Source organism: Corticium candelabrum, chromosome 12 (assembly GCF_963422355.1).
Source record: "Corticium candelabrum chromosome 12, ooCorCand1.1, whole genome shotgun sequence".
NCBI classification, from domain to species: domain Eukaryota; kingdom Metazoa; phylum Porifera; class Homoscleromorpha; order Homosclerophorida; family Plakinidae; genus Corticium; species Corticium candelabrum.
The window spans coordinates 2,914,963-2,987,051 of NC_085096.1; the positions used below are offsets into that span (position 1 = coordinate 2,914,963).

The 72,089-nt window shown below is 43.3% G+C and overlaps 5 protein-coding genes across 6 annotated transcripts in view; all 5 read right to left on the reverse strand.

Moving 5' to 3' along the window:
• Positions 1–9,612: 9,612 nt before the first annotated feature.
• Positions 9,613–33,318, reverse strand: LOC134188347 (receptor-interacting serine/threonine-protein kinase 3-like). Its single transcript, XM_062656542.1, has 16 exons — positions 33,081–33,318; positions 31,125–31,443; positions 30,569–30,714; positions 30,460–30,509; positions 30,267–30,407; positions 30,152–30,204; positions 22,072–22,110; positions 21,980–22,008; positions 21,747–21,892; positions 21,646–21,692; positions 14,679–14,720; positions 13,899–13,927; positions 13,678–13,811; positions 13,555–13,619; positions 11,922–12,103; positions 9,613–10,198 (listed from the first exon to the last, which is right to left on the reverse strand). The coding sequence occupies exons 1-16, from the start codon at positions 33,278–33,280 to the stop codon at positions 9,613–9,615; spliced, it is 2,208 nt and encodes a 735-aa protein (XP_062512526.1). The 5' UTR covers positions 33,281–33,318.
• Positions 33,319–43,997: 10,679 nt separating this feature from the next.
• Positions 43,998–47,336, reverse strand: LOC134187891 (probable serine/threonine-protein kinase DDB_G0271682). 2 transcript variants are annotated; one of them, XM_062656063.1, is made up of 8 exons: positions 47,044–47,336; positions 46,667–46,985; positions 45,421–45,566; positions 45,325–45,359; positions 45,112–45,255; positions 44,857–45,057; positions 44,609–44,700; positions 43,998–44,551 (listed from the first exon to the last, which is right to left on the reverse strand). In XM_062656063.1, exons 1-8 carry the CDS (start codon positions 47,214–47,216, stop codon positions 44,156–44,158), a joined length of 1,506 nt encoding a protein of 501 aa, XP_062512047.1. In that variant the 5' UTR covers positions 47,217–47,336; the 3' UTR covers positions 43,998–44,155. The 2 variants fall into 2 exon arrangements, with proteins under 2 accessions (XP_062512047.1, XP_062512046.1); XM_062656062.1 differs by having other exon boundaries at positions 45,313–45,359; positions 47,044–47,335.
• Positions 47,337–48,259: 923 nt separating this feature from the next.
• LOC134188159 (uncharacterized) lies at positions 48,260–50,017 on the reverse strand. Its single transcript, XM_062656356.1, has 3 exons — positions 49,961–50,017; positions 49,587–49,883; positions 48,260–49,006 (listed from the first exon to the last, which is right to left on the reverse strand). Exons 2-3 carry the CDS (start codon positions 49,653–49,655, stop codon positions 48,539–48,541), a joined length of 537 nt encoding a protein of 178 aa, XP_062512340.1. The 5' UTR covers positions 49,656–49,883; positions 49,961–50,017; the 3' UTR covers positions 48,260–48,538.
• Positions 50,018–50,041: 24 nt separating this feature from the next.
• On the reverse strand, positions 50,042–50,655 carry LOC134188349 (uncharacterized). Its single transcript, XM_062656544.1, has 2 exons — positions 50,614–50,655; positions 50,042–50,572 (listed from the first exon to the last, which is right to left on the reverse strand). Exons 1-2 carry the CDS (start codon positions 50,653–50,655, stop codon positions 50,075–50,077), a joined length of 540 nt encoding a protein of 179 aa, XP_062512528.1. The 3' UTR covers positions 50,042–50,074.
• A 12,405-nt stretch (positions 50,656–63,060) lies between these two features.
• The window catches only part of LOC134187798 (uncharacterized), an 11,292-nt gene continuing 2,263 nt past the window's right edge, over positions 63,061–72,089 (reverse strand). The window contains exons 2-3 of the mRNA XM_062655956.1: positions 65,801–66,040; positions 63,061–65,739 (exon numbers count right to left, since the gene is read on the reverse strand). Coding sequence (XP_062511940.1) covers positions 63,170–65,739; positions 65,801–66,040 — 2,810 coding nt within the window. The 3' untranslated portion in view covers positions 63,061–63,169. The remainder of the gene's footprint in view (positions 65,740–65,800; positions 66,041–72,089) is intronic.

The following is a 72,089-nucleotide window of genomic DNA, read 5'->3' on the forward strand; positions in this document are numbered from 1 at the left end:
AACACGTCTAGGCGCTGGGTAGAACAGTACCGCATATGCAGATCTTAGTGCACAAGTGGCCCACGTTCGAAGAGATCTGGAGGAGTTGAAAAAGAAGGTGTAACCTTATATAAAGATGATTCCAGCGATCAATTTCAATCACATTGACGGCGATCTGTCGGATAGTGAAATCGGTATGCTCACCCAATTGTACCTCACCTACCACCACCAATGTCAAAGTTATAGAAAATTGTTTAGGACTTTCAAACACAAAGACTTGGCGATCCACATGACCGTGTCTGGGCTGGGGGTTGTGGGTGCAGTGGTGGGTGTCTGTGTGAGTCCCACCCATTGCACTTGCTGTAAGCGGATTGGGTGTGACACGCACTGACCATGAAGAAAAATTATCCCAAGAGGGTGGAGTAAAAAATACTATAAAACATGCAAGATCAACTTTCCAGGGCATTGCTTGAATATAAGGCAAGCTGTCCCACCATCTTATCACACTGTTGCTGGAGTCGTGCGTGAGACCTCAATATAACACATAGTAGTATACTAGTCATGGCTGAGGTATCGGTTCCCATATATGAGGATGTGAACCGTTGGTTTGGAGCCCTGACGCGTGGTGACGGAAGGTTATCTCCGATCGTCGCAGATGGATATTCCAGATGGCAGTAATGATTTAGAGATGTTTCTAGAGTCAGTGTATTCAAACATACACGGTAAACTAGCCAAAGAAATGCTAGAGTTGAAAGCAATATTGCTTCGATTCTCCATCAAACTACAGCTCCAAATGGTCAATGATATGTTGATAGACCTGTTGATATCTCAGACAGATGGTCGTCATGAACGTTTCTGATATCGAGGAGGTATTACATACTGCCTTACCTCAACTCCAACACTACTTATGAAATGAGTGCGTAGAGGATGGCTCAGTCGGGGATATCAAATATATTTGGCTTGATATTGGTTGACTGGTTAGTATATGGGTTCTGTGTGAATATTATCAGGCAGGACTCGGCGTTTGTCATACTATGCGCTGAGACCTAGTATGTCTTGCAAGTAAGTCTTCATGCAGCCGTTCACCATTCGGTAGACTTTGTTTTGAGCATGGTCGATTCGACCTTGGAGAGTCCAGACATAGCGCCACCAGGTAATGTCGTTGTGCTTCTTGCTCATTCCTTTGGCGGAGGCTTTACTTCTCTGCCGGGCACCATTGTCTACATAGTAGCATTTGCTGCATAGGGCGATGGAGCGTGATCATTCGAACTTGAGTTTGAAGAGACCGGGTGTGGGGTTGCTCCATGTGTTCCAGGACAGCAATTCTTGACAATGGCCCTGGAAATCCGCCATCATCTCTGGATGTACCACTTCGTCTATGGTCTTTGAAGCCAGAGCCTTGTACATGCTGTCGGTATCCATCTGAATCAACTCAAAGTCACGACGATCCATATACTTGTCAAGGAAGTTGTAGTAGAACACATTCGTAGTTTGGCGAATTGATAGATTGTGATGCCCACCTGAAAGGCTCTCCTGATGGTGATCCGTGGCTTTCTTGAGTGTAGTTCATAAGCGTCTCCTATCTCGTCACACCCATTGGCATCGAGCCACGCGCTTGTCATGGCTTGGTCGACAATATTTTCGTCTTTGGTGTAGGTGGCATTGACTTGATGCTCCAATGCTTCAATGAGTTTCCCCGTAGGCATCGTTGCCTAGCAGTTTGAATACATCTGCCAGTAGGGCCTGGGCTTTCTTATCATCTCCTGTGCGTCTTGCGGCTGTTACTTGTTTGCGCCAGACCACTCAAAGATCATTTTGTGCTCGTAGTCACTCATGCGGTATAGGGCTGTGACCTTCAGACCAGGGTCGATATACCATTAGAGAAGGGGAGCATATAGAAGAATCTTGTTGGCAGATAGGGTACCAAGCAGCTTTCTGGTGCTGAAACGTTTCCTGCCAGTGTGTTGTAGGTAGTCCATCATCTTTTGGGGGGGACATCGGCCTCATCCACATCACGATTGTTAAATAGTGGGCACATGTCCGCGAAATTATTGCGGAGATTGGGAGGGACAAGAATGTCGACCTCTACACACCTGAGCCACTGGTCGGTGATTTGACCAATGGTTTGGAAAAGGTTTCTGACGAAGGTCTGCACATCGGCTTGGGGATTGTTGTAGTGCCGAGCAACTCCTAGTCTGCAGGGATGTGCTTGGCCATTGTCGAAAGGTATACACCATTACCGCCATAGCCCACAACCTTTTGACAGAGGCGTGCATTGTCGTATTGGTGTGATCGAATGCGCATGACTCCAGCTTCGTGATACCTTGTGAAGACGAGACTTGGCCAGGCCACGACTGCATCTTTTGACATGTTTTAGACTTCCTTGGAAGCCACGAGGTGGGGTTCTTTGTAATGTTGGTGGGTGCCTCAAAGTAAGAACTGGAGTGATACACAAGTGAGTGAGACTGCGTCTTTCAAAATGTCGACTCCATCCCATGATAGAAATTTCTCATCTTAGTGAGTTCTTCTAGGAATGGACCGACATCGAGGTTGTTGTAGCATCGCAGCCAATCGGCAAAAGTGGTCATGCCTCGCTCTCGGAAAGTGCTTTTGCATAATTGTAACTCTTTGAGGGAGAGGAGGCATTGACCTTTTAGCTTGGAATACCAGTCAGGTAGACCAAGGTGTTGTAGTTTATCGGGATTGTACACTTGGGAAATATGTTCCTCTGCAAAATTGGCATCCCTAGAATGTGACCCATTTGTCGTATCTGGTACCTAGTCCCAGATAGTTCATGACATCCAGGAATTGGAGGTGGGTGTTAGTAGGAACATGGTCTGGTTGGCCTTCTTGGCAACCTTCATCTTCTTAGCAGTGTCGGTGATCTTGTTTACAAAGTGTTCTTTGATGAGGTTCAAGTCGTACTTACTTGAATTGAATCCCAGCACGAGCACTTAGTCGCACCACTCTTGGATCAGGTTCTTTTGGTTGGTGGAGAAAAACTCAAGATCATCCGGAAGATATCGTTGACAAACGACATTTTGTATCAGATCTCCTAGTCTGCGCAGCTCGTCGACAAAGTCTGCAACAAGTTGCTTAGGATCGTCGTTGGATAGGTGTGTAGAAGGGTTCAGTGTGTCACTGATGGAGACCGAGATGAGGGTGTGCTTTGTCTCAAAGGTAAGGGAGGTTGTAGGAGAGCAGGCCTCTGTTGTCAAGATGAAACGACTCGAGAATCGTCCGTACTAGCACAAGACGATGGAAACTACCGACCACCCTATTGTATATTTGCACCACGTAGATATATCTGGAGAGAGAAACCTTTCGCAACCATGTCCGAACCGCTATACTATATGCTAGTAGAGGTTGCCAAAGTAATGTTGTGTAGTTCTACAGCAAGAGAGAAATCATTCTCAACCATGCCCGACCACACTACTACGAGAGGTTGCCAAAGTAATTTTGCCTAGTCCTATATATTATATATATATATATATATATATATATATATATATATATATATATATATATATATATATATATATAACGAAGGAGAGAAACCGTTCGCAACTAGTGCCACCACGTAGACCTATGTATACCAAAGAAATGAACGATTTTCAACTACGTCCGACCACGTCAAGGTTGCCAAGGAAAGAATATGTAGTAGACCTATGTCTACCAAGAACCAAACGATTTCGCAACTATGTCCGACCACATCAAGGTTGCCAAGTAAAAAATATGTACACCCATGTATAACGGAAAACAGAACGATTTCGCAACTATGTCAGATACACACCAGAGATCGAATGTGTACCCAGTGCAGAACAGAGTACTATACCTAACGCTACGCCAGACGTTGTCGAACGTGGACTCGGTGAGAGATCGCTACAGAGGTCTGTGGCTCCACCCCCGTATACAATCCAGACCGCATTCGCCAATATGGGTCTTCGTGCACAAAAGGGACTTGCGGAGTATCTGGTCGTAGAGAATGCTTTCAAGAACAATCTCCTCTCTGACATATCCAAGGCCGACTATCTCGACGAAAACAGAACCAACACATCTTCGTCCTTTCGTGGAGTTGCCCGTGTTTGTGGACGACATGTGCGCATTCGGATATCTACGTTTAGACGATTCGGTCACGATGTAGAGCAGAACCTCGTGTAAGTCGGCCAAAAGCAGCTCTGCGCAGAATAAAGTGTTTAGGTTACACACGGCTCTTCGAGATCCTCTAGGGTCCGCAAGACACATAGGGGTGACCATCCTACACACACTGGCACTCCACAAGGAAGTAGGCTCTGCCATATGAAATACCATCTATAAGATAAAAAAGGACACAACCGCGGCTGCTCGTAGCGCGTGAAAAAATCTATGTAAGAGCAAACCCTACGATGTGTTTGTGGCAAAGATCAATCTCTCCGACTTATCGATGGGAGAGCTCTAAGAGGCCTTGCCCCAAATACAACAAAGTCTGCACATCTTTGGCTATTGACTCTACAATATCAAACACAACCAGGTTTTCTCTGGAGTTGTCGATCTCAAGGTCTTGGTGGAACACCTACGCAAATTCCACAAATTTCGAGTGCCAAAGGAAGAAGGCTACAACAAACGGGACTTCGAAAACCCGACCATCTCGGCCAACACCAATTCAGCAGGGGTATACCTATGCACGTGGCTACATAGCTCGATCGATGGATACACCACTCGGATAAAGATGTACAACAAGATCGTTGCCCAATTCGAAGCAAGGCAGGTGCAGACAAAATTCAGTGGCAAGTGCTGCAAGTACGTGGACTGTCCCAATTCCCATCTACGCAAGACGTTCCTCCATCTAGACGTCCAAGAAAGAGAGTGTACACGAATCTAGGTCTTGCTATACGCCTGTCGAGGCAGCAAGTTGTCCCAGATGACGGCCCAAGATGTCCTAGCGGAGGGTCTCGAACTTGTTTTGACACCAGACCACCCGGGACTATTCGTGGTGCAGTCTACTCTCTGGAACATCAATGAAGAAACCTGATCAGACACTTAGATCAATGTCTGGTCCTATCTAATCGACCAAGAGGCGAGATCCTTGTCACATGATACGCACACAAGAAGACCAAAAGAACAGCAGGCGTCCGTGTGGCACCCTCCAAGAAGACCGTAGATGATTTTGGGTTTCGCTGCTGTCCCATCTCTTGAGTGGACATCCTAGACATCTCCAAGACTGATGATGGTAAAGACAGCATAGAACTAGCACCTCTTCGATGCTATGGCAAAGCCCCTTGTAGACATACGAGTAGACATACCTCCCTCGAGAGACAGTTGATCCCAATGTGCTGCTTCCAGAGACCAAGTATGTGTCTTGGGTACTGCGCAAGAAAAAAGCGAGTAGCATCGCAAAAGAGAAATACATATTCGAACTACATTCCATCCCGACAGACAGACAGATCTCAACCCTGACACCACCGTCTCCAAAAAATCGAGGATGCGTTGGTGTCCGTGGAATGAAGGCAAAAGACACAGGAGCTACACGAAGAGTATCTACAAGTTTGAGTCGAAAGGAAAAGAACAAGAGTCTCGAATTGAAATCCCTACAGGACTACGTAGAAGCCCAAGCAGAACACAGAGCGAAGTCCAACCGATTATGATCGAAGTTGTCTTGGGGTCTGGCACACAATCCACCCACCAAGGTATCGAACATACCTCCAGCAAGGTACCACATCGTGGGCTACGTTCGTGCAAGGTACATACCAAAGAATGGTAGTGGGATGCGAGCGGTGCTGCAAAACGAAGCAGACATGTACGTAGTATGGGCCACCAGGTCTATCCACCAACTCCTGGAAACGTACGAGAAGCACTTCAACCACAGCGCTCTGGAATATTGGCTCTGCGACGAGCTGTCCATCGACTTGCAACAGACGCGTACGTTCTACAAAGACGGCAGAGAGATCGAGTAAACCCTATCATTGTGGTGCAAACTCTGGATCTCACACAGATCAAAGAAATGCAGCAAATTGTCGATGCCACACAGAGTGCAAACCAACTGGAAATAGAAGCGGCTTATTCCATGGTGTGCACAACCCCACCCAAGAACTATAGAACAATAGAGGGTATTGTAGGTAGAGCAATAGGACAATACAGGCTATTTTAAGTAGAGTTATAAAACAATAGGGGATATTGTAGACGAGATGTGGGTACAATGGACGATATTCTAGTTGAGATGTCCTTTGCTATCCATGTCTACATACCTCCGTAGTATTGATACAAGGAGCTAGAGCATACTCTTTCCACATACATACCTCTATCCGAGGTATTTGGAACACACTATATCGACCTCGCCTTCGAATATATACCCTTGTGTTCTTGTAGTGTTCGAAGGATAGATACGAGTTCTTCTGTCGAGCAAATACTACTACTCTTGCTGGCACATAGTCGCTCCCAGCTACCCATAGTGGTGTATATGGACTGGCCGTATCTGCCTTTCATCTTGTTGGACAAAGTCTGGCAGCTTTGTACTGCCCATATAATTCTTTGCCTACACGACGACAAGGTATCTATGTCGTTTCTAGCTTGCAAAGATGGGATGGGATCTCTACTTCTTTTTCTATCGGACATGCAACTACGAGAATTGTGAAGTTTCATTGCCCCATCTCGCAAGAAGGTTTCTAGTAGAAAATGCCAGACAAAGTACTCGTTGACTAATTTTGATTTGTTGCCACTTTGAAAAGCTGTCCATTGTTGATAAATTACGACGATCTAATGGCCTCGAGCGTCCAGTGCATGCATACAGGTCCCAACGTTGCTGTTCTCTCTCTCACAGACGTCTGTGGCATTTTGCAGTTGAACATTGACTACAAGTATATAGTATAAGCAGATTGCAATAGATTAGTGTCACTAAACTAGAGCTAATGGTGTCTTCCAGTCGGCGTCTAATGTCAACATACAGGCAACTGTGAACTAGCAGTTACATTGACGTAGGGTTTCTATCGACTGGCTTCTTCTACTACATGACCTCACATACTACTAGATGGTCTTTAACGTTAAGTTCGAACCATTTAACCGTCTAACACACAATAATCAACAAAATTTTCAAATTTTGCATTGATGCTACCACGCACCGTAGTACAATATAATTATCAAGCTGGTTATTTTTGCGGTCTTAAATTGCTGCAATTTCAGAATCATGACAAAATTACTACAAAATAAATTTCCGCATTTCAACCAGGAATTATTACAGGTACAGAGACTTTAAACTGCCTTCTTCTTGGTTGTGTTCTACCGGTATCTGTGCCTTGTTGTTCACCGCTTTGCTGACTAATTGTGTAGGATATATAGTGGTTTGCTTCACAAGTGGCTTCATCTCCAAAGCCATTTTCTGCATAGGCTCATACTAAAGCAACCTTCTTGCACACAGCAGTATAAATACATGTGCAACACGTTTCAAACTACTGTGCAAGTGACCGAACATGCAGCGATTGCCTGGTACTCAAAGAATGACTAAATATTTGCGAATTCTATTTCTGCGCTTCGTGATTACTTCGCAGTATTTGCAGAAATATCATGATCCCAAAAATATCATGATCGCAGGAATATCCGGGATCACAGGAATAGCCGGTTACATACCGGTATGCATACGATACCTGCATGTCAGTGCTTCACGAGTTGGTTGCGCTAGTACAAACATGAGCTGCAAACAGACTAACTGTAGAATCTTGTTGTCAAACCTCACGTCTCCATTCATTAAATCGTACCTTGAGTCAGAGATATTCCTGACTTCTACAGTTCTTTTATAGGCGAGGTATAAGCGCACATCATTGTGAGTTTGTTCTTGGAATGCATGGGTATTGCTAGCAAATTTCTAGTGTGAATGTTAACGTCATGCTTTAGCTAATTAGACAAATGAACATGGCAGTTCTGATTTCAGATTTGCAGTAAATCTGTTTTTCGTAACACCGCTTGTTGCACCACTGCAAGTATAGGTCACTAGCTAAGGACGCATATATAGAGGTGATCAGCGACTTCTGCGAAATTGCTCTCGAAGAACCTCCTACATGCGAAGAAAGCAGATCGAGCTAACCAACGTATGGGCAATTCAAATAGTAGCTAGACTCTAAAACCTTACAACTGCATGTCCACTTGGTCATGATCAAACTGATGGTGTATACTCTTGCTTCCTGGTCAACGTTTCTGATCGTTTGCCAATATAGCTAATTATCAGAATTCTAGCTAGCGGAGATGAACAATTCAGTACGTATTCAGTGGACGAGACAGAAGAAAATTATCAAAAGAGACGCTTCGACTGTACTTCTCACTCACACAGTAACCGACTTCGTTGCTCGTGAAATTTGTTACTACCTGTAGTACCATGAAAGCTAACATTCTAAAATTTTAATTACACGCACAAGCACCAAGTGGATGCAGTAGTATAGAGCTAAGAGAACAACACTCGAATGTACATGCGATTGCTTTTAGAAACTTGGCAACTGTAATGTCGACGCAATTGCGGCACGGCTCAATGCACCAGTGACCTGCAGCTGTCACAGTGTCCTAGACTAGCCTGCACAGATCTTTCATTGCAGCGATCGAATTGTGTGGTAATAGGGCGACAGAAGAAGTAACAACAATGGTTAGACTCTGATTCAGACGACTAATAAAAATATTTGTTAGGATTATTGTTACCCTGGCATGCATGTGTACTGTCTAGTTAGAGACTTAGCTAACAATGTTTCTAAGTCAAGCCCATGTAGCGCGCTAGGCCCCATAGATTTACCACGCTGGCACGTTGCATTTATACTAGGGGAAACAATTGCCTTACTTATACGACCTTCTATTTGCTTTTTTTGCCTACAGAACTTGAAATACAGCCGCTCCAAAAATGCTTTGAGCATTTTCTAAGTACATAGATACCCGTATAACCACCACTTGCCACGCGAGGCAATGCGTGCATTAGTTATTATCTTAACAATGGACAACTTTCGTGAGCGGCAACATTTTGAATTTTGTTAGTGACAATTTTGGCTACCATTTACCATCAAAAGTCCTTTCTTGCAAGAAGGTGGCAACGAAAGTCCGATTCTAGGCGTCTCTTAGACTTTGACCGATTGACTATGAGACGTGGTATGTTCACTCCGGCCATTTGCAGAAGATTGCCGAGACTAGCCGTATCCAGTCTTTCTAGACTGTGTGGTGGTGGATAGCCATAGCATTCTATAGTCGCTACATCTACTCTGGTGTCTAGCATATCTTGCACACTAGGGATTAGGCTCGGCTGTGCCAATGGCTCCTCAATGGACACCGTAGTTGCTACTCTAGAAGGTCTAAGGGTAAGTATCAAAAGTATCGTCTCCGGCTCATTATGGATTGCTGCCTCTGTGGACATTGCAGCAAGCTATGTATAAGACTAGATAGTTTTCTCCTTTTGCGTCCTGACATCTCTCAACCCGACCTCTGGCTCGCCCCGTCCATCGGCTCTAGTTAGATTGAGGTCTGTCTGCCACCGCCACTTCGCTGTGTATCCTCGCCGACATACTTTTTTCCAAAGAAAGGCCACGACGTCTTGGTGTGTCCTAGATTTTGGCTTCTATCGCCGACCCATACCTTCTGCTGTCTCCAGAATCTCAAGTGGTAGTATCTTTGAGTATAGCGACTTCCACCACCCTACCAACCATTAGACTCGTTGTCCATACGTCGATAGTACTTAGATCTCGTTCCTTGCAAAGTCGCGGCAGAGTCGTTCTCTACCTCGCCTACGACGTGTAGCACATCCAATCCCACCTTTTGCAGAAGCTTCTCAAGACACTCCTTGTCCAGCTCTAGGAGATTGTAGGGTGTCGGATAGCCATAGTGCTCTATGGTCGTTATAACCACACCATCGGAAACAGGTTTAGTATACTCGCTAGGACTGTGAACGTCAATGTGAACATTGATGTGGTCATCAAGGCATGCTATATATAGGGTTACATAGTTTTCCAAAGTCCACCTCTGTATATAAACCGGTATCGAGACCCTTGATAGCAAGCTTCGTGCATTCGTCGAACGCCACGGTTCTCTCCGCCAAAGATCAGAGAAATGGCATCGACTGCGACGACATACGGTTGTAGGATCCGAAATAGCTGCTCCATTGGGTTGGAATCCCCATTGCTTCTTTCGGCAGTTGCTAGGAGACAAGAGTGCCAGTGTGTGTAGGGTGTGCACCCCGATGTGTCGTGTGGGCCATAGAGAATCTCGAAGAGCCGTACGTATCCTACACACGATGTTATACAGTAGCGGTCGAACATGATTGCGAATGGTATATCTCTTCATATGTACTTAATGCAAATATTCCAATTGGGTGGTCCGTAGTTTCCATCGTCTCGTGCTACGACGAACGGTTCTCGAGCCGTTCGTCGACGTGGGGTATCTCGGAGCAATCTTGGAGGAGGATGGAAGTGGGACAGACAGAGGAAGCAAAAAAGATGGCTGTGTGAAAAAAACCTGACACACACATTAGCATGGCGTGATATTCAACGTAGCGCATCCCAGGTTTGGACATTTTTCTTGCATCTCGTGGTAGTGAAAGAGTCCCAGCTTTTGGTAAATAGAGGTTTTTCTATTCGGACATACGCACTAAAACTGCAAAAAAGTGCGCCAGCTTCTGGAAAATAGACATTTGTATTAGAGAGGCGGTAGCCAAAAGAGTTGCCAAATCGATGGTTGCGAACACGGCTTTTTCGCTCCTATAATCCAGAACGCAGTAGTCTACCCTACTACCTACTATAGGGAAATCCTAATACAGCCTTTTGTGCCAGCTTTGGAAAAATAGTCGTTTGTATTGGAGAGATCTAGTGCGCGAGCAGCATCCAGATCCAGACCGGAAATGGTTAAGAACCAGTAGCCTACCCTACTACTACCTTCCAGCACTTCCTTTTTGTAATCTACTTACACTAGAGATACCCCGTAAAACCTTTGCATATTACCTCGAGGCACGTATGCGCTAGGGTTACAATACAGCCAGACTGCCTGACAAAGAGACCAACAAACGGCCAATTAGAAAGCATCGCACTTGCTCCTTATTATCGTTGCCATGTTTTCGTGTAATCCATATGACACTAGCTAGTAACTGACATATCGATTATTGATCACATGCGCTACGGGAATTTCACCAGCTCTAAAGAGCATACCCAGTAGATATCAATGACAACCACAAAAGCAATGATCTTCATAGCCTTGCAGCCAGACCATTTTTGCAGGTGAGGGGGTGGGAAGGACGGGTGAGAGGACAGAGAGAAAAAGGATCTGGGGACTACGCCATCAAACCTAGTTACAAAGACAAGGGCTCTTCTTTGCTCAATGGCAACCGCGCCAATCAAAACCAACTTCTTGAGAAAGGCTCCAACAAATGCATGCAGTAGGAGGACGTTAATGCGTCTGCAGGTGCAAGAGCTAATGAGGTAAGTGAGTGATCGCATTTACAGCTTGTAAAGGTTGGTATGCGAGCGCCTACAAGTGGCCGTCCAATGTTGTCTGCTAGAGATGACTTCCGAGCAATGCCTGATGATGAAGCCATTGCAACTGCCGTGTCCAGCATTTTGCCTCTAGTCGGGGAGCAAAATTTAAAGCCACTGCAGATGCTTCCTCTTCGCCTCCTTGTCCGTAGACGAGACGGAACGTCTTCGCGTGCTTTAAGTATCAAGGAACATGTTTTGATAAACTTACGAGGACGTTGAGGAGACAAACTAACTGGAGCTGGGATGCCAGTTATGCATGCCCTTAGGAAGTATACGTCGCTGCTGCTTTTCAGAGAACAGACGTGAGACGTCCTCTTGGCGCCTTCCAGCGGCACTCTATGCAAACAAGGAATGGACAACAGGAGAACAACCATTACTGGCAGCAGGTTTACCAGAAACGCTTCTGTAGTTATGAAAAATTTCGAAGTACAATCGCACGCGTACAGGAGCTGTAAATTTCTTTGCGTGGAGTAAGTGTACCTTTCACGGAGACTGGGATTCAGAGCTGCTTCAGATGGGATTGCTGTTCGATCTACTCTCTTGGCAGCAGAATGACGTGAAACGAATTGTTTTACTCCAAGTTTAAATCGCAATTGCGACGGAGTCTTCGAATACAGTTCAGCAATTTCAGTCTTCGTCGCCGCCTTCAGTTGCATCTCCGACTAACGAAAGTCAAGAGCTTGCCGCGGCAAGAATGACATATGAAATGCGAAAGGATGTCTGCTTCCGTGACAGAGTGACCGGTGACTTTCTAAAGCTTCAAGTGCAGTTCCTGCTTGGTCCAAAACAAGCCATGTTTATCGCACCTTGACGTAAACTTACTTCCACAATTCTGCATTTGTCTGAAGAGATAGGTGTAAGCAGACTGCTTGCAGACGACATCATGAATGAAGAAACGTTAAACAACGGGTTTTCAAATCATTGTAAGTATGTTGTTAAAGCATGTGAGACTCGTTTAGCGTAATAAAGAATTAAGTCGCTGCGCCTACCTCAGAACTCATGCACTTATACAATAGTGTCCCCAGACCGCTTTTTTCTCTCCGCCCGCTTGCCCACCCTTCGGGCCACCTAACGTGCAAAAGCGGTCTGGCTCCGAGGCTATGATCCTCTTTGCCAACGGTCCCCACGCCAGATCACAGAAACTTCCCTTCAACGGAAGCAAGCTTAAAGCCCAGTTCACAGTACGACACTGGCACAAGCATCGTCCGTGCGCCCTAGACGCAGAGGATGAGCAAGCGTCAGCGTAACATTGTGAACATATCAGCCTCCGCGACGCTCGCAAGACCATAAGAGAGCATCCACGACACTGAAATAGAAAAAGTTCTAATCGAGCGTCCTAGCCAGAAGTGACCCAGCATCCGATGACATCACGTGCTCCATTTCAACCAATCGAAAGTCAATCACTAGACATATCCGGGATATTCTATTCGTTCACATGGCCTCGATCATTGATTCGTCGATGGAAGTTTTCATCGAGTGTGTGCACGGTTTTCCCTGCGTTGGCAAGTTCTCTCAAAGAACTACAAGAACATAAAAATGAAAAAATGCTTGATCGAGACTACGGCACAGCAGCGCAACAAAAGCAAAACGTCGTCGTCCATGCCTGTTGTGAGTACAGTGTACATACGTGGTTACTTTGCAGCGCCAGACGACTGTCGCAGTGTGTTCTTTGTGCGATGGACGCTCGTCAGACGCAATACTGTGAATGGTACAGATCCAGCATCTTCGCTGACGCTCCTGTGAGCGTCCTTGTCAGCGTCCAGGACGCTCGCAGGACGCTGTGCCAGCATCTTACTGTGAACCGGGCTTAAGTTTACTCTCACAGACATAGCCAAATAAACAGTCAGAAATAACCAACAGATGTTGCCACCTGACATCGAACCTAGGCCATCATGGTCAGAAACCAGAACTCTAGACTAGGCAAGTCTCGCGTAGCAAGACCTTCCCGCTGCGTCAACTACGACGCGGCAGAAAGGGTCTGGCTATGCAAGACTACAACTAGGCTATATAATAAAGGCAATGTTTTATTATTATATTATCCTTATTCTTATTAGCGTTCTTTCCTTTTATTGATTAACTTAAATTATAACTTTAACTAACATGAAGTGGTTACCTTTGACGGCGATGAAGATTGCATGTGAGCAGAGTGCAAGCATGAAACACCTTGCGGTCTCGCAACTAAAATACAAATTTAACTTTAACAACAGACATCTAACAACAAATCTCAAATCCTAACCAGGTCTTGGAAGCACGCTGGGTCTCTTTGTTTCAGTAGGCACTACAGATGACTTGTATTGATTGGCACATAATGGTTCGTTAGGTTGATTGGTGGTCATAGTTGGAGTTGGAGTGACATGAGAGGGAGGAAGACTATAATACACAAAACATACAAACCAGTCACATTCACAATACTAGAGAAACACAAGGAGAAATATAATCTAGAGTTTAGTCACTCACTTTTTCGGTTCCACGTAAAGCTCACCAGGCTGCAAAAGAAGCCGTTGACACATGTATCACTTAAAGGGGCAGTCCCATGGGACAAACAACCTAGACTTTAAAATAACGAGAGAATTTGAATGGTGTTAGTTTTACGCCTGTATTTGTCTCCGTTGTTGAACTAAAAATGATTGCTTTCTGCAATAAATGACGTCACTGATTTCAAAGTCAACAAAAGGTGTGCCTTCCGCCCAAACTAATGAGAAGTGTTTAGTGGTAAGTTTCTCTTACAGCAGAGCGGCACAAATGAGATCAGCTATTCTATCGCTCTTTGATGCCTACTCCACCCACTGTTAGGATGTATTGGAAGCAGAAGGACATGCGACTACAAACCAAAAGACGTACGTTAGCTTGCATAAATAACTTGTGAACATTCTCTTTCATTGTTATGTTTGCGTAGCGAGTAGGTAGAATGCACAAAAGTTTAGATAAAGAGATTCATGCATGAATCATGACTACAGTTTCAGTAGCCTTCTAAGTCAATGCTGCTTCTGCTGCCTAGAAAGCAGAGTCAGAAAGGATACTTAATTAACACTTACCAGTACACGTTTCCCATTCCGACATGTGAAAGACACTCCTTGTTGACTTTGAAACCAGGGTTTCAAGGTCCTTGAAAAAAAATCATTTTTTAAATTCAATTTTAACGTCATCCGATTCTCTCATCAAGACCTATTCTATATAAATCCTAGGTTGTTTTTCCTTGGGACTGCATGCCTCTTGAAACACAAATGTTTTCCTTACCACACAGGTATAAATGTCATCATCAATGTCGAGATTAGAAACCTAATGAAACAAACATTATTGGTCACTGTGATACATACAAGTGCTAGTTAGTTATGAACGCGGATGTAGCCAAATTCAATCTCTTGAGACATCAGCAATGTCGGTCATTGATATTTGATGTCGACCTTCCGTGTCGATCATGGACATGTTTGATGTCAATAATCTAAGTTTGTTGTCCATATCAAAGTCGTGGCTTGACATCGCCCATGGATATATCACTGACGCATTATTATCACCAATCAATGTTAACTGTTGATGCCCCTACATTCAATTGAATATATATACGTCGGAAAGACTACTTGTACTTGCATACGGGCTTAGGTCGACCCTAAAATCCAATCAGGTTCTAGTTACTCAAGTCTAATAATTTACAACAGCGACTAAAAAGATTACAAAGAAAGATAAAGATCCGAATGTCACACTTTCCAGTGCTTTGCTTTTGCATTCTACTTAGGCTAGTGTTAACTCGTTACTTTTTCTTATATATCATGCAGTTGTAAAAATAAATGACAAGGCAGTTGCCACTTCTGTCTCACTTCTTGGTTACTAATAAGTATAGATAAGTAGATGACAGTCATCATTCGGTCCTATTAATCATATATGAGAGGCATCGATAAGTAACAGTAACAAAGCTGCATTTACACAAGGTCCGTTAAGCTGTGGCTCGGGCTCAACTCGGGTCCGCTGTCCTAGGCCGGACCCTAGCTGTTTTGCGTTTGCATGCACATTCACATGCCACTATCATAATCTCCAGAAAATAAGTCACAGATATACAAAGTCTGCATGGAATGTAAGTGAAACATGATCGTGATCTCGATGTCACCAGTGGGTGAAACTAAATCTTGTCTCGGGACCAACCTGGCTTTGAAAGTGGCCTTGCCCACAGACCCAAGACCCAACTCGGCCCCAATAATTATCGTGTCAATGAGGCTTAAATTAAGTGACACTATAGGATCGAATTTTAGCTGGTTTCCACCCCGGGAGGCGAAACCGTCTGGAAGATCGAGTCAATATCAACACATCGATATCAAACATCAATGACCTACATGGAATAGCAACACAGTATTGCATGATGATGAACACCAAGCATCAATGACTAGTATGCCTTGTATTTCAAAGGAATCTTGCCTCATCTATATAGCAGCGCTGGTCCGCGCCAAGAAACATGGCCAGTCTTAATTAGTCTTTCGCGCGATTCAACAATTAAAAATTCCCAAAATGCAATGTCTTGTCACTAGCAATTACTGTCATGTTTCTAGGGACGATCCCCAAAATATTAATGTAGTTGTACTGACGTGCTGAACGTGTAACGTGAAATTAAGGAATATAGCTTTAAACTGGTGCCATCGTAAGGCAAAGCATCGCATCCATGTGCAAGAAAGCAAATTACTGTTTAAGGCCCGTTTACGACTCCGACATGTATAAGTTTGCGAGTTTTACAACACCTCCCAGTCTTTCTATACACACAAATGGTCTCAGCGATGAGACACGTAAGCTCACACGTTTGATACTCAATTGAAGACGATTACTAACTAACGACATCAGAAGGAACTATTTACTATCAAATGGTCAGAGAGCAGAAGTAGCTACCATATATTACGTTTCGTAATGTACGGTTTGCTCTCCTTTCTTTGGACTCACAAGATGCGTTTGAAATGTGGACACTTAACGATGAGACTATTACACGGCTTTGGCTGACTATTATGTATTGCTAGCTAACTAAGGTCCATTCCAACAATAGGTGCAGTGTGGGAATTGTGGGTGTGGACTTTGTCAGCTTGGGCTGTCTAGTGGGAAAATAGAAAATTGAATTAGCTTAACTACTTCAATGACGTCTGCTAGACACAATGTCAACCCTCGTTTACAAGCTTGTGATGGTATTCTAGAATAGCTGCAGAAACGATACCAACGAAAGTAGTTGCGGATGTCTCATAAAGCTCTGAATTATGTTCGTTTGGGACTCTAGAGACGTCATTGAGAACTATTTGGCTGTCTAATGTGTTCTAAGGAATGTAATGAAGTTGATTACATCTACTCTTTAGCTAGAATAGGATGGGCCATGTCAGACTGGGGTGAAGTCTACATATGTAATTTTCCAGAAGCTGCTCGTTCCAACGTATTAGAGCATCATTCTGACTATTAGAATGCACCAGTGTCTCCACCTCCTCACGTGCGTTCGGGAGGTATCAGTTCCACGTTTGTAAGTGTCCGGAATACCAAGAGCTGGTAATTTTCCCACACTAAACCTATTGTTGAAATGAACTTTAGCCCGTTCTTCACTCGGGCAAATAAATTTAAGCTAATTAAACTCTAAGATAAAAGAATTCAGTAAAGGAATCATGTCCATTGTTTGTTAACGTATGGCATAAAGCTCCTACGCCTATGGTAAAAAATTAGGACCAAAATAGTCCATGAAGTACATGTATGTGTTGGGTTGGGGAGCGATGCCGTCACGAGTGACGCCACAGTAGGTGACATTACAATAGGTGAGTAATGCCAAAGTAGGTAACATCACAGACAAGAACTACCGAAAAACGCCAGCAACGTTTAGGTACAGACCACTGCAAATGGCTATTCAAAAGTGACAAAAGGCTGCGTGCGACACCATATTCCTGCCGTTCCCAATACTCTGAACTAAAGCGAATATCTACTTGTAGGTTGCGTCAGCTAGTTGTCACTAGAAACGTCCGTCACGGACGTACTGATGCAGTCATGGTAACTGACTTTCGGTCAAACTTCTTCGAACTGCTTCAGGTCCAATTCCAATATGAGAAAAGGCTGCATGCGACATCCTATGATGACGTCACAAATCCAGATGCCGTAGCTATGGAAACAATACAAAGTCCCGGATAATTGTAACCCTGTATTAGAGCAGTATATATGTCAAGTCACATCTTAGCTTGAGCTACTTCGACAGTCTCGTCTTTTCAAGGACGTTGCTGCCATTGCAAGAAAAAGGTGTAGCTAAAGTGGTAGCTATTGGAAGCATATTTACAAAGGCAAACTATGGTGCGCGTGTTTCCAACCGGATATAATGGAGATATCTTGCCTATCGACGTCATCGGCTATAACGACAAATGCTCTTTATGTACTGAGGTCATTTTAACTTCATGGAGATCCGATCCGCTGTTCTAGAGAAATTCGCGCACGAGTAGAGGTAGGTTCGATAGACAGCTCTGAAAGACGACGACACCTCCAAAGTCCACCTCAATCCAATCGGAGAGCGCAAAGTCACAATATAGATGTCGCCACAGTAAATGGCCTTACGTTGACATCACGGACTACAGAGAACGCCAGCGGCGCATAAGTATAGGGCACAGAGCACCGCAAACGGCAGGTTAGTAATGCAGAGTGAGAAAAAATCGCGTGCCAAAGGAGAAGCGCAGAAGTGTAGCTGTTTGCCAGCGCATAGGAAACAAACTTTTTGGTGATGTGACTGAAAAACGCCAGTACAAAGCAAAGCACAGGGCACCAGCCACCGTGAAGAACACCAGTCGCTGCTCGAAAGTAGAGAAAGTTGCTTGCCAGAGAAGGAACAGAAAGGAGCTGAAAGGAGCGGCGGTTTGCAAGCACAGATGGAACAAAGATCCAAAATGGTTACACCTATGAAGCACTTACCTTTATCTATCCATATATATACTAGCCCACCATCCCGTTCTCCTCTCAGGCAGATTAGATAGTTGTTAGTTAGTTAATTTATCGTTGTATGCACACCCACAACACACACACACACACACACACACACACACACACACACACACACACACACACACACACACACACACACACACACATACACACACACAGACAGGTCTGCTGCTACAGTTTTGTCATGTGGCACATTTGAATTACCTTGGGAGAACAGTTGCTCCTAGTTTGATGCAGTCTGCTGTTTTGCAACACGATGAAATAACAAGATCCACTTTTCAGCAACTGATCAAGTGTTCATGACCAACAGTGGCTGCAAGCAACTTTACCAATAAGGTTTGGTGGTTTTGGCATGTTATCTGCACAATCTATCAGTTCTATTTCCTTTGTATCCTCTTGGGCTTGAAGTCTGGTTGATCTTCCTCGTAGTTTTCCAGCTCTGGAGAGCTTGATTAATGGAGTCCTGTGTCCTAAGGATGTAAATATCTCCTTATCCATCCTAAAAAGTTGCAACACAAACTATCTCAAGAATATTTCAAACAAATCGTGTCTCCGATTCAAGAAAACTCCCAGTCTTGTCATGAGACTCCTTGTTTCAGGTCACTGCAACGGAAAGGAGCTGAGGCATGGCTGGATTCTATTCCAACCTCAACAAAGTTTGCGCTAAATGCTGCCAACTTCTGTCTTGCAACTCGTTTAAGGTTGGGATGTGACATGCCCCTTGCTACAGCTCTTGATAGTTGTGAGTGCAGTCAATCGCTGGATAGTAAAGGATATCACTTGCTAACATGCAAACACGGAGGTGGACCTATCTGGACACACGGTTCCATTGTAAACGTGTGGGCAAATTGTTTGAGTGATCTCCACGTTACTCACAAAACGGTGCCTAGGGACCTATATGATTGCAACCATTGTCGACCAGATATTGTGTCTTTCAACCCTCAATCTGGCACTGATGTTGAATGGGATATTTCGCTTGCCAATCCTTGGAATGGTGACATCCTATCACTCGCTTCCAAGGAAGATGGTGCAGCTGCAGATAGAAGAGAGCAGCAGAAAGTGACAAAGTATGGTCAGCAGTTTGACATTCTTGGGAATTCTTCAACATGTATACCTGCTGTGTTCGAACACTTTAGTCGTTGGGGTGTACGTGATCTATCAACCCTTTCAGTCAATGAAGATGGGCAGAACAACAGCACTGACTTCATTGCATACTGGCGGCGCTGCATTTCCGTTTCGTTGCATCAGTGTAATGCAAGAGTAATTACTAGAAAACTTTCAACACTTGCTCAGTGTAAAGCTACATTCACAATATGAGCGCGCAGCTGATCGTCGCGTCACGTCGCGTCGCGTTCCAACGCGTGGTCAATTCACAATACGTGGCGTGTTTTTTGGTCACGTTGTGCAATCAGTTTAGTGCGCACTGCCACAGTCCGGCTATTCTCACGTTGACAACGAACGAACTAGTCTCGCGTAGCCATAGATGCATGGGAAACGCCGAACACCTTCAATGACAAGTTCAATGTCTAGATCCTCCATGATCTAACAACACGTGTCCTGTACCTCGCAATATTATTGGATAGTGTAAAGGCGTCAAATCCGGTTGGACGCAAAAACACTCCCGGCTGGACGCTGAAATAGAAATCTGTTCTATACTCGCGTCGCGTCATTCAATTCACAAATAGGCGACATGCTTTGACGTCAGGCGACGCGACGGTCAGCTACGCGTCGCATATTGTGAATCAGCCTTTACTCATGTAATTTTGAGTCTTACTCGTTTCAGTTGTTTAGGCATTAGCAGTTAGTTTTAGCGTAGGGCCTGCAAGCTTGATTGTTTGTTTTACAGTTTTGACCAAATGTGTGTGTACGCGCTGCCGAGTGTCTTGAACAAAGCTCGACTTCTACACGCAACCGACTTGTACACAGTACGAGGTCTTCGATTTGAGGAAGTTTGGTCTTAAATATAATACGGTAGCACTAAACAATCATCGTAGGCCACACCTCTCAGCTCCTAACAAACGTCACATTCCGAGCACTGCAAAGTCGACATTTCGTGATGAAAGCAAGCTGAATTAATTTGCTTTTGCCATAATTCAAATGCTTGAAGGCGTTGGTATTCCAAGTACGTATCTACTGCAAGAAGAGGTATATCGCGTCTTCGATTGGTATGACGTTCAACGTCACTTCTAATTAATTAATTACGCGCACTCTTTGCATTTCCTCCTGCGATGCAAGAGCGTGGTTCTTTGCCTAACTGTAGGATTTTAGGGTTTTTCAACCACGAAACGTGTCAAGAATTCTTGTCGCCTTGTTTGTACACGTGTACCTAAACTGCTTCTTGTAGCGTAGCAAGAGCTTATGATTGGCTGACTGGTTATTGTTTGTTAACAATTGCTTACAACAATTGCGGTTGAACATAAGTAGGGTAGCAGGTTCAAATCCATTTTAAAAATCATTTTTAGATGTTTCTTTTTTTCTATCATCAAAAGAATACAGGTCGGCTTATTCTACGTCGTTTCACAAAGTCTTAGATATGCCGTAGTCAAAGAGTTATGCGTGACGAAGGAGAAGAAGAAGAAGAAGAAGAAGAAGAAGAAGACGAAGAAGAAGAAGAAGAAGAAGAAGAAGAAGAAGAAAGAAGATAAAATCCAGTAAAAACTCCAAAATTGATGAGCGTTTCTCTCCTTCTGAAGACAAGCTGAGATCAAGTCAGTAGTCAAGCGTAGTTGAACTTGTAAGGTTTTCTATCTGTCATTTCAAGATATTTAGCCACGTTTTAAGGTGATTTCTAGAGGTCTACAATATGACCACGCCCACACGACCTGTCAATCCTACATACAGGGTACTACCGTACCCTGTGATTATGATATTGCACATTTTGTGAATGTCCGATCAAATTTGGCAGAATTCTGGTCAAACGCTACTTTGGTCGGACTTTATGTCCGGCCAACTTTTTTCCAGCAGTAGCTACTAACAGAGCCAGCTCCGAGGATTTCGCCAGCTCTTAACAGCACACCCGGTAGATATCTATGACTACCAGGAAGCACTGATCCTCATTGCCAACGATCCCCACGTCAGATCACAGAAACTCCTCATCGACAGGAACAAGTCTACTCTCACAGACATAGCCAAATAGACAGTGAGAAAGAAGCAACAGACTCGTTTCATTATATTGCTGTCGCCACTCGGGATTGAACCCAAGCCATCATGGGTCAGAAAAACAGAACTCTAACCACTAGGCTATAGTTGTTATTATTATAATTATTATTATGATTACCTTGATTGACGTGACCTTTGACGGTAACTTAGCTCGTGGTTTCGCAACTAAAACACAAATTCATCAATCAACAACAGACGTATAAATAATCCAATGCTAACCCGGTCTAGAAGACATGATGGGTCCCTTTGTTCTAGTAGTCACTCCAGTCGTCATCACAGGTGACTTCATGTCATTGGTATGTGACGGCACTTCAGTTTGACTAGTGATCGCAGTCGGAGATCGACTGACACGAAGGCAAGGAAGACTGTACACAAAAAATACATGCAAACAATTTACAAACATTTACAAAGAGACATACAAACCAATAAGAATCTAGTAGTTAGTCACTAACTTTATTGATTCCAATGAAGGGTCATCTGGCTGCAAATAGAACAAAGCAGTTGACACATGTATATATTACTCAAACAGATATGTTTTCCTCACCACATAAGTATAACCGTCCTCAGTGTCAAGATCTATATCCTATTACAACAAACAGTATAACGGTCACATACAAGTGTTAGTCAGTTAAGACATGCAGATGTAGACAAATTCATTTTCTTGAAACACCAATCAGGGTTCGAAAAATCTGGTCGCCAAGTCGCCATATGGCGGCCACTTCTAGATGGCTGGCGACTAAACGAACAGTGTGGTCGCCAATTTGGCGACTAGAAATATTGGTAGTTTCTAGTCTTTCGTGGCAGGAGCTCTTGGATGCAAACCACCTGCTCAGCAGATGTTTTGCGTTCCGCTTCTACTTCTACCATTTAGTGGCACCCTGCGACGTATGCCGCCTACTTAGCACCTTCGTACATATCGTGTAACAACATATCACCTTGCAATCTATTGCGAGTCATGCTATTCTCTGGTACACCATCATTTTTACGGACTCTAGTGCCTGTACCGATCTGATTGGTCTGTGCCATCAGCTCCAGACAAATCCAACTAAAGGCGCGTATAATTTTTCAAACAATTGTGGTCACTCCTATCCTTCATAGGCTACACCAACAAATCCAAGTCAACAGCTCTATCGTCGACGAGACGCCGTTGCGCAGCAGCTTCTCCCGAATGAAACATGAAATTCACAGCCAATCGTAGTTGAAGGTGACGACAACTGCCTATTTAGATCCTTTTCTATGCTGCTCAAAGAATCTGACCATCTTGAATTGAGACAAATAAACACTATTATGCAGATGTTTGCAAACGGTGGGCGTAGGAAGTGGCAAAACAAACAGCTTTTCCCTAGCAAGCTGCCCGAGTGTCTTTCTATCAGTATAGGTTATAGACAGCCGGCAAATGTATAAACGAAATACACCCCGCTCCGCCCACGAGTTGGCACGAGGGCGAAGCCCGAGTGCTAACGAGCTGGGCGCAGCGGGGTGTATTCGTTTATACACTTGCCAGAAGGTCTATAACCGGCTTGCAGCACCCAGCTGAGGCGTTGATATCCTCTAGGCGCGGAAGTTCAAATCAGTTGTGTCGCAAAATGTTCTGAAATCGACTTGGGCATTGAAACAGCAGAATTGCCAGTTATTGATTTTTTGGAAGCTAGTAAACTGCTAGACGTTGATGTTGTTTCTGATCAGCAGTCTTCTGAATCTCGTTTCCAATTTCATCCAGTAGTTTTCATAAGTTTCTTGATTTGTGTGTTCCCCCTAACCCCACAAAAGCTACTGCATGTACGGTTAGAGTGTTCAATGCATTGAAGAATTGGAGAAACAAGCAGCCAACTGAAGAGGGAGCGCTCAGACGGTACGTGCATGAAGTTCGGAGGCAAGATGGAAAGCCGTATCCACCTTCTACCATGTAGCTGGTTTACAGCATTCTGTGCGCACGAGTATCTTTCTATAGCTGGACGCCTAACCAAGATTAATTTTTTCCAGAAGGACGACTCTCACTTTAGTTTGCTCAGGTCTGCACTTGCTACACGCATGAAAGAACTCATTATGACTTCCATACGCATCCGTAGACCCACGTATTGTTTGTGCTGGCTAACAGATATGTTTCAGTAGCCTAATTGTTATGTTCACAAACAATTCACATCTTGATAAACCAGTAGCCCCAGACAGTTATACAGCCCGATTTATTGACCGGTCAATATGTAGCGGAAGTGGGATATGTCATTTATTGTAAGCGAATACTGGACACTGATTGGCGCAGACAAAGCTAGGGTGCTACAAAAAGAACTAGACCAAGGTGTACGTCCAGAAGCTCACACGTCTCCTAGAGCTACTAAGAAAGGTTGTTCAGACAAAAGTTTCTGCATGTGAAATCTAGGTGTTGAATGAAGCAACGGCGTTTCAGAGATTAACACAGCTGGCCATAGGAAACCACGTGGGGTGTGGGGTTTTCCCTCAAGAGTTACCGGATGTCCTGTTCTCAGCAAATCAATAGTGGCACTGAGTCATTTAGAGAATTTAATTTAAAACACTCAGAGATTGCTCATGTCTTATTGATGGATAGACATGATGTGGATGTGATGAAAAACCACATAATCACGTTATTAACATTACAAAACCACACAACCACATTTTGTTTGTTTGTAGCTATACAATTAGTGGAAAATTTCTATAAAATATGAATACTCATACTATTACATAAAAAGAACCCCAAGTACCACACTGTAGATTGAGGTGTTTACTAGCCAATGTTCATCCAACATTACTGCAAATTCCTAGTTAGGTCTTAATTTAATGTCAAACATGATAATCTGGGAAAGGGTCTCAACAGTGATATTAATGACTTGTTTACTTCTGGAATGTCTGACTTAGAAACTAGTGAAAGTTTGGCGACCAACCGTTCCTCTAGGTGGCCAAACTGGCGACCAGATTCAAACACATTTTTCGAACCCTGACCAATACAACGATATCGATGTTGGTCATTGATGCTTGGTGTCTATAATCATCAAAATTAAATTTTTATGTCGAAGAAAACATTCCGTGTCCACCATCCATTTTGATGTGAGTCATCCATGTTTGTTGTCCAAGTCAGGTTGTCAATCAATGCACATCATTCATGGATGAATAAATAACGCACTAATGTCACTAATGCTGTTACCCCATAGCTAAACATATACGTACCACGTGAATAGACTAAGAACTTCACAAGACTTTCTGAGAATGCTAAGAACGTATTTGATTGGGCCCTTGTGAAGAGAGAAATGAATAGAAAAAAAAGAACGAAAAGCCAACGCAAATAGAACAGAAAGTTGTTGGTACCAGGAAAGTGACACGCATTGCGCATGCGCATAAGAATACTGTACGTGGCTGTTGCTTCAGTTGCAGTAACGATACTGTTGAATGCCGCTGGCAGATATGGTTACATACGCCATAAAGACAATCGAGTGAAGGTGTTGCAGAATCATCCCAAACATGACTGTGACGTAGAAACATGTGACATACACATCGGTGATTATGATTGGTCATTGGACCGGTATTGTGTTTGACTGAGCTAGGGTAGCATAAGAAGCGGTATTGATTCTGATTGAGTTAGATTTGACAGAGTAGTGGTAGCGAGTGAAAGTTGATTAAGATTGCATTTACAATGTACCGCAGGATCGACCGTTGGGCAGTCTATGCGTCCTCTCTCCTAAGGTGCTGCGTCCGTCTTCGGAAACTCTGCAACATTTGGGGGCCTGTCCGGGAGTGAGTCCCAGCAAATCGAGGAGGAACAGAAGAGACTGCAAGGTCATTCCAGAGGATCGTAGCCGCGAGTAGCCGTGAGTGGGTGGTCGAACGGATCATCTTATTGACGCCGGCGAGAAGCTTGGCCTGAAAAGTGAGGACTCAGTGGCACTTGTTTCGCAGCAACAGGCGATTGAACGCAAAGAACGCAAAATCAAACGCGAGGAGCGTCGACGTGAGCGCGAGGAACTCCAGCGGCAAGAAGAAGCACGAAGAGCCAGTGCGGAAGAAGATAAGCATAGAGAAGAAGCACGGCGAAGACACGAGATAGAGATGAAGCAACTCGAATTAGAGGTGAGCATACATGCAGTTATAATAGGCGAGGGCGGCGCCCAAGGACCGAATCCCAAGGCACTGAAGCTTCCTGTATTCGCAGATGGTACGAACGAGCTAGATAACTATTTACGACAGTTTGAGAGGTTTGCTACCAATAGTGGATGGAAGGAAACAGAATGGGCGTCCTACTTGAGCGCACTGTTGACGGGCAAAGTGCTTGATGTTTGAGATTGCTGGATAGCTCCGCTGCCGATTACAAGCAACTGAAGCAGGCGTTGCTTAATAGGTACAATTTGACTGATGAAGGCTACAGACTGAAATTTCGGCAGGAGAGACCGGAAAGGGACAAGAGTCCGTCGCAGTTTATCGCGTGTTTGCTGAATTACATGAAGAAGTGGATGAGTCTGCCTGAAGTCAACAACACGTCGCCGGCACGGGTGCGTGACTTGTTCGTGAGAGAGCAGTTCCTTGAAGCTTGCCCGCAAGACTTAGCTGCATTTCTGCGAGAGAAGCCACTCAAGAGTTTGGAGGAGGTGACCAAAGCCGCGGATCGATTTCTAACGGCACGCAACAGACAACTTCACGTGACCCAACTTTGCGCAACCGGAGAAGTCAGTCTAGACAGTGGATCAGACACGCATCGTGAAGGCGAGGTAACGTCAGTTAAGCCATCAGGTATCCAGTGCTTTGTTTGTGGCAGATACGGTCATAAGGCCATTGACTGCAGAGACAAAACCAAACGGAACTGTTTCAGGTGTGGTAAGGCAGGTCATGAGGCAAGGAACTGCCGGAGCAATCCCAGGGCTGGAAATACTACAGTCAAGTCCAACTGCGTAGTGCAAAAGAATGATCGCCTGGACTCTGCTACTGAAGCCCATGATGTGTCAACGGGTGACCTGGAAGAATCAACTGATGATGGACGCCTACTTCTAGTAAATGGTAAGTAGGTTCCGCTGATAAGCAGTGCTGTGAGTGAGGAATTGCCAGTGAATGGTCAGTGTATGCCAGTGTCAGAAGGGAGGATTGGTACTTCAGGGGTACGTGTTTTGAGAGATACCAGGTGCAGTAGGGTGATAGTGAAGCAGAAGTCTATTCCTGATACCCAGTATACCGGGCGCTATGGATTGATGCAAATGGTGGACAATACCGTTCGCAGAGTACCAATGGCCACTGTTCACATCGAATCACCGTACTTGACAGGAGAGGTCTCGGCACTATGCCCACCTGATGCTGTGTATGATGTGATAGTTGGTAACGTCCCAGGCACAAGGGCAGCAGACAACCCGGATCCTGACTGGCATATGACCAACGTGGTGACGACAAGATCCAGCGCGAAGAGAGTAGGTGATGCGACCCCTCTCAACGTACGACCAGCGGAAAATTGGCTCGAGATCAACCGAGACAAGATTGTGGAAATGCAAGGTGAGGATGTCTCGTTACAGAAGTATTACAAGACCGATATCAAAAACAAGGGTCTACAAGTAGTTAAGTTCAAACTCAAAGATCGAGTTCTGTGTCGAGTGTTCAAACATCCCTATGTCAACAATGGCAAGCCAGTTTGGTAGGTGGTGGTACCGGAGCAATTACGAAAGCAGGTGATGGAGCTTGCGCATGACTCAATAATGGGGGGGGGGGGAAACTTGGGCATCCGGAATACAGTTAACAGGATACTCAACAACTTTTATTGACCAGCCATACACACTGCTGATGTGTCGAGATTTTGTCAGTCTTGTGACATTTGTCAGAGAACAATACGGAAAGAATTGGTTTCAAGAGAAGAGCTAGGTAAGGCTCAAGTTAGACAGAAATGTTACTATGACCGCAAGGCCAAGGAAAAAAGTCTTGAGGTAGGGGACAAGGTGCTACTGCTATGCCCTACTGACAGCAACAAGCTGATCATGCAGTGCAAGGACCAATACCAAGTCGAGGCAAAGCGTAGTGTCAACAATTGTCGAATCAACATCAGAGGGAAGAGCAAAACTTATCACATTAATTTGCTCAAGAAGTATCAGGAGAGAGCCAAGGATGGAGAGGTGGTTGAGGCTGTCCACAGAAACTCGATGATGGTAGGTGGTGTTGTTTTGGAGAGGTCTTTTCAGCCATCATTGAGGATGACGAGTCATGTGGTTCCAACGACGCGATTGACGACAACGAGCTACTAGATCTCAGTGCTTGCCATGCTGATGAATCATGGGAGGATGTCATCATTGGGGAGAACTTAACCAAAGAGCAAGAGGGTCAGGTCCGAGACATTTTGACAGAGTTCCAGCAGGTCTTTACCGACTTACCAGGGGAAACTGACGTTATCCAGCACCGAATAAGTTTGACTACTACTGAGCCAATCGGGACCAAGCCATATGTGGTGCCATATAGCATTAGAGAGTCACTCACGGGAGACATCAGCAAAATGCTACAGCTAAAGATAATATGGGAATCGCATACCCCATATTTGTCGCCTGTCATTGTCGTGAGGAAGAAGGATGGTACTAACCGAGTCTGTGTTGACTATCAAAAATTGAATCAGATGACAGTGTGCGACGTGGAGCCCATGACTCCAATTGTGGACCTCATCCAAAATCTCAAGAATGACCGTTTCTTCACAAAGATTGATCTCAGTAGGGGTTACTGGCAAGTACCTGTGGCACCTGGCGACATCCATAAAACGGCATTTTCCACACCAGATGGGATGTATGAGTTTCTTCGTATGCCACTCGGCATGGTGAACTCAGGGGCAACGTTGACAAGAGCTATCAGGAAACTGTTGAGAGGAATGCAAAACGTAGAACATTATGTCGATGCCATTTTAGTTCATACAACTACGTGGGATTGTCATGTGGCGACGCTCCGAGAGCTGTTGAGACGACTGGCTAAGGTCAAATTTACAGTCAGACCATTTAAGACTGTTATTGGGGCAGAAACAACTTCTTTTGTCAGTCATCAAGTCGGTTGCGAAACAAGTGCACCACTTGAATAGAACCTTCGAAAGGTGAGAAATACCAGTAGGCCATTAACTAAGAAGGATGTGCGGTCATTTCTTGGCCTGACCGGGTACTACCGTGAATTCGTCCCAAATTACACAGCTACAGCTGTACCACTGACTGATGCTACTAGGAAGGGACAACCCAACCAAATAATCTGAGGTGATGCTCCGGAGAAGGCCTACACGGCATCGAAGGCTATGATAACAAGTCACCCAATTCTTCACCTTCCTCATCATAGAAAGCCATTCTTTTGCAGACAGATGCTTCTGAGATAAGCATCGGGGCTGTGCTCATGCAGCAACATGGGGGCATGTTTCCAGTCACCTACATCAGCAAGAAGCTAACTGAAAGGGAGAAACGCTTCTCAACGATTGAAAGAGAATGTTTGGATTGTCTGGAGTGTGAAGAAGTTAAGAACATTTTGTATGGAAGAGAATTTGTCCTTCAAACAGATCACCAGCCTCTAACATACCTCAAGCAAGCAAGATTTCTGAACGATCAAGTGATGCGGTAGGCGCTATATTTACAGAATTACCACATGAAGATTGAAATTGTAAAAGGGACGGAGAACAAGGTTGATTTTCTCAGCCGCATGGGGTGATGTTGATGTCTACTACGTGAGTACGAAGATGTGCTGAAAGCAAATCTTGTCTAGAGGAGGGAGTTGTGTGACGTAAAGACATGTGACATAGATGTCGGTGATTGTGATTGGTCATCGGACCGGTATTGTGTTTGACTGAGCTAGAGTAGTATAAGAAGCGGTATTGATTCTGATTGAGTTAGATTTGACTGGGTAGCGGTAGCGAGTGGACGTTGACTAGGATTGCGTTTACAATATACGACACGATCGACCATTGGGCAGACTACGTGTCCTCTCTCGTAAGGTGTTGCGTCCGTCTTTGGGAACTCTGCAACAATGACCCTAATGACTTTCTTTGGGGGCTTATCCACAGACATATAGGAATGGCATCCAGGTCGAATTTGAAATGTGGAACACGTATACATTGCACTATAACGTCATTCGGTTTTGGACTGTCGTCTAGTGGAGCTCCTCGATTTCTTCCAGTTGTAGCTTGATTTCACAGTGACCTACCTTATCTATAGTAACCATAAGCTGTTGATGGAAGCATTCCCCCCTGTGGTTCCTATACGCCTATGTTATCCACCTGTACTTCACCACCTGCTAGAAGCTGTTTTTGGCTTCTTTGGACTGCAGTTTGAGCACTGACTTTGCATTTCCATTTACCATTTCCTCCGAGACTTCAAGTCATGCACATTATGCTGGTTTCCAATATTCTTCCCGACCATTTTGCAGGCTGGAAGGTAGGAAGAAAGGAAGCCTTTCCAAGCTTTCCGGAAAGAGAAAGTACCCCCATTAAAACTAGCCCAATTGAACACCTTAGCTAAACTGTATTTCAATGCATGTTTCCTATTCGGGGAAAAGTCCCAATACAAACGCAATAGTTAATGATACAAACCCTATTGTTTATGTTTGTCCTGCAATTAGACTGAGGTTGCAGAAGTTTGCAATAACAAACAAATTGCTTTACATGAACCAGTAATCAAATCAACATTTGCACTCACAGCATTTCCGGAAGACATTTGGCTCATGATTCCATCCAGCATAACTACAATCTCTAGTAAACACAGCATTACAAGCACACCTTTTGTATTCACAATAATGAATGCTTTGTTTCACCTTTGAAATGGAGCCTGCAATCTGGTTGTCCATCCCAACAACGTACAATGATCTCTTTATATCCCTCTAGATAATCATTATCACTTATTGGAGGTCTCTCACCACCCATAACATTTGCTCGTATGACACAAGGATTCTCAGCTAAAATAGCAGCAATAGTTAATTAATGTATTGATAATAAGAAAACACGTACCATCATAGACTGGTTGCATTTCTTTCAGCTGCCAAAGGATTATTGCATATCTACAATACAACACTTGATATTCCTATTATAAGAAATGACTTTGCTATATATAACTTACGAGTAAACATCAACTTTCATCTCTTTCCCCTTTTCAATTTTTCTGCTAAAAATTTCAGGAGCAGTAAATGCCACTGTTCCTTTGTAACTGCTTGTTGTTTGTTTTGATGAAATGCCTCGTACTTTTGCTAGTCCAAAATCAATAATCTATAAAATCAGCTAGAGTCAGTAAACTGAGAGGTAAATTTTGAGAGTTTATGCAAAAACAGTAAGCCCCAGACCATTTAGAGGCACAGTGAATGTGAATAGCAATAGTTCGATCATGTGGCCTAACATTTGAGACATCATTGACAACAAAGCAGCAAGTCCGCTAGTTTTACTTATTCAATCATATTTATATTTCAAAATCTGGTCAATGCAAATACAAACATCTCTTGCTTCCACTTGTCTACTTCAACAAGTCTTTTCTTATCTGCTGCTCACAGGGCTAGCTAGCAAATAGTGCTATGTCACATACTATACTATCTCTGTAAGATATCTAGTGTTGATGCTGGCACTTTGATCATGATGTTCACTTAATTAATTATGATATAAACAAAGATCAAATTGTATCTCACTTTACAGCCGTAGTTGCAACCCACCAACACATTCGTTGTCTTCAAGTCTCTGTGAATAATCGGTGTTGGCAGACTGTGTAAATAGTTCATTCCCTTGGCAATTTCTAGAGCCATACGAATCCGACAGTCCCAATGTTTGATAATTGGGTGATCGTCCACTCCAGACAGCAACATCTCTTCCAAATTTCCATTCTCCATATATTCCATAACAATTGCATAATGACCAGAGTCGATGCACATTCCCAAGAAACGGATGATATATGGGCAATCTGTAAGCTGTTGCAATATATCGGCTTCCCTAATGAAATCTGTCACCTCGCTAGAAAACACAGTACAAATTTGATCAGTCACTATAGAGTGACAGCTAACTGAGAATTATTAAATCTATATATATAAAGGAGAGGTGTCTGTCTGTCTGTCTGTCTGTCTGTCTGTCTGTCTGTCTGTCTGTGTGTATCCGCCTGTTGGAGCGTTTCTCAAAAAATTGCGAGTCCAATCTGGGCCGAATTTGGCTCGTGCACGCCAAATTCATTCCGGTCGAAAGCGAGACTATGGTCGTCTTCCTGACTTCTCCCAGGATGACGCCATTTCCCGGGATTGCACTCGCTTCAGCTTGCGTGCGAATATCTCCAGAACGGCGCATCGTATCTCCACCAAATTTAGCCTGCCCGTGCCCGACGTCGGACGGTACGCGCTGAGCGTGTCGTTTATTGCGGGCGACGCTGGAAAACGGAGGATATTTTTGCTGATATCCTGGTTTTGAAAAAATTCGCCCAGTCATTTGCCAGTCTACAACCGTCAAAGAGCTACTGTGTTTAGTGCACCTGTTCCCTGGAATGCCAGCAACGTCTTCGAAGAGACGACGTTCAGCGGGACTGTCGAAATGGCGAGAATCGGTACGAGTCGTGACTTCGTTAGATACGGAGCTGCCGTGTTTAATGCACCTGTTCCCCAAAACGCCAGCAACGTCTTCGAAGAGACGATGTTCAGTGGGACTGTTGAAATGACGAGAGTCGGTGCGACTTGTGACTTCGGTAGATACAGGGAACGGATTCTCCGGGTGAGTACTGCATGTGACTTCCAGTCTAACTGCACGTGACTTCATTTCGGACGCAATATCCGGAAGTGCTACATGATTGCAAGTGTATACGCGACATTTTTATTGACTGCAATAATTCATGGCCAACATCACCTATGATACCATCAAACACATTTTTAGATACTTTCTGCTATAATCTCTACCTTATATATAAAGGCGACCTGGCGACCTGTCTCCCTTCCACTTCCATGTTCTAATGGCTCTATGACAAACGTGTGTGTCAACTGCGGCGCTATGAAGTAGAAAGGAGAAGCACCTGGCATGTGTTGTCCCCCCCCCCCCCCCGGGCGAAGCCGGGCATTGGAGCTTGTTATGTGGATAAAAATGCAAATGCATGCCAGATCTCCCTCATGCAGCAAGGGTGGACATCACACACAACAGATGAAACGCCTCCAAATAATTGAGAGTATTCCTGCAGCTATAGTGTAAACTCAGCGTCCTAGAAACCAGTAGTACAACCATGTACAAGACAGGTAATGTGCATGATACCACCAAACAGCTTGCTTTCCTGCAGACATTCCCAAAACACGTAGACGTGTGCAAGTCCAAAAATGCCTCTAGAACTTACACCTCCAAACACACGTCTCAAAGCTTACAACAGGGCGCAAACGAAGGCAGACGGAGATAAGTTCACTAAGGAAACGTAACACCTCTTTGGCTACAGTAATCTATGCGTAAAGTCTCGTCACCTCGAAAAGGGAACCCAAACTCTGAGACACGCAAATTTGACGACACAATGTCAGATGACGAAACATAAGAAACGCCACATCCTGAGGAAAACAGTAATTACGTGCACCAGAGGCAAATACCTGCTAATTAGATGCATGTTTTTTCTCTACAGATATCTAGATGTATACCTGCGCTTGAGATGGTGTGGTGTGGTGAGACGTTTGACCGCTGCTACTTCGCTAGAGTTCGCCAACTGACATCGATAGACGACGCCGAAGCCTCCGGAACCGAGAATGTCGTCCACTTCGTTATAAACAATTTCTTTTCGTCCAAATATTTTAGGTTGGCAGCTCACGGAACTGTATACGTAGTTGTCTTCTTGGCTCATTGCGACTAATAGAGATGGTAGCGGTGTAGCAACAAATTCCGGCCCCTTACACAGACTTTGTCCGCTTTGTGACAATGCGCATGCCCATTGTTACGCACCGGTTCCGGTAAGAAAACTGTTCCCTGCATGTCACTTTCTCGTGATGAACATCTTGCCTGCGTGAAGGCTTACGTAAAAAGTGGAGTTTACGATCATTCTATCAGGACTAAGAACCAAAAGCGACAATTACCAGGTCGGCAGAATCGTTTGCTCTTGAAGGTAAGATCTAGAATCTAAATTATTTGCACTAAACATTATTACATTGTCTACTAATCTAAAAATTTATTCAGCACATTTTTCATTGTTTAATTAATTAATTAATAATGTAATTAATTAATTAATAACTGAAATTTCTTAATTATTGGTGTAATACTCTACTAGGTGGGAAATATTGACTTATATAAATTTTATCTTTTTCACTAGGAGATCAACTGTTTTATGTTGGTGCCAAAAAGAACCAACATAGAGTGGTTCTCTTTACAGAGGACAAAAACTACAAGTCTTCAAGAGTTGCCACGACTCTCCTCATGGAGGACACTTTGGCAGAAGAAAAACTTTACAAAAGATTGAGGAACGATTTTACTGGCTATCAATGACTTTGTATGTTTACGATCAGGTTAGATTAGTGTAAAACTAATCGCTAGGTATTACATATAGTGTACCTGCATGGCGCACTTTCAACTATTGTTTTCAAATGAGACGGAAAACAGATAGACAGACACACAAACAAATCAACAGATTAACATACATACATACATACATTTTTTTGTTACAAGGGCCTACTTGTTACAATCTACCACTATTCACATGTACAGTCACTATATGTACTCTAGTCACTTCAAACTTCAAACTTGCTGCTTGGACAGAACCGAGAGAGAGGCAATTGTATATTAGTTCCTTGCCCAAGAGAACTTATGTATGTGGCTCTCCCGCACTTGAACTCTGACCCAAAGGTCCCGGATGTTACCAATCTCCAACTTCACACTCTAACTAATTGAGCCACATACATACATACATTTTTTGGTTACAAGGACCCTTAGGGCCCAGGTTCGATACTGCAATGACTATACTTGCTATACTCTAAACTTTCTATACTTGCTATACTCTAGACTTACAGCAGTCACTCTATCATGTCACTAGGTGCGTCATACTTGCTGTACTTCATACTTTGTACTTCATACTTGCTGGACAGAACTGACACTCCGGAGAGAGAGGCAAGTGTATGTTAGTTCCTTGCCCAAGGGAACTTATGTATGTGGCCCTCCCACACTCAAGCTCTGACCCAAAGGTCCCGGATGTTGCCAATCTCCAACTGCACACTCTAACCAATTGAGCCACATACATTTTTGTTTGTTTGTACATACGTACATACAAGAGCCCTTAAGGTCCAGGTTCGATACTGCAAGTACAATCTAAACTCAGTTACTATATGTCATCATGTTCTTCTTCATCTTTGCTGCCTGGGAGTGCTGCTGCTGCTGCTGCTACACACACACACCACACACACACACACACACACACACACACACACACACACACACACACACACACACACACACACAAACACACACACACACACACACACACACACACACACACACACACAAACACACACACACACACACACACACACACACACACACACACACACACACACACACACACACACACACACACACACACACACACAGAAAGCGCGTGCGTGCGCAGACACAGACGTTAGCATCAAATGTCATTAAAGCACTCACTCATTTGGTAGTCCACGTCCACTACATAATTTTGCGTGGGGGACACGTTTTGCAGACGGACGGTATTTGTCACGTACTGCCGACAAATTGTGTCCGGGGGGACCCTTTTTAGGGGACACTTTTTGTAGGGGGACACTATTTGTCATGACAGCGGCACATACTTACATGATGAACCCAGACCAATTTAACCTTGCTTGTGCAGACGTTTCTGCTAGAGGTGAGAGCATACTCCACGGCTGTTTGCGCAAGTGCAACTTTTTTGCGTAGGTGTAACCATAATTTAAAATGGTGATAGTCAGGGCCGGATCCAGAGGAGGATTCAGGGGGTTAAAAACCCCTCTTTTCCAATAGGCGTGGTTCACTAATTTCATAAAATTTCATTAGAAAAGAGAAAATTAGTAATGTTATAAATAACTGCCACCAGGTCAACCCCCTCTTTAAAAATTTCTGGATCCGGTCTTGGATAGGCAAACTCTTTGACTGCTTTCCAACGAATGCAATGGGCTTCAGTCCCTAATTGCATTGCAGTTAAAATTAATTCATCTCAAACAACAGACCGTTTCGAACAGATAATCGCCAGAAGCGTCACTAGATGCACTAGACTATACGTACAGCGTCGATGTTTGGCGATTGCAATCAGAGCTCTCCAGGTTTTCCCATGATGTCTTGTCAGATATCCCAAGTCTGTGACTGGTGTACAATTAGCCAGCGAAGTGTGGTTTACGTGTACGCTTGCTATCATTAGCCAAAGAGGAAGCCAAAGCGTAGACCTACGTGTACAAACTAGCTTCTGTTCTACTCTCGTCTCTAAGAATTAATCGTTTGCAGGTGCATTAAAACAGAGGTGTACTACCAGCTAGAAAGTATCAGAGACAGTGGAATGAGTAGGGAGTAAAGATTGGCGTGTACGAAAAAGAATGAATAACACTAATCACGTGATCAAACGCCTTCGTTTTTCTCTCTAATTTCTGAATTGTATACGCAACAGACATGATGTATACATTTTACCAATGCTTACTATTTGGAACTACGTGTATTTAGAATAACTGTAGCAAAACTTGATAGAGTAACAGCTACAGTAACTACACTGTAAAGAAGTATGCTGTAGACCTAGAAGTAATACAAGAAGTAGCTAAATTTAGATGCACATTCTCACGTCTCACACATTAGCACAACGAAAAATACCCAAGAAGGCGTTTACACTGACCTGCATTATGTATTACGTACAACCAAATTTACGGAGAAAAGCGTTTACTAGAGAAATTCTCTACCCCAGAACACCAAAGTTCATACAGATGACGATTCGAAACAGGGCACACAGATGACGAAAGAAAACTTTTCTCTAATATACGTAGTATACATGATATGCACAACAGTTTGGTTCAAACCAATGGCGTAGCGTGGTCCTCAAGTCTAGGGGCAGATAAATTAGACCGCAAACCATGCCCATTTTTCACACGCAGACCCACGCTCATTTTCTACTTTTCTAGCTCACAGTTTGTAAACATCTAGGTAAATAGTATCAATTTTAGGTTACAAATAAACTGTAGGAGTGAACGCCGTCAGTATGCGTCTATAGGAGCGGAAACACTGTTACCGTCCGTGCCAAAAAGGTGTTTATGGCTCGCTGCGATCGTCAAAATTAAATGGCATTTCGATGACAATAGAATTTAGAAGACCAATTCAGTGCAAACGACGTTGACCAATTTTAGCATTTCGTAATCTAGCGAGCACTATAGGTCTAGCTATAGTTTTTCACACACACACACACACACACACACACACACACACACACACACACACAATGGACAAATGTTAAGCCCTCCACGTCTTTCGACGTCGAACTTGAGGTCAGTTGCGGAGATAGCTCCCCCTGTCTCTAGAGACAGGGCCTCCATGCGCTACGTGGAGTCTTGGAGCCAGCGCTACAATCCACCTGGAGCTTGGCCAGAGTCATCCAGGGGCACTGACAATGGCGCAGCTCTGGGACTGGACACCAAGGCCCACACGTACCCGTCTTCTGCATGATGTTGCTGCCAAGCCAGCGGTCTTGTCCACCCCAGTCAATAACCAGGTACTCATTTGTACTCCTAAGTCGAGAGAAGCTAGTTTGGGTGAGTTTCTTGTTCAAGGAAACTGCGACAGTGTCGCCTCCACCAGGAACCCTCATCACGGAATACAAGATTCCCGGATGTCATCACCAACGCTCTACCATCTGCTCCACCACCCCCCCCCCCCCACACACACACACACAACTACACACAACTATACATGGACGCTCGTAGCTCTGAAGCGAGTAGAACACGGCTTCATTTACTAGTTAAGTTAATTGATAGAATACACCTGCAGCACATGTGGAGGAAGGATACCAGTAGAGTGCAAGCAAATCATTAGGTAGCGGAGCTGCAGGAGATTCCATTCTCCGGTCAATCGGGTTGTCGACCGTAATACAAAGTTTTACGGCATGCTCTCGCACATGCGTATTAACCGAGAACACGCGCCTTACGGCAGTGAACGCGGTCATTACTTTGACGGATCTGTTCGCCTCAAGCTTGATTCTAGTCGAAGCGTCTGCGATGCGAGGTGTTGTTTTACCTGTTACTCTAGCCATGGGATTGGAACATGGCCCAAGTCTTACCATGTCTTAAGTTACGTCATCACGCGGGTTTGTGGGTTGATCATGCCTTGCTTTTTTATACGTGGGGCCTTTGAGCTTTTGTTTCAACTAGTGCAATAGTTGTAGAAAGGCGTTGCGTTGAGAACTCTCAAAGTCCCCAAGATTTGACTTCACAACTGCGACGATAAAATCCATTTTGTCCGTGGCCATGCACACTGGTTTGTTGTGAAATGTTTCTCTCATCCAACGTGTCTGTTTTATGCTACTGTGATCTAGCCCAGCAAGGAATTTTCTGTCATGAGTTCTAGAAACTTTCTAGCCTGCACGTACACAATGGCGGATCCAGAGATACTTTTGCCGGGGGGGGGGGGGGGGAGTCACAACATTTATGACTATATTCGACAGGCGCATTACATAGTAAACGCTATGCTGTAATTTTGTACACATTATAATTATACATACTCTAAATCACAGCTAAGAAACTATGCCTATTCTGGCTGATGGCAGTCAGGCATTGCCAAGACCTTCTACTTCTTCCTCTTCCGCACAGTCAGACTCTGTGGCACTATCAGACTCTTCATCCAATAAAGTAGTGGGCAATATCATTTTGCGAGGCTTTTCCGGGCAAATTGACTAACAATGTCAGCAACTTTAATGTTGATTTCTCAATGGACATACATCAATGCTAGAGATGTCATTTGTTTCTGTGTTATCGTACACTGAGAAGTTGGACAGTTTGAGTCTAGCTTAGTAGAAAAGTTGGGAGTGTAAACCCAGACACAGTCTGGGCTTATTGCGAGGTCAACGGCCGGGGGGGGGGGGGCGGCACGTGCCCTCAGTGTCCCTACTAGATCCGCCACTGGTACATGCGTGAAATAGTTAGGGCAATGGAATGCGTACAAATTACGTGCTAGTGTATCATTCTGGACTCTCTTTGTGCGCAGTAGGCAGTAGAAGTTGCAAGCAGCGATCGAGAACTCAATCCTCCTGTCAAGTCGATTATCATGAGACGCGGCGGACTGCGGTCTAGACTACGAGTAGCCTAGATGTGAGCGTGGTGTTCCAAACGCTCTTAGATTTCACGTGGTAAATTACTAGCAATGCAGCTACTGTAGAAACAGAACCGTGGAAACGATCGCTACGCACTCAAACATCAGAATGACTAGAAATTCCCGTCACAACTCCCGGATAGGGTGGTGCACTCACTACTGTTCTCATTAGGGATGATCTAGACTCGACCATCACTTAATCCGGGGAATAACAAGTCCAACACAAAACGGCTTTTCCCAACGCGTTACTGCAACTGTGACAGTAGTGACTCTATAGTTTAAGACTTGGAGCATGCGTAGTACAAGGTATGCTAAAAGCACAAAACAGCAAGTAACGTTGGTAGCTGTGTTGAGTTGCGTTACTAGAGACTATCATACAACTGAAAACATTACATGGTGTCAGGATGAAACGACTCAACCATCAGCATAAATGTCGTTCTGCGACCGCAACCTCACAGGAGCATGGCACAAATGTGAGCAGCAATTTCGTTTCTACTCTCAGGCGTCAGAATTAGACATAAAGTCACCCGCTACGCAGACGGCCATACTTCTTCATGTTGCTGGGCCTGAAGCCCAAGAGATCTACCAGACGTTCGTGTTCCCGCCACAAGAAGCAGAGCAACCTGATCCTAGACACGATGTCAACTCTGGACTACAGAAATTCAAGATATATTGCAACCCCAGGCACAACACCGTATATGAAAGGCACATATTCTGGTCTACAGACCAGTTAAAAGGTGAAGCAGTAGATCAATGGGTTACCGAGCTAAAAGTAAAGGCGGCGTTGTGCGAATTCGGTGACCAACGCGATCTTCTAATACGCGATAAGATCGCGTTTGACGTCCACAACGAACGCGTGAAAGAGAGATTATTACGAGAATCAGACCTTACTTAATCAATCCAAAACCAGGTAAGCGGCATGCAAGTATGGCGAAGGCTTGACCCACTTCGACCGCGCCCCATCTACGGAAAGACGCTTTCAGCGTGTCACAAGAGGAACCATCGGGCCAAATTCTGTCGAATTCCAGGTCAAAGATGCAGATGAAGCAGCAGTAACAAGAATGAAGAGCTACTGATTTCACCTATATTCATAGGACATATCCGGTACACGACAAAATGGACGGAACACGATCTGGAATGTACGCAGATTAATTTCAAGCTGGACATCGAGTCCGAGGCAAACATCTTGCCTTTTAAGGTATACAGAGTTCTCGAGACAAAATTGCACCCAACCAGCAAGATTCTTACTGCAGCTGGTGATGGTCAAATCTACCCAGAGGCACAATTCAGGTCAGTTGTTTAGTCAGCAGAAACAAGGCGAGCTGCAGGAAGAGGCTCACGTTTTATGTTATTGACGACAACCTAGCCATCCTTGGAAGAACAGCGTGCCAGGACTTAGATCTCAACAGGCGTGTGGACAATGTGGTGCTTGTGGATATACAACCAGGTCACACCAGACAGCAACTTATCGAGCAGAACAAGGATGTGTTTAAAGGAATAGGAAGGTATAACAAAGCGTATGACATCCAGCTTCAAGCAGACGCTATTCCGGTGGTACAGCATCCGCGAGTCATACCATATGCAAAGAGAACGAAACTCCAACAGACGTTGGCAAAACTGCAGCAACAAGGTATTACACAAGACGTCAAAGGCTGGACGGACTGGCTTCACAATCTCGTGATAAAAAAAAGAGAAGAAGGAAAACGTAAGGATCTGTCTGGATCCCAGACCGCTCAATAAGTCATCAAAAGGGAGAGACACCAAATACCAACAATGGCAGATGTCCAAGCCCGACTGGCTGGCAAAGTGGTATTCACAGTAGTCGACATGAAAGATGCCTTCTGGCACGCAAAAAGACACCACATACCCCACGATACCGAAAGGTCGCCCACTAAGCAATTCTATGTAGACCTTCATACAGCGGGGAAGAAAAGACCATCGCAACCATGTCCGACTACGCGATATCGAAAGCTGCCAACGAAAAAACACTATGTTGACGTAGGCAAGACGTTGTCCAATAGCTTAGTAGTGCAAAAGTGTTGCAATATCTGTTGTTGTAGGTGTAGTATTTGTTGTTGTAGGTGCAATCTCCTATGCGATACATAGTTACATACTTTGTAGTGTCGATAGATACAATGAGCTAGAGTATAGTCTCCCCCTTCCAGCTACTTCCACACAACTAGGTAACCAAAACTCGACCCAACATACCTTCTAGATCGAAAGTGACAGCTCCAAGAGATCAATCGATCTATCCGAGATATTTGGAACACACTATATATTCCAACCTCGCTTTCGGGCATAAATCCTTGTTCTTGTAGTTTTCGACGAGGAGCTACAAATTCTTTCTTGTTTGCTGTAGAGCAAATACCGTTAGTCTTGCTAGCACACACTCGCTCCAATCTACCCTTGGTTGTGTCTACAGGCTCGCTGTATCTCTCCTTGCCGGCGATCTCTTGTGCGACAAAGTCTTTCAGTATTGTGCTATCCACCGAATTCGTTGCCTATACGACGACGATACATCTATGTCGTTTCTGGCTTGTAGACGCAATGGGATCTCCGCTTCTAGATTTTCCACCAATACGTGATCCAACCGTTTCTAGAACATTGTCGAGACTATCCATATCTAGACCTACTAGTCTGTGTGGCGGTAGATAGCCATACTTTTCTACAGCCGACACATCCACTCCACAGTCTAGCATGCCTTGCAGACTAGAGATTGGTTTTGGACGTATCGCCGGCATCTCCTCGTCATCCACCACATGTGTATTTTCTACTCTAAAGACCTAGGGATAGGTGTTGGACCTCTACTACCCACTAACATCCCATCGTCGGCCACTATGTGTATTTGTTGCTATCGCTTTTCCAGAAAACATTTCCAAGTTGCACGTTTTTCGAAGTAGGAGGAAAGCTATGTATATGGCTACATATTTTTCGATGGAACCTATTGTCCAATATCCTTTGTTTGCGACCCAACAGCTCTTGTCAACCCAATATCTAGGTCTTTTGCCTTGACCTGTGCTGGTAGTGTCCTAGAGGTAGATCCAAGAGATGTTTGGTGTCTACCACTCCCACCTCGTTTTCGAAACACACTCACGACTCTGTACTTTCGGATGAATAGACACAAATTCTTGGTCTTCCGCAGAGCAAAGATATCTGGTCTTGCTCGTGCATGTCCGACCGACTTGTTTCCTCTAGACTTTCGCCGACGTCTGCCGGCAAGTCTGGTCGATAGTATTTCCACGACAGCCTCTTGCCTCAGTCTACAATCCATCGAACTCGGTGTCGATAAGACGATAGTACTTCTATCTCGTTCCAATATTGCAAAGAAAAGACGGCTATGTATAGGACTACGAAGTTTTCGATGGAACCTTGTCTATCCAATTAGCTTCCATCGAATCCATTCCACTCTTGTTTAAAGGCGCGTGGAAATGGAATCTCTCGATAGCAAGATTCATGTGTTTGTCGACCAACATGGTTCTCTCCGCCAGAGCTCGGAGGAATGGTTTCGACTGCGTAGAAATATGGCGGAGGAACCAAAGTGGCTGCTCTATTGCGCTAAAGTCCCTATGGCTATGTCGGACAATTGCTTAGAGACAAGAGCGGGATCGAACCGAGACCTCGCTTTTGGTGAGGAAAGGTCTTCGAACCTGTGTCGGAACGATTGGTCGAAATAGATTATGGAACCGCGTATAGGGGTGGCCAGATCTATATATTTGATCTGGGAATGTAGGGTATAGCCTCGACTTGTACTTCGTAGTATCGTCGACGAAACGCGGCAAAGGTTGGAGAATCCATACCACGCAGTGGATCCACCATCGGAGGCTTCCCAAAATACTGTCCTGCTCGAGTACAAGGCTCCATATCGAAGGCGTCCCAACAGGTGCATCCCTCGGTACTACAAACCCCAGATCTGGATGGGACTGGATCTGTCGCCCACCGCAAGCTTCGGCTTGTATGCGTGTGGAAGTCTATCGCCTCTGCGCTCTGGACCAACTCGGGCCGACACCGTGCTACAATACAGCCTTCCACGGTTGGGCCTCCCCGGTAGCCTGGAGTTGTATGGTGGTGGTGAGATGTCCCAGACTTAACGTCTGTAGACTTTGGAGATGTCGCGAGCGATGTATTCCACACAGTCATGGAAGACATCGTCCGAGGTGTCTACGGTACCATGTCGAGTATTTGGAGCATGTTTTGACCGACGGTATAGAGGCAACGCGACATCTCTCGAGGATGCTCTTGTTGTACATACCGTAGCTTTGTGTAGAAAATCTGTTTTGGGATACATTCCTTAGAGGGCCATGGAGGTGTACTATCTATTTAACGAACTCAAACAAGATTTCCTCCAAGAGTGCATATAAATAAATAAATAAATAAATTAATAAATACATAAATAATAAAACAAATACATAATAAATAAATTAAATAATAAATACATAAATAAATAAAATGAATACATAATAAATTAATTAATAAATACATAAATAAATAAATACATAAATAAATAAAATAAATACATAATAAATTATTAATAAATAAATAAATATATAAATAAATACATACATAAATAAATATAATAAATAAATAAATACATAAAAAGATAAATAAATATAATAAATAAATACATAAATAAATAAATATAATAAATACATAATAAATAAATTAATTAACAAATACATAAGTAAATAAATAAATCCATAAATAAATATAATAAGTACATAATAAATTAATTAATTATTAAATATATAAATATATAAATAAATAAATACAAAATAAATAAAATAAATACATAATAAATAAATCAATTAATAAATACATAAATAGATACATAAATACATAAATAAATAAATAAATTAATTAATAAATTAATTAATAAATATATAAATAAATACATAAATAAATATAATAAATACATAATAAATAAATAAATAAATAAATACATAATTAAATATATAAGTATAATAAATACATAAGAAATAAATTAATAAATAAACAAATACATAAATAAATAAATAAATACATAAATAAAGAAAACAAATACATAATAAATAAATCAATTAATTAATACATATATAAATAAATAAATACATAAACAAATAAATAAATAAATACATTATAATTAATAAATACATAAATACATAAATAAATAAATTGATTAACTTAATTGGCGTAGGCTACATCTTGTAGACGTCAACTTATAAACCTAGCAGAGGAGAAACGTTCTGTCGTGGGAGTGTGTTGAGGGGCCACGTTTGAGTACACGTGTATATGATACGTGGGTTGAATAGGCAACTCACAAGTGGCTTATCTGTGGTAGTACAAGTCAAGCAGCAACAGTAAAGTCTTTCAAGCCAACCCCCAAAGTCTTCAAATAAAAAAACAATGCATACACCTCAATCCTGCTGCTTCCTTGCATACTGACAAATCAGCAATAACGGCTAACATAATTTACCAACTCGTGACCAAATGCCTGGCTGGCTTGTGCTCTAAGCCCAACTCGACACATTGCCTTAATCAGTGATTGTCGTATGGCTTTGTCACATAGTGCGTTAGTCCATTTTTCCAATGCAACTCGTGCTTGCAAGAACAGCTGCCTGTATTCTCCTTGTATCGCCGCTATCTCTGACGTTGAGAAAACCGAGGGTTGGAGGACACAAACAAGCTCCTGCCAACGCGCAGCACAAGTACGAGCTACAATCACAATCTCCTGATCAGTGCATTTGCGGTTTGCTCCCGATTCTAACTTCCACTGTAGCGTTTCTCCCGATATCTCATCTTTCTGCCATTTCTGCCATGGAGCTTTCTCTTGGTTATCAGACACCTGTACATCAAGGTGTACTTACAACAGATCAATGACAATAACAACGTCTTAACGTACAATACGATTCAGGTGACTATCTGTCGGTCGAGGAGTAATCGATGCTGTACTGTTTGTACCAATTATGACGTTTCTTTGACCCAGATGGTATTCTAGAGAAGCAGCAGCTTCAAACAACTGATCACCATCTGTACACACACACGCGCACGCACACACACACACACACACACACACACACACACACACACACACACAAACACACACACACACACACACACACACACACACACACACACACACACACATACGCAAAACAGGCTTCATTGCTGCCTTGTGACGATTTTCAACAGATATGCCAAGATTATTCATTGCTCCGACATCTGCATCTGGCAATGGCATTTTAGCTGTAGCAGAAACGTTGCTGCTGCTAATAGCAACATCTTGGTTCGCACTCGCAGAATGTCGAACAGCCATTTGACTCATAATTCCATCCAACATAGTGACAATCTCTATTAGCCACAACCTATCAAACGTTTGCATTAATAATATTCTGAGTTTAGTACCTCTAAAGTATAGCCTGCAGTCAGGTTGACCATCCCAGCAACGTACAATAATGTCTTTATATCCCTGTATACAGTCATCATCACGCAGTACAGGTCTCTGGCCAGCCAAAACATTTACTCGTATGACGTCAAAAGGAAGATCAACTAGAGATAGCAACAATTGTCAATATATTGATATTAATGAAACCAAACATGTAACACCATAAAGTTTACTCATTTCTTTCAGCTGCCAAAGAACAATTGCATATCTATAATATGATAGCTGGAACCCCTTCCTAACGAACAGCAGTTGTCATGAATAAGACTTACGAGTAAACATCGAGTTTCATTTCCTTCCCCTTCTTGACTGTTCCATCAAATACTTCAGGTGCAATAAATGCTACTGTTCCTTTCGCGTTGCCTGTTGACGTTTGTGTTGAAATATCTCGTAATTTTGCCAGCCCAAAATCAATGATCTAAAAGTCAGATATGACTTTACTTCTGACTAGTAGACAAGACTAGTCTCGTTCCCATGCAGACTCACGTGAGCCTGTCAGTGTCCGGTTCCTGTATGACAATTTTAGCCTCCTGTGGACTCACCACGCCTACTTTCACACACTAACTTCACTAAGAGTCACCCCACATCATATCCTTGGCACTCCACGTAACTAAATACTACCTATGTCACAAACTCAATTAGCATATATCTATCTAATGTGTGACCAGCATCACGCCCAAGCCTGCAAACAGCGCATGATGACTCTCCACGGTGAGTAATTCACCAAGTTCACGCTCTCCAAATTCTCAAGACGACTTCAGCATGTGGAAAGGTGAGTGTATTCCTAAGTTATTGTCCTACTCGTGTAGACTGGCAAGCCTACCAAGTCTAGCTACAGTGATCCAGACTTCGCGTGTAGTTCACTCCTTGTTTCGTCGTACATCGGCTATCTGCACGGCTCTTGCTAGTGCACAGACGCTATTGTAATGGCCAGTAGGGCACGCAATGGCAACAAAAGACACATTGAGGTGGAATTGCAGTCCCCTCTTCGTGTTTTCAATTACAATGGCTATCGGGAGGGTAAACTTGAAGTCCCAGGGTCATCCTAGGGGACAAGACATCTTTGTCTGTACAAACGAGTGAACTAACACAAAGTCCAGATCGCTGTAAGTAGATTTTGCAGGCTCGCCAGTCTACACGAGTAGGACAATAACTTAGGAATACACTCACCTTTCCACATGCTGAAGTTGTCTTGAGAATTTGGAGAGTGTGAACTTGGTGAATCACTCACCATGGAGAGTCACCATGCGCTGTTTAGAGGCTTGGGAGTGATACAAAATCTGCTGGTCACACATTAGATAGATATAAGCCAATTGAATTTGTGACATAGGTAGTATTTAGTTATGTGGGATGCCACGACTATGACGTGAGGTGACACTTAGTGAAGTAAGTGTGTGAAAGTAGGCGCGGTGAGTTCAGACTCAAAAAAGGCTGAAAGTGTCATACGGGAATCGGACACTGCCAAGCTCATGTAAGTCTGCTTGGGAACGAGGCTAGACAAGACAAATCGTATCTCACTTTACAGCTGTAGTTGTTACCCACTAACACATTCGCTGTCTTCAAATCTCTGTGAATAATCGGTGTTGGCAGACTGTGTAAATAGTCCATTCCTTTGGCAATTTCTAGAGCCATGCGAATGCGACAGTCCCATTGTTTGATAATTGGGTGATTGTTTTCCTCAGAAAACAACATTTCTTCCAGAGTCCCATACTCCACATATTCCATAACAATCGCGTGATGTCCAGGGTCGATGCACAAGCCCAAGAAACGGATCACATACGGGCAATCAGTGAGACCTTGCAGTATATTTGCTTCACGAATAAAATCCCCCAGGTCACTGCAAACACAAACGGCACACGTAAAGTAGACGGTTTCGCGACATCTCGTATGTCTACCTTTTTCTGAGTCTGTGCGGAGTGGCCAAAACTTTGACAGCCACTACTTCACTTGAGTTCGTCAAACAACATCGATAGACGACGCCGAACCTTCCAGAACCGAGATAATCGTCCTCCTCGTCGTAAACAATCTCATGTCGTTTCAATATCCTTGGCTGATCGTCGACGGACATCTGCGTCTTAACACCCGGATAACAAATCCCGGATAATGAATAACATTGGGACCACTGCCACCACCACCGTGACCAGTCTACTAAGCCTCGTCCACACAGGCCTGCTTTTCGCTTGTACGTTTTTTTCCACGTCTTACTATGCCTAAACGAAAAGTTGCCGAATGCGTTCACGTGACCCACTACAGGAATAAGGGGGCGTGGTGACGAGTCTGGATATGGAGATTGTCGTTTCCATGGCAATTGTACAAAGAGTGGCACAGTACCCCTCAGAAGTGGCACAGAATCACTGTGTGTGTGTGTGTGTGTGTGTGTGTGTGTGTGTGTGTGTGTGTGTGTGTGTGTGTGTGTGTGTGTGTGTGTGTGTGTGTGTGTGTGTGTGTGAGTGCGTGTGCCCGTGCGTGCGTACACGGTCATATGGATAGACAGACAGGTGCAAGCAGCACATAAAATTTACAAAAGAGAAACCTAGAAAAAATGATGTCAGTGTGCGGTGAGTAAATTGTTCAGCAAACTAACAAAAATATCAAGTCAACTGATTTAAAGGAGGGCGTCGCGTAATAGGGGCTAGAGGGGGTTAAGTCCCACCACTTTTCGGGCGGGGTTTCCTTTTTCAACATCAATACAGGAGCCGAAGTCTCAGCAGCGAGTCAGCCCCACCCCTTTTTGCGCTCACACGACGCCCCTGTTTGAAGAGAAGGAAGTGATATGAATATTTAGCATGTTTGTGTGAAAGGTTCATTAATTAATATTTATGCCTAGTTTGTTATTAAAAATTATAATAATTCAACTGGAATGCAAGCGACCACGCATAATTCAATATTTCTGTTGCCAAGATGTACTGGAAATCAGTTAACAATTTTTCCGGACGGTTTGGCATCTCATATATCTGTATGGTTGTATCAAGTTTCAAACTTGTTAGAGATCAATGTGTATGCTGGCTGAATTATGGTGACACAATTTCGATCCACTCTCCCAGATACACCTAGCTAGCCCGTCTATATCAATAATAGTAAGTTACTTAGTGCATCAGTTGATGGTGAAAGAACTTGTATTTAATATCAACCAAAAGCGTGCAAGAATAGCCACAGCTCTATGATGTCACATGACAAGTGTAAGCACTAATACAGTTAGACCACAAATACAGGATAACAATGCCAAAGTCTAAACTAGTAAAATGTTAGTTGCACAGTTGTCTGAGCAATAAAAATGAAATGCCAAGCAGCTGTGCTTGCTAAATTGCGATTACTAGGTAAATAAATTGTAAATGGTTCAATTAGGAAAGATATACAAAGATAGAGGTTTTGTCAACTTCACCAAATGGACTAAATGAGAGTGACATTAGCTATTTCATCCATCTTACCCATTACCATTCGTTTAGGAGGACATGTTCTATACTCGGCTGTCTCACGAATACCACTAATAACATGACGGGCTTCTGCTGCTGTTGGTCGCGTGGCAGGATCATTTCTCACCAAGTGTTTACATAAAGCCCGAACATTTATCTGACGGATCATTACGACTCGATCTATCCTTCGGCGACGATCTGGAACGACAGCAGTGAAGAGCTCACATATGGTCACACCCGCACTGTACATGTCGGTCTTGTTGCTTTTTGGTGAAGTTGGAACATCAAATCTCTCAGGAGGTGTGTATTCTGGACTGAGCAGACCAGCTGAAAGTGAAGCATCTTGAAAACGACTAGCTCCTAGATCACCCAGTTTGGCTCTCATCGTTGCTGCAACAAGGATGTTCCTTGGACAGATATCACCTTGAAGAATCTCCCTAAGTTGCTATGATAACACAACAAAGTAATGCAAACTACAACAACAGAATTTGTGTTAATGTGTAGCTCTGTTTATATTTCCAATGCATCTCTGTAATTTCATTTGTCTAATGACCGATTCCTTCCTATTTTTGAATGCATTCATACTATTAACAAATTTGCTGATTATATATCTATCTATCTATCTATCTATCTATCTATCTATATATATATATATATATATATGTATATATATATATATATATATATATATATATATATATATATATATATATATATATATATATATGTAGCTGTCACAGTACAAACAGATGTCTCAATATTATATTCTACTTGGCGAAAGTGATAGATAGACGTGACAATGATCTCGAGAGAGCGGAGGAGTTAAACTGTCTGTCTCTTATAAAGCCAACTTGCCTGCATGCTAGGTTGCTTGTCTGTATTTCTTCCTCTGTTTGTCTGTTTGTCTGTCTTTCTGTTTAAACTCATCTAGGTTTCAGATGACCAGCTCAACTTTTTCTTTGACTATTGGCCTTTAAATATTTCTAAAAATAAGAGCTCATACTCTTCCTATTTATGGTTCTTACCATAGAGTGAATATAATCGAGTCCACACAAAGAATCATGTGTCATGTGCAACATCTCCTTGACATGCATCAATCACAGCAGACATAGAGCCGTTATGTAATTCCATGACAATCCATGCCTTCTTCTCTTCTAACTCCAAAGTGACACCACAAACATCAATTATGTTTGGATGATGTATTTTCCATCCTATAGATGCTTCTTGTTCCACAAGTAGAGCGTAGCGTTGAACATCAACCAAACCATCATCCAATATTTTGACAGCAACAGGACAGCCACGCCAATATTCAACTCTAACATCTAAATCACATTAATAAATTAAGCTTTACTAAAATTGTGTACTAGAGTAATGTCAGTATTATAATTGTGCATCTCACATCCATATGATCCACATCCAAGTTCTGTGCCAGTCAATTGAATGTCATGTAAAGGAATGAGAACTTCAGCTCGTTTTTCTTCCCTGTATCGTTCAATTACTGCATCAACATCACTCAGTAACTCTCTAATGTTGGCATTGTATCTAGTAGTTGATGAAGATATTCGCTCTCTTCACATATTTTCACAATTTGTGTTTGAGCTTCATCGAGATTCTTCTGAACGTTGTCTTTGTCTTCTTGTAACCTTTGCAAGAGTTCTTCTTTCTCTCTTCTCTCTTTAGTAAACGCACGTTCTCTTTGCAGCTGATCGTCTCGCCGTAACTCTTCTAAACTAGAGTTTTGTTGTCTCAATAGTTTATTTTCCTCATCTTTTGCTGAACCATCTTTTGTCAGTTGTTCTATCTTGTGAATCAGCTCTTGTACTAGTAACTGCTCATCACCCTTTCCCACCTGTACGTGTTGTCTTGGAGTTTCTCTCAACTGCTCAATTATCTTATCTTTTGCTGAACCGTCTTGTGTCAATTGTTCTATCTGTTGCCTCAACTGTTGTACTAATTGCTCATCATCGCTTCCCACCTGTTGTCTTGGAGATTGTCGTATAGGTGTTGTGGTCTGTGCAAGAAAGAAAATATTTTAAATAAGTTATTATGTACAGTGTGAAATGTGTAAAATAAGTTCTCGCTTTGATCGAACATCACGCAATTCATTGGTTCGGACACACAAGTTTTAGTTATCTTGTTTCTTTCCTGATAATCACTAACATGAATTACTTTGTCTTGGTAGAAAACTCTGTCATGAACATTTGGCTGTAGGTCCCATTCGAACTCCAATCGAACATTCTAGCCTGCCTTTAATTAATCTGCATTATGCAGTAATCAAATATTGCACTCACCTAATTTCCGAAAGAAACTTGGCTCCTGATTCCATTCAACATAACTACAATCTCTAGTAACAACATTACAAGCACATGTACACTTTTTGCACTGACAATAATAAATACAATATTTGACCTTTGAAACGAAGCCTGCAATCAGGTTGTCTCCCAGCAACGTTCCATGATCTCTTTATATCCCTCTAGATAATCATTATCACTTAGTCGAGGTTTCTGACCAACCATAACATTTACTCGTATGACGAGAGGAGAAAGGGTAACTAAAATACCAGCAATTGTTAATTAATTAATATATTAATACTATGAAAACAAAACATCGTACAATCATAGATCGGTTTCATTTCTTTCAGTTGCCAAAGAATCATTGAATATCTATAATACAATTGATATTTCTAAGAATCAGCCACTGTGTGTGTGTGTGTGTGTGTGTGTGTGTGTGTGTGTGTGTGTGTGTGTGTGTGTGTGTGTGTGTGTGTGTGTGTGTGTGTGTGTGTTGCTGTGCGTGCGTGTGTGTGGTGCTGTGGTGTGTGCGCGTGCGTGTGTGTGTGTGTGTGTGTGTGTGTGTGTGTGTGTGTGTGTGTGCGCGCTTGCGTGTGTGTGTGCGCGTGCGTGTGTGTGTGCGCGTGCGTGTGTGTGGTGCTGTGCGTGAGTGTGTGTGTGTGTGTGTGTGTGTGTGTGTGTGTGTGTGTGTGTGTGTGTGCGCGCGCGCGCGCGTGTATTTAGGTATGCTTGTATATGATGGACTTTCGAGTAAACGTCAACTTTAATCTCCTTCCCCATTTCAAGTTTTTCGTCAAAAATTTTAGGTGCGGTAAATGCTACTGTCCCTTTGTAGCTGTTTGTTGATTGTTTTGAAGAAATCTCACGTAGTTTTGCAAGTCCAAAATCAATGATCTATAAAGTCAGTATATAGATTGAGAGATAAGATCGAAAAGTTCCAGCAAACACACTATAGACCTCCATACCTTGGGAATTTGTAATCTTGTCTTCAATTAGTCTTATTTAGTTTATTCAAAAGATTGTCAATGCAAATGCATGCTTGCAAGCAATTCTTGCCAATATTCCATCTACTTCAACAAGTGCTTTCTTTTCTGCTGTCACAGACCTTAGTTCTGTCGAGATGCCCAGTGCAAATGCTGGGCCCAGTGCGAATGCTGGCACTTTGCGACACTTAGGGTGCGTTCGAATACTAGCTCTAGAACTGGAATTGTTGCAACTGTCACGCCCTAAATGCAAAATTCCCGAAGGTTGCCAAAGTGCAATGGTGGGTACAGATGCTGAGGCCGTTGTGGACCTTTTTCTTGGTTATAATGAACATTTTTGGCGACCATCGGCTTGGCAAACACGAGAAGGAGCGACGTTTGGAACTGATTACAGTGACCTTCTTGGCGCGAGCAGCTCCAAAAAACCGAAAGCGATAGCACTGCTGATGTTCGAACAGACTACAACAGGACCTGCCTTGCTCGGGCGAAACTGTCTTAACCAGATCAGATTGGACTGGCACGGAATCCACATTGTTAGGAATTCAAGTTTTACTCTTCAGAGTATTCTGGACAAACACCGAACCTTAATCGCTCCAGGTTTGGGTTGCATGCGTATTTTAGCCTCTATTAGTTTGAAGCCAGGAACAGTGCCAAAGTTCTGCAAGTACAGATCCGTAACGTATGCGTTATGCGAGGCAGTTGAAGAAGAGTTGGACAGATTACAACGAGACAGTGTCATAGACAAAGTGGATGTGAGTGAATGGGGAACCCACTGGTGTGCGCTAAAGAGACAGACGGCTCTATTAGGTTATGTGGGGATTACAAGGTTACTCTGAACCAATGCATACAGCTAGACCAGTACCCCCTACCGAAAGCAGTGGGCCTTTTTCATCAATTATCTGATGGCAAGAAATTTACTATGCTGGATTTATCCCACGCTTATCAGCAGATCCCTTTAACGGAGGACTCTAAGGAATACACCACCATTAATACCCACAAAGGCCTTTATCCCTACCTACGAATGCCATTCGGCATTGCCTGTGCACCGGCTAAGTTCCAGAAAGCTATTGATCAAGTTCTGCTGGGCCTGAAGAAAGTTGGGGCATATATGGAGACGTCATTGTCACGGGAGCAACTAGAGAACAACACCTTATAAAACTCGAGGCGGTACTGAACCGTTTTGAAGAACAGGGTATACGGCGGAATAAGTGTCACTTTCTGCAGCCATAAGTAGAATTCCTTGGCCACCGCATTGACAAAGACGAAGTACACGTCTTAGAAACCAAGGTGGAGGCAATCCGAAACTGTCCACAACCTGAAAATGTCATCCAATTACAGTTAGTTCCTGGAATGGTAAACTACCATAATCGATACATTCCAAATCTATCGTCTCTCCTACAGCCTCTCACAGCCTTATTACAAAAAGGCGAGAAATGGGTGTGGTCAGCGGCTTGTGAACGAGCATTTCAGTTAGTCAAAAAAAAGCTAACAAGCGCTTCTGTTTTGGCTTTCTATGATCCACGTTTGCCACTACGGGTTGCAGCAGATGCATCAGCATATGGCATAGGTGCAGTGTCGACACAGATTATGCCTCAGGGTCAGGAACGGCCGGTTGATTTGCCTCGCGCACCATGAAATCTGCAAAACGAAACTATTCTCAACTAGAGCGAGAATCTTTAGCTGCCAGCTATGCCGTTAATAAATTTCATCAATACGTCTATGGAAGATACTTCGTCTTGATTACTGACCAGCAACCATTGATGACCATCCTTAGCCCCAGTAAAGGCATACCCTTCATGGAAGCGGCACGGTTGCAGAGGAGGGCCATCACTGTGACCTCATACTCGTACACCATACAGTTCAAATATTCAAAGGACAATGCCTCCGCAGATGCTTTGTTTCGGCTTCCCTGCATATCAAATACCAAGGAATAACCTGAGGCTACTTTTTACCTCAGAGAGTTTGATAACCTCCCAGTCACAGCGAAACAGTTAGCAACGGGTACCCGTCGTGATCCAACCTTGGCAAAAGTTCTGCACTGGACCAGATTTGGATGGCCTTCTCACTGCTCTGATACAGACGCCAAGCCTTACCTTAACCGGAAACATGAATTGTAAGTGGCACAGGATTGCTTACTATGAGGCACAAGAGTGATTATAACTGTCAGCTTTCGTTACCGGTTACTGGAAGAGGTGCACGCACAACACGTTAGTGCCAGTCGCATGAAAGCCCTAGCAAGGAGTCATTTCTGGTGGCCACATTTGGACAACGATATTCAATCAGGAGCACGCTCCTGTGCCAGCTGCAAAAAGCATCAGGATATGCTAGCTTCAGCACCACTACATTACTGGAAGTGACCAGCTACCCTTTGGTATCGTGTTCATATTGACTTCGTTGAGATCAATAATACTCATTTCCTGCCCCTCACTGATGCGCATTCAAAATGGCTAGAGGTAGCGCATATGCCTTCAACAACAAATGCCACAGCTACCATTCACACTTTGCGGAACATATTTTCTACTCACGGTCTACCAGTCCACCTGGTCTCTGACAATGGGCCACCATTCACCTCAGCAGAGCTTAAAACATTTATGAAACAAAAGGGCATCTACCATATCCGCACACCACCTTTTCACCCCGCGTCAAACGGGGCAGCCGAGAAGGCGGTACAGACATTCAAGAGGGCTCTTCAGAAGGACACAGCAACAGTACCATTAAAGCACAAACTAGCAAATTTCCTCCTCAGTTATCGAACTACTCCTCATTCAGCAACAGGCCAAGCTCCATGCATCATGTTAATGCATCGATCTATCCAGACAAGATTAGATCTCGTCTATCCAAGTCTTACAGACGTGATCTCCCGTCATCAAAAATCTCAATGTCCTTCCCATGACAATAGCCAGCCTTTGCGGAGGTTTGCTGTTGGGGATACGGTTTTGGCTCGAGACTATCGCACAAATCAGGCCAAGTGGTCCGAAGAAACTATGACGCAAGTATTGGGCCCACTTACGTCTGAGGTCTATCTACCTGATACGCAACTGAAGTGGAAACGCCACACCGACCAACTGGTACATTGCCCTAGCTCGACTGCTAGTCCCACCAATACAACGGACTCTCTGGTGTCTTTCCCGTCAGTTGCCTGTCGTCAGGATCAACTCACCGTCTTACAGTTCCTACTTGAAACTCACTTTCTACGTCGGTCATCGATCAACAAACTTCGGTTACTCCTATGGCTGCATCCACAACCACAGATTTCGGAAGACACCAGAGTCGCCTCAGACTCAGCAGAAACAACGGCCGACAGTAACTCATCTACTGCGATCACCTCAATTCTCGGAAGAAATCCAGTTAGTCCTATTGCAACATCCTCCTTATGTCGGTCCACCAGATTATCCCGACCGCCTGAAAGACTTGACTTATATTTTTTTGCATTGTTGTGCTGTGATGGTTTACGACTCTTAGTCTCTGGTGAAGTCTTCCTCCCTTTTATTTAAGGGGGGAAGTATGGTGTAGTGTTGCGCATGCGTTGTGCAGGTAGTTGTAATACAGTTATTCGATATACAGTCTACGTTACTACACCAGACATATCCTTTTCTATGATCAGAAGCGCTAGACTATCTACTTTTGTCCCATGCCAGCCCTAACTTAGCCTAGGGTAGGTCTTCAGTCTTTCAAACATGAAAACGAACGTTCACATGACGCGGTAGAGACACCTAGTATCAACACAATTGTAGCACTTTGAGCAAGTCTACGAAAGTTTCCTTCACTAGCAAGAGATGATATATCACGTCTGAGAAAAAGTTTACTTCCTGTTTGCTCTCTAGCTAAATAACGTGTTGCAGGCTCCGCCTGACATGACACCATTTCATGACTAGGAGCTGGTTCACAATACAAGACTGTTGCAATTGTTAGAATTATATGTGGTAATAGATATATTCATATACCATGCATATGTACTGTGCTCATCAGCAATGGCTGCTCACACCTGAGATTGATTATTTTTGGGGGAGAGGGAGGTTTCCTTCTCCTTAAAGCGGAAATTGCAAGGGATCGTCCTAGAGCGGAAGTCGTCGAAGAACCACTCCGCCCCTTCCAATCAGCAGCACGCGCTGGAATGAGAAACGACTCCCTACTGTGTTGAGCTATGAATAGGCCAGGCGTTTCACAAGAGTCCCTGCTGCGTACTTCGCACAAGGCGGTTTCATTTTTCGTCCTTGCTGCGCTCATTTTTCATTCTTGCTGCGTTCATTTTTCGTTCTTTCCGCGTTCAATTCCGCGTTCAACTCAGCCAAATATAATCAAAAATAGTAACTTGAAAATAGAAAAATTAAAAATAAAACATAAAAATGAAAAATAAAGATATGAAAAATAAAAATTTGGTTTCCAAATTATTTTTTAGTAAAATGATTTGAAACCTTTGACAAGAAATTAAAAAAATAAAAATAAAATTAAAATTAAAATTTGAAAGTTAAAAATTGAAATTTGAAAATGAAAAATTGAAATGGCGGGAAAGGTCACGGACCCGGAGCCCTAGTGTATTCTAATTGGCTATGGTAGGCAGTACCAAACCCAGTTCTAGACTCCAATGTCTGTTCAATTACTTGAGAGCACGTGGGAACTGCGGTTAGATATGAACTTACGTTCAAAGGTTCAACCAAGGCTTCGACTATCTAAGCTTGCTAGTTTTACTTAGCAATCCATAGTTCAAAGTACGTCCCCGTCAGCTATCAAGTAGTGGCTTTGAAGTCATCTGACCCCTGGTGTAAACGAAAGAGGAAGGAAGGCCAAACGCAGGAAGTTACCAATTGTGTCGTACTAAAGAATCAATCACGGTATTCATTAACGGATCTGGTAGCTCCTCCTTGTGAGCTTTCCAATGATGTTGGAATCAACCTGCTAGGACGTCCGCTTCAGGTGATACGGTTTTCCCCCACGTCCTCTCCAATTATCGAACAGACTTTAGTATACGAACACAGCCACAGTGAACGCGAACAGAGTGTAGACCTTCCGCCAAGGGTCGACGTTATAGGCCAAACGCAGCCCAAATACTCCCTGAACTAAGCGTCCTTAGAATGTGCATGATTTCACCAAACAGCCAGACTGGAAACATTCACAAAACACCAACTCGAAATTTCCTAGACAAGCTGTCAAACCCACACCTGCATGCATACACCCACAACAGGAGGCCATGCATCAAGTGTTCTCTCCCCAAAATGGAACAAACACAATGTGAGAGTCGTCACATCATGGGGAAACACTGATTACGTGCTCCAGTGGCAACAATCTATACATACTTGTTTGTCAGTTGGTAAGGTGTCGTGAGACGTTTGACCGCCGCTGTTTCGTTAGAGTTCGCCAACTGACATCGATAGACGACGCCAAAGCCTCCGGCACCGAGAAAGTCGGAACTGCCCTCTGTCTCGCTGTACACAATTTCCTTTCGTCCGAATATCTTCGGCTCACTGCGCATGAAGGCGTATACGTACCCGTCTTCCTGGTTCATTGCGACCAAGAAAGAAGGTAGCGACAAATATCTATGCAATCAATTAAGACCAATTAGAGCAGTATCCGGAGATATGCGCTAGGCTGCTGGCTTCGCTCGCTAACGGTAAATCCGTACAGTACTAACCAAGTTGGGTATCTGGGCGCTATATCAGAACAAAATTGACAGACGTACGTTTAAAAACTGCTGGGACGGGTTTCAAGAATTTTGTCGACCAAGTGAAGCATTTTTGCGCGCCATCAGCTAACACGAGCCTTACTGACGCAATCACGTTCCCGGAAATGGTCTCTCTGTTGTTTCCGTGCTCCAACAATGGTGGAAACTGCGGCATGTGGTATGTTAGTGGTAGGTTACCTATGAGTATAATCAACAGTTTAGTGCTATAATACAATCCATCAAACCCTACTGAGCCCGCAGACATGTAGCCTCGCACCCAGGCCCTCTAGCGCACCTGGAGGAAAGGGTTGTATTCACATGCGCGCAAAATTAGAAGGAAATCGAAGTAATGTGTGAACGCATGCAGAACCGAGGTTGTTTAGAATCTCGAGCCGATAATGTCGCGCAATTGACAGTGAAACAGCCTCCGTGTTCAGTAGTGATGAAGCCCTAGATCTAGACCCAAGGTCAAGTGATTCAATTAGACACTGTCTAGCTAAAGTATTACCTTGTTTATTGTAGCAGTTCAGGGGCAGATTTAGGATTTTTGGATGGGGGGTTTCGTGACGTCACAAAGGTTAGGATCAGCCATGCCTCCAGATATAAATTAGCTATTTAATCATCTATACCATACAACGGAAGTATGCGTTAATTAATGAATCTACAGTACGGGTCAATTTGAATTGATTTTGCAAGCTTACATGTCTTTTGCTAGACAGGCAAATGTTACCTCTCTTTCTTTTCTTTCGAAAAAAGCCTCTATAAATTGACATATATGGTTTCATAAAATTGTGAAGGTTGTGACCATCAAATATATTTTCATGAGATGGAAATTAACTACTTTGAAACATTATCATTGCAAGGAAGTAACGAAGTGGTTGTGTTCGAGCTGGGCCAAAAAGCCACAGTTTGATTTCAACTAGCACTTTCAGTTATCAGGTCCCGAAAGAAGTGGAGGTGCGACACAGAGCCGTATTCGCCACACCTTTTTCCTTGCTGCAAGCCTGAAATGCCTTGATTTTACAGAAAGAAGCCTTCGCAAGGTTTTCTTTAATGTCTTGGTAACTTGAAGTCTGAAAGGGCTAGCTTCTTTCAAGCGACGACGTTCTAGAGCAGCCAAACAAAGATGTCAACTGACGATGTGAAGCCGTTCAGCACGCTCTTCCATGTGCTGAATTGACGCATTGTGTCCGATGTTCGCATCTAGTAGGCTACAAAAAGAGTAGGAGTACCGTACGCCTCACTCGTACTGTCTGACTGCTGGTACGCGGTCACCGCGTGATGACGTCACGTAAAATTTATGGGGTTCCACGGAACTCCCGGAAAACCGTCTAGATCCGCCAGTGCAGTTGTTTGGAGTGTCGAGTTTGTCATTCAGAGATGTCTGCTTGTACTGCAGTCAGGCTGTCTAGCTAGAGTGTTTGCGTCCCGAGAAGGACTGCAGCAGAAGTTGCAGCTTATTTTGGGGATTTCTATATCTTGTTGATAACACAGCGATTTACCGTACGCGTATCCTGTGGGAAGCCAGACGAACACGTCGTTTCCGTTGTAGATGTGCTCTAGGACAACACGCTGCTGCTCCTTCAGCTCTACACTACACAGCTTAATTAAGCTTGCCTAGCTCGTAGTGCAACGTCATATCAAAACCAGAGGCTCTGGCTTCATCCACCATTTGCCAAATTGGGTCGCATTGCGCGCAACATTATCGGCTCGAGATTCTAAACAACGTCGGTTCCGCATGCGTGCAAACATTGCCACATTTCACTGCTAATTTATGCGCGCATGCGAATACAACGTATCCCAGGCCCTCTTCTTCCGGCGCGCAAGAGAGTCTGGGTATGAGGCTAGCAGGCAGGTTATTTTACTAAGATACAGCATCTCTACTTGTACACTAGCACTTGAATGCAGAAAATTTTATTTATATAAATATAAATCATGACATCTTTGCCCAATCGTCTGATCAATATATGACTACTTTATAACGCAATATATCAGGCTATATTGGAAAATGCAACAAACATAACTTACATTTGATTATCATTTTCTGCACGAATTGCCCATGTCTACACAAAGCATCTGCATTCTTCCGGTAGCCTTATACACTAGCAATTGAATGCAAAATATTTTCTATATATATATACATACACACACACACACACACACACACACACACACACACACACACACACACACACACACACACACACACACACACACACACACACACACACACACACATATATACCATAAAATCTTTACCCAATTGTGTGATGAATTTGACGACTCTCTAACGCACTTGCACATCTACTATTTGCTGTTAAACTACAAAGCGATTTCTCCATGTTTTCCTTGTTGCACGTGACTCAAATGGCTCTGGAAGATCGGCGTATTCCTGACGTTGTCGTCGCGACTGCTCATTACACTTGCCAACAATGATGTTAACTTAATACAACAATCTGGTATCCATTGTATAGCACGCTTGAAGTTACAACGCAGTCTGGACGACTTCAGTGTGATAAAATTTTTGCGCGATTGTCTAATCATGGTGACTGCTCAATAACGCACTTTCAACCGTTTTATAGACTCATACACCACACTAGACAGTAGACAGATAAGTTTTGTATGTCCTTGTAGCAGCCATGTATTTTCTAGATATTTGCCAACTCAAATTAAAATGAAAACACTGACACGTACAACTACACACGCCATGTCTCAACAGTTACACGGACTAACACAAACTCTTCACTCCTGACACTACAAACACTATATGTAGCATATGTCCACACTCCTCTACCTTCAATTTGTTTTTATCCAATCATCCGAACAGCCGAATACAAGCTCACAAAGTTAGTGATTGAAAAAAAGACAAATCAAAATACACACCGTTAAGCAACTTTTTTAACATAGCCATGTTTTCTCACTTCCTCTGTAAGGTTCATCGTGCAATAGTTCAAGTTGCGTTCCTCTGGGGTCATGTAGTAAACTATCACAAGACCTAACTAGTACAAGTCCACCATATCGACAGTGAATTCTTCAGGTACATTATACATAACCCTTTTGCACATCTCACTCAATCTTTTTACTGAGTAGGAAAGCTCTTCCGATCGATCGAAATCAATCAGTACTGCTTCTCATTGGGCATGTCAAACAAATTTTATGTCACAGGTCATAGCCCAACCACATAGTATGAGATCATGCTATACCATTTCTCCAACAAGTGTTCTCTCACCAAACGTCCAAATGTGCTAAGAGAAGCTTCTTGTGTACAGACTTTATGACCATGGAGACAGTTTTCACAACTGCATCGAAAGACATATAACCTGGTGGTTCAGTATCCAAGAGTGGGTATACAAAAAGGCCTTGCTGCATATTGCTTTTAGATCAACTGGAAGTAAGAACAGTTTGTCTACAGGACAAGGAATTTTCTCTGCTAATCTACAATTAAGTACACCTACCCTAATGATTAGGATCAATTAGCCTCGCAAGCCAGGCTCTTCCGCGCAGTCGCTGAGCTAACCGCACGTGAATCACACGAGAAGGAGGAGCTTTTACCGGAATTGTTCCAGAGCGAGAAGAGCCTGGTCGCTTTCGAGAACGTCATAGTGACGTGGGACCCCCGATCCGGTTTCATAGCTTGCATAAGGCTAATTCGATTTCCTAAAGAGCTCGTTAATGTAATTGCGCTGATACACGAAGCAGAGAGGTAGCCCTGAGCGGAGAGCGCGTGAACACAAAATCCAGTGAAGTTGTTGATGGACAAAGTGCTGGTGAATAATGAGCGTAGGAATGGCCCACATGGGGACTGGTCCACTAAACCTACACTCTCCAGCAACGTTTTTTTCTACTGAACTCATCTGCAGGTTTGCGCGAATTGAAACCGACGTAGAACTGTTCACCACTCTTGTGCGTCTACTCTGACATCTACAGTCTGTGGGGGAAATTGTGTAAGAACTTCTGGCCCAGTTTCACTCAATGGTTCATGAAAACAGTGGCCTAGAGCTTGTTGGCCTCTCCACGTCATAATCAGATTGGCGTGTATTGCTAACGCAGTCTATGTGACGGTACTTTCGACTCAGCAGGCAGGACTTTTGTACGATGTTGGCTCTCCTCACGGTGAACTGGAAACGTCTAGGCATGGGAAAACAGCAGTGCAGTGGACCTACCATGTTCAGGAAGTGTAGAGTTGACTCGTAGTTGCACGTGTACTACGTACGACTTGTTTCAATGCATGGGCTCTGACTGCTACATATATACACTAACCGCGTACAATGAGTTCATTTCTCAAACTACCACGCTGCAGATCTAGATTCGGCGGTGTGCTCTTGGCGAAACTGAATGCTGAAATGGAGTCGTGACACTGCAGAATACTACATGGCTGAGCTGTCTACATACGTACTAGAAGGGAACAATGATGTCAACTACGTACTGCGTGCAAAACAAGCAAGTGCGTGAAGCGATGTCGCGTGTTCTCAACTTTCATACCTACATGCTTATCTAATAGAATTAGCTTTATCAAGCTATGAAACCGGATCGAGGGTCTTACGTCACTATGACGTTCTCGAAAGCGACCAGGCTCTTCTCGCGCTGGAGCAATTCCGGTAAAAGCTCCTCCTCCTCGTGTGATTCACGTGCGGTTAGCGACTGCGCGGAAGAGCCTGGCTTGCGAGGCTAAGGATCAATGCACAAGCCCAGAAAACCGATGATGTACGGGCAATCAGTGAGACGCTGCAGTATCTCCGCCTCTCGAACAATATCCATCACCTCGCTGCAAAATACAAATGGCAACATACGCTTAGCTCTCAACAACCAGGGTCAGAGTGGGTGCATGAGACGGGCGTCTACCGAGATTCCGCCTACAGTACAAAAACAATCCCTAAACAGCTCTGTACTGCGCAAAATATGGATATCAATTAGCAGCTGTGAAATATGTAGAGCTAGAAACCTCACAACACTTTTGTGCAATCATGTCACGTGACCTCCAGAAACAAAAAGTTTTTTAAATTCTTGATTTCTGAGCTATAACCCGCGTGTCTTTCTTTTCTCGAGTCTGTGCGCGGCGGAGAGAACCTTGACAACCGCCACTTCGCTCGAGTTGGCCAACTGACATCCGTGAACACCAAAACCTCCAGAACCGAGAAAATCAACATTCTCTTTGTTCCTGCCGTCTAATGATCTTGGGCTGTTCATGGCTCATTGTGCGGTTAGGCCTGATGATAGGATTACGTAAGTAAGACGGGTATATCAAGTGCATTACATTAGTTATACAAGCAAAATTAAATTTAGTAGGTTAATTTCAACCTTTTTCGGCATTTCACTGAGTTACCCAGAATTTCCTATTTTTCAAATAAGTTCGTGCGCAAATATCGCAATCGGGCGGCCCTAGTAGCGAAGAATCAAACGATTCTGAATTTTCCACGTAAACCTAGACTTCGAATATCTGGGAAATTTTAATAAATTCTACCATCTCTTGGGCCTTTGTAACAATTCTGCTAAGGTAGGAAATCACATGGGTTAGGGATTCTTGTTACAGATGATGACTGCAAGTGGTTTGATTGAACGTCAATTAGCAATATTAAGTCAAGTAATTCAAACAAGTTTATTGAAATAAAACAAAGCAAATCAGATATTGTTCACATTCTACGAAAACATGAAAAAATTTCATAAAAATAGCAGACCTATAAAACAATTCTATACGGGCTAACATATGTTACCAATTGCTCGCCAAAAGCAGCGTTTGCTTCAAGTCTGCAACCCACACGCTTGTCACACATTGTTTTTATGAGTATCTGTCGGTTGGCTTGGTTACCAAAATGGCTTGTCCACATGGTTAGTGCCGTTCGAGCTTGCATAAAAATAATTGGGTTTTCTCGCTCTATCTCATGTATCTTGTACACTGAGAACAACGTAGGTGCGAGAAGAGAAACAAGCAGTGTCCAACGAGTAGAAATTGTAAAAGCTACCGACACAATCTCCTCATCTGTACATTTGCTATTCACTTCCAATTCCAATGTATGCTGTGACGTTTGTCTGATTACCTCATCTTTCTGATCGTAGAACCAACAGTCTAATCCAACTTTCTCAATGTGATTTAATTCGACAACACGCCTGTCTATGTTTCTTCTCAGTGGTGTGTCCTCATTCGCCTTGTACGCGTCGATGCAAACCAACCTGTTGGTATCAACAGGAACAGTTGGTCCACAAAGTTGAATATTCAGTGACAGTTGAAGTTGGGGCAATCCTGGTTTCTTCACTTCATCCAGGGTTTCAGTGATAAACCGACGAATATCTGTACAGATAGGTGCAATTTCGCGACATGACTTTTGTGTGTCAATAGTGACAATAATATATTTCTTTAAATGATAAATCAGTTCCAACTTGACACCTTTCTGAACTTGATACACAGAATAATTGCGTGCCAATGTCGGTTCGTTATTTTCCTGGTACTTCTCAATGCAGCAAGTCATCAACTTAAAGTGCAACTGCTCGGGAATAAAGTCAATTTTACACGAAGAAACAATGAGGGACAATGGCTTAGGCATGTCAGGAATAGCTGGACTAGCAGCTGAAAATGGACCTTCATACACAAAATTAAGTAGGCAAGGAACAAAGTAGTCAGTTTGATAAGAAACCGCTACAGCAAATGAACCAGGTTTCGAGCAGAGAATGAAGAAACAGTTTAAGAGATTCAGAACAATGGCATATTCTATTTGCTTTACTCCTGCTTCTTTCAGACGATGATCAATGAGATCCCAAGAAACAATTCCTGTTTCCTGTGCTTGCTCCCAAGCTTCACTCAACAAGGGAGAAGAATTACAAACTGACGCCACTATTGAGAAGACATTAAAAAGCCAGCGTGGTTTAGTGACAACTATATTCTTTAGCTTCTTGCTTCTCTGAGGGAAGATTACAGATCCAGCCTCATCTAAGTACGACAAAGCAGCACAAAGCTCTCTCTCTTTTGACATACGACAGAATCGATTGGCAAAGGGCATGATAACTTTAATGTTGGACAAAGCACTACCCAACTTTGCTTCTAGAGCATCAAGAATTTTCTCCAGTACTGACCAAGTGGCAGGTATTAAAGGTTTGGGTGACACATCGCATGCCATCTTTTCAATGAGTTGTTTTACAACTGTCACACCTGGATCCTCATTGGGACTGTCAGGGTCAGACACTGAATTTTCCACACAAAAGAACCAATCATGAGGTTGGGTAGTTGGTCTAATGATGTGCTTCTTAAATGCCTTTTTATGAAACAGTTTCGAGAGAAATTCATTCTGTTTCTTTATCATCTTTTCATCGACATCTTTAGCATGTGTTCCAATCAGGAACATGACTGGCGAAGCACAGTTCTTTGACTTGCCAATGTAATCAGTCAAGAGTGGAAAAGACCGAAGGTCAGAACTGTGATGCTCACCTACCAAGGAAGTTACAGATGCCCATAACGACACAGCATCACAGTTCTTCTCTATCCAAAAATTTTGTATTGGAATTGGTTCTGAGTCAACCGAATGAAGGTAGAAAGACTTGGCCTCCTCATCTAGAGGCTCAGCTGCATTAAAAACAATGAAAACAATGCATCCAGGTGTGATGGCTTGCCCTTGACCAGGAAGAAGTGGTTCTTGACCTCCCAAATCCCACATGGCAATGTGAAGCTTTGAATCTTCTTGCTTCAAAAGAATAGGGTCTTCTTGAAACTGCTTCATAACACAAGCAATTGTTTCGTTTAGAGCTGCTGCTTCATCAAACTCATCTGTGGACTTGTTCCTTTCATTATCATCATTCGGAGTGAGTGCTTCATTCTGTCTGTCATAGCTTGTTCCAATTTCACTACTATCATTTGCTGTAGATTGCCTGTCATCATTACTGTGCATTGCCGTCTCTGACTGATCTACTTTAGTGTTGACACTCTTGCTCTTATCTTCACTACCTGAACTCCTTGCACTAGCATTGCGTTCTACATGTATGGCTGCTCTAGCTATTTGTCTGTCTAAAAACTCACGGTCTTTGTCACTCACACGTCTCCAGTTAGATGCTTCACAAACTGCCAGTTCTGCCTTTGCCACAGATGTGCTCGGCTCAATTGGCTGAAACTTCTCATTGAGCAGAGATCGTTTAAAAGACGTCTTGCCTGTTCTGTCTCTGCCAACAATGACAATCTTGATTCGAACAATTTCAACTGATCCTTGCTGTACTGCTTGAACAAACAGCTCACCAACATCAGATCCCATGCTTGCCACAGCAACTACACATATGACACATACAATCTGTATAAGGTAATCACTGAAGTGACAAAGCACACTCACGAGGACAAAGAACAAAACTCAGTTTTGTTCCATCAGTTAATCCTGCATCAGCCAATGTTTGCTCATCATGTAGTTGCTTCCCATTGTGAAACAGCAAATAATCCCATGATAACGAGTCTTTTTGAGATGGAAGTTGATGTTTCAAAGCAGCTATTGTATCCAATGTTTTTGCTTTCAATTGAATAGGTTGACCAGATAATGACTTGGCCTCTAATTTCAGCCACCGATCCTCGAAAGATCCTAAAACAAACATCAGACTACTTCAAAGAGTACAAAGTTTTAAAGTAACATGTAACCCTCTTTCAAAAATACAAAAACCTAACACCCACCTAACTACATATTTACCTAGCTACACACCCACCTAATTACACATCCATGTAGCTATGTACCCACCTAACCACCTAACTACATATCCACCTAACCACATGACTATACACCTAACCACCTAACTATGGACCCACCTGACTATAGACCCACCTGACTTTTTACCCACGTGACCAGTCACCCGCCTGACCAGTCACTCGTCTGACCATCCACCCGTCTGACCATCCACCCGCCTGACCAATCACCCAAGCGGGCCAAACACCCAACTGGACCAAACACCCACCTGACCACTCACCCATGCACCTGACCACTCACCCATGCACCTGACCACTCACCCACCTGACCCCTCACCAACATGACCACTCACCCAACTGACCACTCACCCAACTGACCACTCACACAACTGAGCACTCACCCAACTGACCACTCACCCACCTGACCACTCACCCACCTAATAAAAGACCCACCTAACAAAAGACCCACCTAACAAAAGACCCACCTAATAAAACACCCACCCAATAATTTACCCACCTAATAATTTACCCACCTAATAATGTACCCACTTAATAATGTACCCCCTAATAATTCACCCACCTAATAATACACCCACCTAATAATACACCCACCTAATAATACACCCACCTAATAATACACCCACCTAATAATACACCCACCTAATAATACACCCACCTAATAATACACCCACCTAATAATACACCCACCTAATAATACACCCACCTAATAATACACCCACCTAATAATACACCCACCTAATAATACACCCACCTAATAATACACCCACCTAATAAAACACCCACCTAATAATACACCCACCTAATAATACACCCACCTAATAATACACCCACCTAATAAAACACCCACCTAATAAACCCCCTAATAATACACCCGCCAAATAATACACCCACCAAATAATACACCCACCAAATAATACACCCGCCTAATAATACACTAACATAATAATACACCCACCTAATAATACACTAACATAATAATACACCCACCTAATAATACACTCAACCTCATAATACACCTAACCTCATAATACACCCAACTAATAATACACTCAACTAATAATACACCCACCTAATAACACACCCACCTAATAACACCCCCCTAATAATACACCCCCTAATAACACACCCGCCTAATAATACACCCGCCTAATAACACACCCGCCTAATAACACACCCGCCTAATAACACACCCGCCTAATAACACACCCGCCTAATAACACACCCGCCTAATAACACACCCGCCTAATAACACACCCGCCTAATAACACACCCGCCTAATAATACACCCGCCTAATAATACACCCGCCTAATAATACACCCGCCTAATAATACACACGCCTAATAATACACACGCCTAATTAAAGACCCGCCTAATAATACACCCGCCTAATAATACAACCGCCTAATAATACACCCGCCTAATAATACAACCGCCTAATAATACAAACGCCTAATAATACACCCGCCTAATAATACACCCGCCTAATAATACACCCGCCTAATAATACACCCGCCTAATAATACACCCGCCTAATAATACACCCGCCTAATAATACACCCGCCAAATAATACACCCGCCTAATAATACACCCGCCTAATAATACACCCGCCTAATAATACACCCGCCTAATAATACACGCGCCAAATAATACACCCGCCTAATAATACACCCGCCTAATAATACACCCGCCTAATAATACACCCGCCTAATAATACACGGGCCTAATAATACACCCACCTAATAATACACCCACCTAATAATACACCCACCTAATAATACACCCACCTAATAATACACCCACCTAATAATACACCCACCTAATTATACACCCACCTAATTATACAACCACCTAATTATACACCCACCTAATTATACACCCACCTAATTATACACCCACATCATACACCCACCTAAAACACCCAACGAAAACACCCACCTAATACACCCCCTAATAATACACCCGCCAAATAATACACCCGCCAAATAATACACCCACATAATAATACACGCACCTAATAATACACCCAACCTCATAATACACCCAACCTCATAAGACACCCAACCTCATAAGACACCCACCTAATACACCCAACTAATAATACACCCAACTAATAATACACCCACCTAATAATACACCCACCTAATAATACACCCACCTAATAATACACCCACCTAATAATACACCCACATCATACACCCACATCATACACCCACATCATACACACACCTAAAACACCCAACGAAAGCACCCACCTAATACACCCCCTAATAATACACCCGCCAAATAATACACCCGCCAAATAATACACCCACATAATAATACACGCACCTAATAATACACCCACCTAATAATACACCCAACCTCATAATACACCCAACCTCATAAGACACCCAACTAAAACACCCACCTAATAATACACCCAACTAATAATACACCCAACTAATAATACACCCACCTAATAATACACCCACCTAATAATACACCCACCTAATAATACACCCACCAAATAATACACCCACCAAATAATACACCCACCAAATAATACACCCACCAAATAATACACCCACCTAATAATACACCCACCTAATAATACAACCACCTAATAATACAACCACCTAATAATACAACCACCTAATAATACACCCACCTAATAATACACCCACCTAATAATACACCCCCTAATAATACACCCGCCAAATAATACACCCGCCAAATAATACACCCGCCAAATAATACACCCGCCAAATAATACACCCGCCAAATAATACACCCGCCTAATAATACACCCGCCTAATAATACACCCGCCTAATAATACACCCGCCTAATAATACACCCGCCTAATAATACACCCGCCTAATAATACACCCGCCTAATAATACACCCGCCTAATAATACACCCGCCTAATAATACACCCACCTAATAATACACCCACCTAATAATACACCCACCTAATAATACACCCACCTAATAATACACCCACCTAATAATACACCCACCTAATAATACACCCACCTAATAATACACCCACCTAATAATACACCCACCTAATAATACACCCACCTAATAATACACCCACCTAATAATACACCCACCTAATAATACACCCACCTAATAATACACCCACCTAATAATACACCCACATCATACACCCACATCATACACCCACATCATACACCCACCTAAAACACCCAACGAAAGCACCCACCTAATACACCCCCTAATAATACACCCGCCAAATAATACACCCGCCAAATAATACACCCACATAATAATACACGCACCTAATAATACACGCGCCTAATAATACACCCACCTAATAATACACCCAACCTCATAATACACCCAACCTCATAAGACACCCAACTAAAACACCCACCTAATAATACACCCACCTAATAATACACCCAACTAATAATACACCCACCTAATAATACACCCACCTAATAATACACCCACCTAATAATACACCCACCTAATAATACACCCCCTAATAATACACCCACCTAATAATACACCCACCAAATAATACACCCACCTAATAATACACCCACCTAATAATACACCCACCTAATAATACACCCACCTAATAATACACCCACCTAATAATGCACCCACCTAATAACACACCCACCTAATAATACACCCACCTAATAATACACCCACCTAATAATACACCCACCTAATAATACACCCACCTAATAATACACCCACCTAATAATACACCCCCTAATAATACACCCGCCAAATAATACACCCGCCAAATAATACACCCGCCTAATAATACACCCGCCTAATAATACACCCGCCTAATAATACACCCGCCTAATAATACACCCGCCTAATAATACACCCGCCTAATAATACACCCGCCTAATAATACACCCGCCTAATAATACACCCGCCTAATAATACACCCGCCTAATAATACATCCGCGTAATAATACATCCGCCTAATAATACACCCACCTAATAAAACACCCACCTAATAATACACCCACCTAATAATACACCCACCTAATAATATACCCACCTAATAATTCACCCACCTTATAATGCACCCACCTAATAATCCACCCACCTAATAATGCACCCACCTAATAATGCACCCACCTAATAATGCACCCACCTAATAACGCACCCACCTAATAAAACACCCACCTAATACACCCCCTAATAATACACCCGTCAAATAATACACCCGTCAAATAATACACCCGCCAAATAATACACCCGCCAAATAATACACCCGCCTAATAATACACCCGCCTAATAATACACCCGCCTAATAATACACCCACCTAATAATACAACCACCTAATAATACACCCACCTAATAATACACCCACCTAATAATACACCCACCTAATAATACACCCACCTAATAACACACCCACCTAATTATAGACCCACCTAATAATACACCCACCTAATAATACACCCACCTAATAAAACACCCACCTAAAACACCCACCTAAAACACCCACCTATTACACCCCCTAATAACACACCCACCTAATTATACACCCGCCTAATAATACACCCGCCTAATAATACACCCGCCTAATAATACACCCGCCTAATAATACACCCGCCAAATAATACACCCGCCAAATAATACACCCGCCAAATAATACACCCGCCAAATAATACACCCGCCAAATAATACACCCGCCAAATAATACACCCGCCAAATAATACACCAGCCTAATAATACACCAGCCTAATAATACACCCGCCTAATAATACACCCGCCTAATAATACACCCGCCTAATAATACACCCGCCTAATAATACACCCGCCTAATAATACGCCCGCCTCATAATACGCCCGCCTCATAATACGCCCGCCTCATAATACGCCCGCCTCATAATACGCCCGCCTCATAATACGCCCGCCTAATAATACCCCCGCCTAATAATACGCCCGCCTAATAATACGCCCGCCTAATAATACGCCCGCCTAATAATACGCCCGCCTAATAATACGCCCGCCTAATAATACGCCCACCTAATACGCCCGCCTAATAATACGCCCGCCTAATAATACGCCCGCCTAATAATACGCTCGCCTAATAATACGCCCGCCTAATAATACACCCGCCTAATAATACACCCGCCTAATAATACGCCCGCCTAATAATACGCCCACCTAATAATACGCCCACCTAATAATACGCCCACCTAATAATACACCCACCTAATAATACGCCCACCTAATAATACAGCCACCTAATAATACAGCCACCTAATAATACAGCCACATAATAATACAGCCACCTAATAATACAGCCACCTAATAATACAGCCACCTAATAAGACAGCCACCTAATAAGACAGCCACCTAATAAGACAGCCACCTAATAAGACAGCCACCTAATAAGACAGCCACCTAATAATTCAGCCACCTAATAATACACCCACCTAATAATACACCCACCTAATAATACACCCACCTAATAATACACCCACCTAATAATACACCCACCTAATAATACACCCCCCTAATAATACACCCGCCTAATTATACACCCGCCTAATTATACACATACCTAATTATACACCCACCTAATTATACACCCACCTAATTATACACCCACCTAATAATACACCCACCTAATAATACAGCCACCTAATAATACAGCCACCTAATAATACAGCCACCTAATAATACAGCCACCTAATAAGACAGCCACCTAATAAGACAGCCACCTAATAAGACAGCCACCTAATAAGACAGCCACCTAATAAGACAGCCACCTAATAAGACAGCCACCTAATAATACAGCCACCTAATAATACAGCCACCTAATAATACACCCACCTAATAATACACCCACCTAATAATACACCCACCTAATAATACACCCACCTAATAATACACCCACCTAATAATACACCCACCTAATAATACACCCACCTAATAATA

Bases quoted from the DNA above. Each gene is read 5' to 3' on its own strand.
- LOC134188347 (XM_062656542.1), bottom strand. From the start codon at position 33,280: ATGAGCCAAGAAGACAACTACGTATACAGTTCCGTGAGCTGCCAACCT. The intron at 31,444-33,080 runs GTATACATCTAG...TGTGTTTTCTAG, and splicing joins CCACACCATCTCAAGCGCAG to CGAGGTGACAGATTTCATTA. The intron at 30,715-31,124 runs GTGAGATACAAT...CTGATTTTATAG, and splicing joins GTTGCAACTACGGCTGTAAA to ATTATTGATTTTGGACTAGC.
- LOC134187891 (XM_062656062.1), bottom strand. From the start codon at position 47,216: ATGTCCGTCGACGATCAGCCAAGGATATTGAAACGACATGAGATTGTT. The intron at 45,567-46,666 runs GTGAGATACGAT...TCTGACTTTTAG, and splicing joins GTAACAACTACAGCTGTAAA to ATCATTGATTTTGGGCTGGC. The intron at 45,058-45,111 runs GTACTAAACTCA...TGTGGCTAATAG, and splicing joins CTGCAGGCTATACTTTAGAG to AGATTGTCACTATGTTGGAT.
- LOC134188159 (XM_062656356.1), bottom strand. From the start codon at position 49,655: ATGCATGTCAAGGAGATGTTGCACATGACACATGATTCTTTGTGTGGA. The intron at 49,007-49,586 runs GTAAGAACCATA...GTGTTATCATAG, and splicing joins TCGATTATATTCACTCTATG to CAACTTAGGGAGATTCTTCA.
- LOC134188349 (XM_062656544.1), bottom strand. From the start codon at position 50,655: ATGTTCGATCAAAGCGAGAACTTATTTTACACATTTCACACT. The intron at 50,573-50,613 runs GTACATAATAAC...TTTCTTGCACAG, and splicing joins TATTTTACACATTTCACACT to ACCACAACACCTATACGACA.